Source organism: Cucurbita pepo, chromosome 8 (genome assembly GCF_057944985.1).
Source record: "Cucurbita pepo subsp. pepo isolate OVF chromosome 8, ASM5794498v1, whole genome shotgun sequence".
NCBI classification, from domain to species: Eukaryota; Viridiplantae; Streptophyta; class Magnoliopsida; order Cucurbitales; family Cucurbitaceae; genus Cucurbita; species Cucurbita pepo.
Genome location: NC_141805.1, coordinates 4,523,220 through 4,593,298, shown reverse-complemented (window position 1 = coordinate 4,593,298; position 70,079 = coordinate 4,523,220). Strand labels below are relative to the sequence as shown.

Below are 70,079 nucleotides of genomic sequence, written 5' to 3'. Positions count from 1 at the left end.
ACATGAAAGGCAACATCATAAAGCTATAATCATTAAAAAAAAAATAATAAATAAATAAAACAAATTCATCAACCATAAAGGAAAAATTGTAATATTTTAACATAGTTCAACATTATTGCCATAGAACTAAAGACAACTAAATACCGTCACTCCTTAAGAATTGGTTAATCTAGAGAAAATATAATTAAGAATTGGTTAATCTAGAGAAAATATAATGATAGATCATGAAATTAAAAAAACAATAAAAATTGAAATAGATTTACTTAAACAAAATAGCTGGTCCAACTTATGCCTCAAGGAATTACGAACCTTAGGAACTTACGAGATTGAGAACCAAAAACAATACCACACTACCTCTACAACTATCCAAGTAAGAAGAATGCTAAGTACCACTCAAGGATAAAGGATCAAGGTCCTCAAACACAAAAACTCAAGAATGCTAGGTAATATTCTAATCATGTCCAAAGTGACCCACGACCTCCCACCAAGCGGTGCTTTCTAAGGCCCAAGAATTTCTCTTCTAGGTCAGATGCCCTGCACCATGTTTCCTTTATGGGATGTCATGTTTGGCCTCAAGTTTCCTCGCCTAGATGAGATGCCCTGCACCATGTTATGGGTACTCAAAGATTTCAAGATATTATGTTTATGTATGCACCGATCACGTGACCTTTATGGTCTATCATGAGGAGTAGTCTAGGGCCACGATGGAACAAGAAGAGAGTAAGTTACCTTAGCCAAGAATCAAGAACTACCTAAGACCTCCCACGGTACAGCGTGCTCATGACTTAGACTACGCTGCTTGGAATGCATGAAACTTTGAGTGTAGGTATTCATACTGTATCACAGGGCAAGCCCTAAATGCAGGATTAGACTACATCGCTTGGAACGTAAGAAGCCTTGGATGTAGGTTTTCAGACTATGCCGCTTGGAACATATGAAGCCTTGGGCATAGGTTTTTAGACCGTATCAAAGGGCAAACCCTAAGATGCGAGTTCAGACTACGTCGATTGGAACGCATGGAGCCTTGGACATATGTTAAAACTATGTCACTTGGAATGTATGAAGCCTTGGACACAAAATTGTCAGGTGCATGGCTAATGTCGTAAATCCTAGGGGGAGTGTCTTTGGGAAAGAACCAAGAACATAACAAGAACCTAAAAAGTACCAAGAATAAGACAAACATCAAAGACTAGAACATGGATCAAGATCCAAGATCTAAGGACAAAAACCAAGAACAAAGAATCAAGAATCAAGAACTAAGAACCATAGTACTAAGGCCCTTCGATCAAAACAAAGGTTCCAGAATACAAGGACCAAGGTCCTCAAGATAGATCATGATAAGAACCCCAAATCAATAACAAGAACTAAAGGGCCTAAATACTTACAACAAGAACCAAAATAAGACAAGAAAGAGTGTAACGACCCGGGAAAGAAAGAAAAGAAATATATATATATATATATATATATATATATATATATATATATATATAAATGAAAACGAGAAAACGAAAAAAAAAAAAAAACCCAGTCACCGGAAAACCCGCGAGTTTTCCAGCGACCGCCGAGTTTCGCGGAACCCACGCGAAACGACGGCCACAGCACGCCCACCCTCAGCCCAGCATCTTCAGAACACCTGCAAAAGGAGAAAAGAGAGAAAATTTCGAGAGAGAGAGAGATTTCGGAAAAACGTCGGCGGGTGTCCAGTTTCTCCGACGAGCCCTCAAACCACCCTTAAACCGACACCAAACGACCTGTTACTACCGTAAGAGAGATCCCTAACGAAAGCACAATAACTCAGGGTGCGTTTTGTGTTATTTCGTAAGCGTCGTCGTCGGTAACCGAGGTCGAAAAGTTAGGTTTCTTAATCGATTCTTAGATCTATGGCTTTTAGGAGCTTTTAGGCCGCAAAACTCCCAAAAAGGAAAGAAGGACGACGAACAAAGAGGAAAAGAGAAGGAAGAGGACCGAAATCGGCAACGGGAACGCCGCGGGAAGGAGAGAGAAAGCTCGCCGGAAAATCGGCCAAAGTCGGGTAAGGAAGACGAGATCCACGGATCCGGGTCAACCCGAACCCAGAACCCGGGAGAGCCAGCCCGTTCCTCCCTTGGCCACAGCGGCCCAAACCTCAAACCAGCCCAGAAGCTACGGTTCAGTTGAACCAACCCAGACTAGACCCACGGTCTAATTGAGCCGGCCTGCAAACCAAACACTTGCGGCCCAGCCCAGTAAGCCGAGGCCCAACGTTTAGTCTTGGCCCAGTAGCCTTCCACAGCCTGCGACCCGAACCACGACCCGAACCGGACTCCGACCCGCGCTTCGACCCGACACTACCGCCCGACGTGGCTTTCTCTACTGCTGCCACGTGTCACACAGCGGCGCGGCAGTCCTCGGCTCGGCTCGGCGCATACGGCTCGGGCTCCCTCCGGCGGCTCCTCCGGCGGCTCCAGCGGCTGTTCGGCTCGGCTCACCTGTTTTCAGCCCGGTTTCCACTGTTTCGACCCTCCCGGATCTGTTTTCGGCCCCGATTAAGGTATCCGAGGCCGTTTTAGAGCCGTATTTCACATTTATTAAATTATAGGTAAATTAATTGTGAAATACTAACGGAAAGTGGTGAACGGCGTGATAGGAAACAAACCCAGCGAAGTAGGAAGCAGCTCTCACGAAACGGGAGCTTACGTTTAGCTATTTAGGGAGTACTTCGGCCGAGGCCAACCAAGTAAGTGGCCTTACTATAGGATAGGCTAAATAAATTGTATGATGCTTGATGATATGTGCCAGTTTATACATATTTTGTTGAGTGACGCTTAATATGTTTGACGCACGTTGTGGCATTATGATGAGCATGATGATTGCATGATTTTTACCTTAATATGATGATGTTTTCCATATTGAGCATGCTAGATGATGATGAGTGCCATATTGCATCATGTCGTTAGATCGACGTAGGACACAACTCTAAGAGCATGAAAATGATATTAATATAAATATCCACGATATGCGTTACCTAGAGTAACAAAGAGATGAGACTAGAGGGTTGTGTCAGAAGAGACATTACGATGGATTTAGAGGGACCTCATGCATTTTGTATGTTCATAAGCATAGGGCTACTTCCCCTAGAGATGATGAGTGCAGACGCGCACCTTATGATGAGCGCGAATGCGCACAGGTGCGAAAGCACACAGATGAGGGTGTTCATGAGGCGCATGACACTATGGGGTTCCACTGACCTCCGGACGTCGCTACAGATTAGCTTGACCAGAGGGTCCAGGGGGTGTGCGAGCGCCCTGGGGACTCACACTCGCACGTGTGAGTCGTGTGTAGGGAAGTACTACACATCCAATTTGTCCGAGACTGGAGGCCACCCCTAAGATGATTAGAGATAGGTCCCTATTCATGATTGCATGTGTTTGCATTAGCATGGCCCCTATAGTGGGGTCACTTACTGAGTATTTCGAAAAATACTCAGGCCGTGTGCCATATTGTTTTTCAGGTAAAGGCAAGGCTCCCATGTACGGTTGACGGTGGCATCGTGATCAGAGACTGTGGCGCGTGCATATGATAGTTGCATATTTAAAATTCCTAGTCTTGGTTAGGATAGGGCGTTTGCATTTCATTCATTTGTATTAATTAATTTGTAATCGTTTTATTTTGTCTTTTGAACTCCAGCACGATGTTTGAAACACATAAGTCCGACAGTGTTTTCAAATGTTTTAATGTATTCTGAAGTTTTTAAATTTTTCCGCTAATAAAGATGAGCATGCTTAGATTTTTATTCTGCATTAGAGATGAGCATGAGACGTTAGTGGCGACTCTAGATATGTGGAAATTTAGGGTCGTTACAGTTGGTATCAGAGCTCTAGGTTTTAGATTCTGTAGACTAGCCTACGATGTAGGCTTGGCACGCTCCACGGTCCCAACGTCGATGCCCCATCACCGTCAGGTACGCCTTGCATAAGATAAGAAAAGAGAAACGTTTTAAAACTCGTATGCATTTTTTTTTTTTATGTTGACATTACTGAAATGGTTGTGATATTTCACGTATTTATTTAAGAGTATGACGTCATGTGTTGCATGCTGAGTAATTTTGTTAATAGCATGATATGATGCTTAGCATGATGAATGTTTACTTCTTTGGCGTTACGATGTATTGTTTAGTGTGCGTATTGTTATATATATATATGCATAGTATTAAGGCCTTAGACTTAAGCAACCTTATATTGGTTTATAGAACCATGCCCGGAGGACGAGGAAGAGGAAGAGGAAGACGAGGAAGGGGGCGACCCCGTCGTAGAGAAGTAGGACGAGGTGTGGCAGTAGAGGGCCCACCTCAAGAAAGATCAGAGACTGGGCCGGTAACAGTTACGCCGCCCCTAGTCTTACCACCAGTTGAGCTACCTCCTCTAGCTCCACTACAAGCTGAGCCTCCACCACAAGTAGAACCTCCACCCCAGCCTACCCTACCACTCCAAGTCGCACTTGAAGCTGCACCCCCAGTGGGTGGAGTAGATGCTAATACTAGGTTAATGTATGACTCCATCCAAGCCCTAATTCAAACCTTGGTAACCAATCAGCAAGCCAGTCTACAACAGGCCCAAGAACAAGCCCAAGCACAGGCCCAGGCACAGGCGTTGGCACTAGCACAGGTACAGGCACAGGTACAGGCACAGGCACAGGCACAGGCCACTGCTCAGGCCAATGCCCCAGTAAACCCTCCACCACCTGTTAGATGTTCAAACTGGATAAGGGATTTCAAGAGATACGACCCTCGACCATTCACTGGTTCCCTGGTAGACCCCATAGAAGCCCAAATGTGGATTGCAGCGGTGGAAACAACCTTTGAGACTATGGAGTGCCCAGAGAACCAAAAGGTCGCCTGTGCAACCTTCGTCCTACAAAAGGACGCAGAGATATGGTGGAGAGATAACAAAACCCTCCTTAACCCAGAAGGGGGACCAATGAACTGGGAACGATTTAAGGAGGCCTTCCTTAAAGAATATTATCCTAAGTCAGAGCGACTTAAAAGGCAGCAGGAGTTCGCCCACCTGGTACAGGGAGGACTCACAGTAGAGAAGTACAACCGAGAGTTTAATAAACTCAAGAGATTTGCACCGTCCATGGTGGACACTGAGGAAAAGATGACAGAGAAATTTATATTGGGTTTGGAACCAAGAATCCGCCGCATGTTAGAGGCGTTCAACCCAAAGACCTATGAGAAAGCCTTGAGAACTGCCAAGGCTTTAGAGAAACCAAAGGATGAGAAACGACGTGAAGAGCCAGTTATAATTGGGCAGAAGCGTCCTCATGAATCAGGAGGCTCTAACCGTCCACCACCAGCACGTAGGCACCGTTCCAATAACAGACCCGCTCCTAGATGGGATGAGCGACGCCCTCCCCGACATACTGACAGGAACCCCAGGAATCAAGATGGGGCCAGAGGGAGGAGAGAGGAAGGGTGCACTATCTGTGGAAGACTACACGGTGGGAGGTGCATGGCTGGCAGCCGAGCGTGTTATAGATGTGGTTAAGAGGGGCACATCGCCGTGAACTGCACGGCCGGAAATGCTGCAGCACAAGCAAACCCGCCCAGAGTAGTAGAGCGAACGGATCAACCAGCACCACCGCGAGCTCAAGCTAGGGCATACGCGTCAACCAGCAAGGACACTGGGAGGTCCGATGCCGTGGTGACAGGTACACTATCCATTTTAGGTCATTTCGCTTTTACCTTATTTGATTCTGGTTCCACGCATTCCTTTATTTCCATGCCTTTTGTTGTACAAGCAGGGTTCGAATTAGAACCCTTATTGCATGAAATGTCTGTAAGCACCCATGCGGGGGTAGACTTAGTATCTAGGGATAGAGTAAAGGATGGCCAAGTAATCATAGGGAACCAAACTTTAAGCGTTGACCTGATAGTGGTAAACATGACAGATTTCGACGTCATACTAGGCATGGATTGGTTAGCTGAAAATCGAGCTAGTATAGACTGTCGCAAAAAGGAAGTAAAATTTTCACCACCGACAGGACCTACCTTTAAATTTAAAGGCACAAATACCGGGATTACCCCCAAGGTAGTCTCGATGATGAAAGCAAAGAGGTTAGTCCAACAAGGTGGATGGGCTATATTAGCATGTGCTGTAGACGTGAGAGGAAAGGAAGAGACCCTAGTAAACGTGCCAATAGTAAACGAGTTCCCAGATGTATTTCCGGATGACTTACCTGGTATACCCCCTTCCCGAGCGGTCGACTTCGTCATTGAACTCGAGCCGGGAACTGGGCCTATTTCCAAATCACCCTATCGCATGGCGCCAGCAGAGTTGAAGGAACTCAAGGCGCAACTGCAAGACTTACTAGATAAAGGATTCATTCGACCTAGCGTGTCCCCCTGGGGTGCGCCAGTGTTGTTTGTTAAGAAGAAAGATGGATCGATGCGTCTGTGCATCGATTACAGAGAGCTAAACAAGAGGACCATAAAAAACAAATATCCTCTGCCTAGAATAGAAGACTTGTTTGATCAACTCAGAGAAGCAACAGTATTCTCTAAGATAGATCTTCGGTCCAGTTACCACCAAATTAGGATTAATGAAAAAGACGTACCAAAAACAGCGTTTAGGACAAGGTACGGTCACTACGAGTTTGTAGTGATGTCATTTGGCCTCACCAATGCCCCAGCTGTATTTATGGAGTTAATGAACCGGGTATTCAAAGAATGCCTAAACATGTTTGTGATTGTGTTCATTGACGACATCCTCATATACTCGAGAACCGACCTAGAGCACGAGGAACACCTCCGAAAAGTCCTAACCACCCTAAGAGAGCACAAGTTGTACGCCAAGTTCTCCAAATGCGAATTTTGGTTACGACAAGTCTCTTTCCTAGGACACGTGGTGTCAAAGGACGGAATATCTGTAGATCCCACCAAGGTCGAAGCGATCACAAAGTGGGAACGCCCAACTACGGTAACGGAAGTAAGGAGTTTCCTAGGATTGGCGGGATATTATCGAAGGTTCGTACAGGACTTCGCTAAAATATCCTCGCCTTTAACAAAGTTAACAAAAAAAGGGGTGTCATTTAGATGGGATGATGCTTGTGAGGCAAGCTTCCAGAACCTAAAAGAGAGATTGGTAACCGCCCCGGTACTCATAGTACCCGAGAGCTCAGAAGGATATGTGATCTATAGTGATGCCTCCATGAAAGGACTGGGATGTGTGTTAATGCAACACGGCAAGGTTGTCGCATACGCATCTCGCCAACTTAAAGAATATGAAAAGAACTACCCTACCCATGACCTAGAGTTGGCCGCTGTAGTGTTCGCGCTGAAATCTGGCGACATTACTTGTATGGCGAGAAAACCCAAATTTTTACCGACCACAAAAGTTTGAAATACTTCTTCACCCATAAAGAGTTAAACATGAGGCAGAGAAGGTGGTTAGAATTGGTGAAGGATTATGACGTAGATATCCAGTACCACCCTGGGAAAGCAAATGTGGTTGCAGATGCCTTGAGTAGGAAGACGGTCCACTCGTCGGCCCTCATTACGAGGGAAGTAAGGGTACAAAGAGAGTTCGAGCGAGCCAACATCGCTGTAGCGACCGAGGGAGTCATAGCACAGCTGGCCCGACTCACGGTACAACCTATGCTTAGGCAGAGAATTATTGCCTCCCAACGAGAGGATCCTAACCTACAGAAAGTCCTAGGACAGCTAGACGAAAGTCCAGTAGATGGATTCTCGAAGTCATCAGATGAAGGACTATTGTATCAGGGACGCTTATGTGTTCCAGCAATAGAAGATTTAAGGAAGGAAATACTGATGGAAGCTCACAACTCACCATTTGCGATGCATCCAGGAGGTACTAAGATGTACCAAGATTTAAAACAACACTTTTGGTGGAAGAGCATGAAGAGGGATGTGGCCGGGTTTGTGAGCAAGTGCTTAGTTTGTCAACAAGTGAAAGCTCCAAGACAAAAGACGGAGGGGTTGTTGCAGCCCCTAAGCATACCGGAGTGGAAGTGGGAAAACATAGCGATGGACTTCATAGTAGGTTTACCCAAAACGCCCAAGGGCTATACAGTGATCTGGGTAGTTGTCGATAGGTTGACCAAGTCGGCACACTTTCTACCTGGGAAGGTTACATATACAGTTGACAATTGGGCACAACTGTACGTGAAAGAAATAGTAAGACTACATGGAGTCCCAGTGTCTATAGTGTCGGATCGGGATCCACGCTTTACGTCAGCGTTTTGGCGCGGACTTCAAAAAGCACTGGGTACCCGCCTCGACTTTAGTACCGCTTTTCACCCCCAAACAGATGGACAAACGGAGCGTTTAAACCAAATTCTAGAGGACATGCTACGCGCTTGCGTACTAGATTTTAAGGAAAGTTGGGATTCCAAACTACACCTAATGGAATTCTCGTATAACAACAGTTTCCAAGCAACTATTGGAATGACACCGTTTGAGGCCCTGTATGGGAAACGGTGTAGGTCCCCACTGTGTTGGGACAAGGTAGGAGAGAAAGAATTAGTAGGACCCGAGTTGGTTCGACTCACCAATGAGGCTGTCCAAAAAATTCGAGCGAGGATGCGTACCGCTCAAAGTAGACAGAAAAGCTACGCCGATGTAAGGCCTAAAAGCCTGGAGTTTGAGGTGGGGGACCCAGTATTCCTCAAGGTGGCACCTATGAAAGGTGTGTTAAGATTCGGACATAAGGGCAAGTTAAGTCCTAAATTCATTGGACCATTTGAGATCCTAGAGCGAGTTGGTCCGGTAGCGTATAAGTTAGCCTTACCTCCAGCCCTCTCAGGAGTACATGATGTATTTCATGTGTCGATGCTGAGGAAGTACATTACGGATCCTATCCACGTAATAGACTACAAACCACTCCAACTCAATGAAGATCTGAGCTACGAGGAAAAACCAGTAAGAATCTTAGCTAGAGAGGTAAAAACCTTACGCAACAGGAGTATTGCGTTCGTTAAGGTATTGTGGCGGAATCACCACAGCGAGGAAGCCACGTGGGAGCGTGAGGACGAGATAAGAGAGAAATACCCCGAGTTGGTACAAGAGTTTGAGACTTTCGAGGACGAAAGTTCTTTTTAGGGGTAGATAATGTAACGACCCGGGAAAGAAAGAAAATATATATATATATATATATATATATATATATATATATATAATAAATAAATAAATGAAAACGAGAAAACGAAAAAAAAGAAAAAAAAAAACCCAGTCGCCGGAAAACCCGCGAGTTTTCCGGCGACCGCCGAGTTTCGCAGAACCCACGCGAAACGACGGCCACAGCACGCCCACCCTCAGCCCAGCATCTTCAGAACACCTGCAAAGGGAGAAAAGAGAGAAAATTTCGAGAGAGAGAGAGAGATTTCGGAAAAACGTCGGCGGGTGTCCAGTTTTTCCGACGAGCCCTCAAACCACCCTTAAACCGACACCAAACGACCTGTTACTACCGTAAGAGAGATCCCTAACGAAAGCACAATAACTCAGGGTGCGTTTTGTGTTATTTCGTAAGCGTCGTCGTCGGTAACCGAGGTCGAAAAGTTAGGTTTCTTAATCGATTCTTAGATCTATGGCTTTTAGGAGCTTTTAGGCCGCAAAACTCCCAAAAAGGAAAGAAGGACGACGAACAAAGAGGAAAAGAGAAGGAAGAGGACCGAAATCGGCAACGGGAACGCCGCGGGAAGGAGAGAGAAAGCTCGCCGGAAAATCGGCCAAAGTCGGGTAAGGAAGACGAGATCCACGGATCCGGGTCAACCCGAACCCAAAACCCGGGAGAGCCAGCCCGTTCCTCCCTTGGCCACAGCGGCCCAAACCTCAAACCAGCCCAGAAGCTACGGTTCAGTTGAACCAACCCAGACTAGACCCACGGTCTAATTGAGCCGGCCTGCAAACCAAACACTTGCGGCCCAGCCCAGTAAGCCGAGGCCCAACGTTTAGTCTTGGCCCAGTAGCCTTCCACAGCCTGCGACCCGAACCACGACCCGAACCGGACTCCGACCCGCGCTTCGACCCGACACTACCGCCCGACGTGGCTTTCTCTACTGCTGCCACGTGTCACACAGCGGCGCGGCAGTCCTCGGCTCGGCTCGGCGCATACGGCTCGGGCTCCCTCCGGCGGCTCCTCCGGCGGCTCCAGCGGCTGTTCGGCTCGGCTCACCTGTTTTCAGCCCGGTTTCCACTGTTTCGACCCTCCCGGATCTGTTTTCGGCCCCGATTAAGGTATCCGAGGCCGTTTTAGAGCCGTATTTCACATTTATTAAATTATAGGTAAATTAATTGTGAAATACTAACGGAAAGTGGTGAACGGCGTGATAGGAAACAAACCCAGCGAAGTAGGAAGCAGCTCTCACGAAACGGGAGCTTACGTTTAGCTATTTAGGGAGTACTTCGGCCGAGGCCAACCAAGTAAGTGGCCTTACTATAGGATAGGCTAAATAAATTGTATGATGCTTGATGATATGTGCCAGTTTATACATATTTTGTTGAGTGACGCTTAATATGTTTGACGCACGTTGTGGCATTATGATGAGCATGATGATTGCATGATTTTTACCTTAATATGATGATGTTTTCCATATTGAGCATGCTAGATGATGATGAGTGCCATATTGCATCATGTCGTTAGATCGACGTAGGACACAACTCTAAGAGCATGAAAATGATATTAATATAAATATCCACGATATGCGTTACCTAGAGTAACAAAGAGATGAGACTAGAGGGTTGTGTCAGAAGAGACATTACGATGGATTTAGAGGGACCTCATGCATTTTGTATGTTCATAAGCATAGGGCTACTTCCCCTAGAGATGATGAGTGCGGACGCGCACCTTATGATGAGCGCGAATGCGCACAGGTGCGAAAGCACACAGATGAGAGTGTTCATGAGGCGCATGACACTATGGGGTTCCACTGACCTCCGGACGTCGCTACAGATTAGCTTGACCAGAGGGTCCAGGGGGTGTGCGAGCGCCCTGGGGACTCACACTCGCACGTGTGAGTCGTGTGTAGGGAAGTACTACACATCCAATTTGTCCGAGACTGGAGGCCACCCCTAAGATGATTAGAGATAGGTCCCTATTCATGATTGCATGTGTTTGCATTAGCATGGCCCCTATAGTGGGGTCACTTACTGAGTATTTCGAAAAATACTCAGGCCGTGTGCCATATTGTTTTTCAGGTAAAGGCAAGGCTCCCATGTACGGTTGACGGTGGCATCGTGATCAGAGACTGTGGCGCGTGCATATGATAGTTGCATATTTAAAATTCCTAGTCTTGGTTAGGATAGGGCGTTTGCATTTCATTCATTTGTATTAATTAATTTGTAATCGTTTTATTTTGTCTTTTGAACTCCAGCACGATGTTTGAAACACATAAGTCCGACAGTGTTTTCAAATGTTTTAATGTATTCTGAAGTTTTTAAATTTTTCCGCTAATAAAGATGAGCATGCTTAGATTTTTATTCTGCATTAGAGATGAGCATGAGACGTTAGTGGCGACTCTAGATATGTGGAAATTTAGGGTCGTTACAAAGAGTGTGGTACTCTAGCATATCAAGGACATGATTAAGAGCCTACACTTATTCTTGAACTCATTCCTTATTTTCCATTTTTTTTTTTCAGGTAATAAGAAGCTGGTCGAGGTCGGGAGCAGACTTTAGAGCATGTGCCATAGACAAACCTCACCCGTCGTCCTCAACCCTTATGTTTTAAAATATTTTGTGTATTTTCCTTATTTTGTGTTTTAACCGTTGTGTCGTGTTTTAATTACTTGCGTATGAACACTATTTTGTTTTAATGAATGTAATGTTTTAAATTTGGTTTGTTTTTTTCGCAAAAAATTAACCCGTCTTTTAGAGTCATCGAGTCAACCCCGTATTTACAAAAAAAAAAAAAAAAACCTTGAGAGAAATACTGAAAGGCAAAACCCAAAGAAAAGAATATATGCTAGTGGTGGGTTTGGGCTGTTACATGGGTCATCAATTTTTTCAACCTAATCAACCTTAGTTAAATAATGATATTTATTTATCTTCGAACATTTGATTAAGATTTACGACCCTATTTGAATAATTATTTTTAAAACTACTTGGGTTAAAAAATAAATAATAACATCTATAAACAAACCCTGACCTAAATAACTTCATAATAATTCAAATTAGATTAATATAATTTTTTAGATTATTGAATTTTTTTTAACACCTTAATCATTGAAGTTTGAAAAATAGAGAAATACCAAACTAAGAGAGGAAAACTTGGAAGGTATTGAAACTAATTACCATGGATGAAAGGTAATCTTGTTATTATTTTATCTACACATTTCTCATATCTTCAATATAATTTATTTATTTATTATTATTTTTAACAAATAAACAAATATTAAGCATCATATTCACGCTTGCTCTACGTTAATATTTTATATATTGAAAAAGTAGGGATAATACTGATTCATTAAAGTGGTATCGATAAGTACACCCTTCTCATAGTATTGATACATGGAAGGAAATGTGATGTCCCATATTAGTTGGGAGGAAAACAAACCACCATTTATAAGGGTGTGGAAACCTTCCCCTAACAGATGCAATTTAAAAGCCAAGCCTTGAGGGGAAGCCCAAAGAGGACAATAATGACTATAGTCATCACCGAGTTCTTTCAGCATGTGACACACATCGTAGATATCATGTTTTTAAGATTTACCGAACTTGTAATGATTTAATACCTATTTATCTTCATTTTCCATATAAATGTAATTTTTTCTTTTTTGCTATTATATATAATTTTTTATTTATACACTATTATAAAAAAAACTACTATTATATATAATTTTTTATTTATACACTGTCACTCGAAATCAAAGGTTTGAATCCTGGTTGAATTAAAAGTATTAATAAAAAATAAATTTTATTTATTTATTTCTTCGTTGAATTAAAAATAATTTTATTTACTTATTTTAAAAAAGTGGCATGTTATATTATTCAAAAGAGTAAATAATAACATTCCATGAAATCGTTATGCCTAGTTTTAATATTTAGATTAAAATTTTTAAAAAATAAATTGTGAAAAAGTTGATTTAAGATTGAGAATTATTATAATTAATAAAATGGAGATTTTGTAGGTGAGAAATAAAAGGTAAGAGTGAATAATTGGAAAATCATATATTTAAAAGAAAAATAAATAGAAAATATAAATAGTAATTTCCAATTTCGAAGCGAAAGGAGGACGAGAAATGAAGTTCCAGTCCTAAGCTCCCAACAGACAACAAATCAAAATCAAAATCAAAATCAAAATCAAAATCAAACGGAGAAAGCCTCTGACCGTCTGAGAGGGTCATTGCTTCCTCTCTGAGACCATGAACGGCGGCCCCTCTGGTTTCAGTGCGTCCTCTTCAATTTCTCTCCTCTCTTCTCTTCTCTTCTCTTCTCTTATGATGCTTAACCACCCACTTTCTCCCTTTTCAATTTCTGTTCCACCTTGATTCATTTGTTTGTGTTCTTCTCTCTTTCGCAGACAATGCCCCTGTCACCCGGACCTTCATCATTGCCTCCGCCCTTTTCACCGTTTTCTTCGGGATCCAAGCCCGCTCTATTAAGCTTGGCTTGTCCTATCAGGTACTCTTCTCTCTCTTTCACTACCCAGATGCTTTTTCGCCAACTGTGGGTTGGTTTTATGTTCGAGACTAGGGTAGATTTGCTTCTTCGGTTAAGACGAGCCCTTTGCTTGGTTGAGTGTTTGACCTTCGATTCCGCGATGTATTGAGCATATACCCAGATTATAGATCGAACCGGCCGAGTTAATTGATGCATAATTGAAACTGGGGATCCCCTTTTCCTCGTGTATGTAATCACTTAGTTTAATCGACCTTATGGGCCTCTGCAATTCTCATTTTGAATTGTATCTATCTTTAAGTAATATATATATATATATTTTTTTTTATTGCTGGCTGAGGAAGGTGTAGCAGAAGTTGTCTCGTGGCTGGTTGTACGTTATGTGACTTGCCTATGAAACGTTTAGGTGTTCCTATCAGGAGATAATCCAAGTTCAGTAACATTTCTGGAGCCTGTTAGATATAAATTTTTGGTAGACTAAGTAAGGATTAGTTCTAATTTGTGAAAAGAAGGTAGACTTTGGTGCAGTCAGTTCCTAATTAAGTCATCTAATGAGATATTACATCATGTCCCTTCAAAAAAGGGTGGGTTAAGGATTTTACACCCTAGAAAGAGGATCGTACTGACATTGGAAAAATAATTGTGAAGATTTTTGCATGAGCTTAGGAAATTTGGCACAATGTTATTGTCATCAAATTCGGATGAAGAGGCAGGTTATTTTGAAGTAAAAGAACATTAGTTGGTAACACCCATGGTCTTTCATCTTAAAGCTATGAACTAATTTTGTGAAATTTTTGGAATTAAGATGGTGTGACAATATTTGGTTGGATGGGCAACTCTTGAATGACCCTTTTCCAATGTTATTCTCTGTTGCTATAAAAATTGGAGGTTGGATTAGGATTTTCAGGATTTGGAGACAAGAAACTGGAGATTGTACTCGGAGCTTAGAAGAATAGGAAGTAGCCGAATTTTCAAGGCTGATAGAGAGGTTAAATGTGGAACAATTAAGAATAGCTCAAGACAATAGAGCGTTAGTGCTATATGCTTCAAGGGAATTTTCAACAAGATCTATGCTATTTAAAATTTTAGTGGCAGAAACAATCTTGGCGGAGCATCTGATTAAAGGAACAATGGCAAATATCCATATCCACATGTATCTATATATATATATATACATACATCTTCATTTATGGGTATACCTTTCTAAGCTATATTAATATATAATAGTTATTATTTATTACTATTTTCGGGGGGGGGGGGGGGGGGGGGGGGGGGGGGATGTGGGGGGGAGTAAGGGTCTCACTATTGCTATATGTTCTAAGCTTCTTCAATATATGATGGGCTTTTTATACTATGAAGAGTAATGCCCTACAATTACTCAGTGGTCAGGTACTTTAGAGAAAGGAGGCCCAAACAAAAACCTCCTTTCTCTAAATGAAAAACTAATTTTGATGGATGAAAGAACAAAAGAAAGCCAAACAAAAACCTCGGCTTGGTCATCATGAGAACTACAAAACAAGCCAAGAAATTCAATAAAAAGGAATTTAATTGTTATCAATCAAGAAAACATAAAAGATTAGAATTATAAACCCAAGTAGATGCATTAAAATGTGCCCGATCTCAAATCTTCTCCCATGATTTGTCAATTTCTGATGAGATTCTTCTGTTCTTTTCAATCTAATATTTTACAAGACTGAAAAAAACTAGCTTGCCAGAGTAAACAAATTCATCCCTAAACAAAGGACTCAGGATAGCTTCCTCTATCATTCCATGAAAACGTGAAATAAAAAACATAGACATGCTAGCAATCTGCCATAATCGAGACCACAACATGGTAGCAAAAGGGCATAGCAACTATAATTATCTGTAGCCCCCTGCTCAAATGACAACAATTGGGGAAGGACAATACAAAATGGTGTGGCTAAAAAAGTAATAATTCTTTCTACAGTGTCTGGAAAAGAACCATTCTTTTGTGGGATTGTAATCTTTTGAAGTTTTGAGAAGAAGTTAAGAGAAGAAAGGACTAGAGCATGGAGTAAAAAAAAACTAATTGATTGTTCTAATACTTGCAAGTTTATAACTACAAGGAGAAAGTCCATACATGACTATGTTTGTGTTTTACACTTTTATCCTTTTTTCTTCTAATTTCATATTTTTGGGGCTAAGGAATGAGAAAGACCTTTCCCTTGCATCATGATTTCAATTTCATTTCATTCAAAAAGATCCAAGTTTGTCTCAACAATGTTTTTGTCATTCCAATCGTGTTCCATTAAATAGGAACAACCAAGCTGATAAAATTTGATAACTCTCAGATGGAGAATTAGAAAGAAAAATCCATTAGATGACAAATTTTGGTTCTAAGGCATCTCAGGCAGTGAATCAAATCCATGGTGCAAGGTTTTCTTATTAACATGCAATATTGATTTAGAAAAGTGAAGAGGAAATTGAATTTATTTACTTTTCTATAAACCAATATTTTTTCATAATTTTTTTGTGTTGATAAGAAACAAGATATGATGAAGGAAAGGAATATTTTCATGCACGATATGAAAATATTATGAAAGATGGGAGGAGAGCCAGGCACGAAACGTCCTGTTGCCCATGGGAACATTGAGGCTGGTGTAAAGGGAGGTACACCAATAAAGAGCCAAGAAAAGAGAACCAGATTTAAAAAACAATCAAAAGTCTCTTAGGAATCAGTATCATTGTTCCTTTTTGGCCAATTCCTCCTATGAATAAAAGGACCTACCTTGAAAGAGTCTAGATATATGTAACCACAAAAGAAGAATTACAGCCAAAAAGGCCAGAGAAAAGAGGGAGGAAGCTTCTATCTCCATCAATATAAGTTGTTCAAAAGATTAGTATATTACGAACTATCTATGAGAGGCACTCCACTTCAAGCCCTATGCTGTATATTTCGACTCAATGTAATTTTTTTTGTAGCATCTTTATAAATCCTGTCGATTCTTTCCGACCCAAAATTTGAATCCAAACCTTTAGAAATGGATACTGAAACAAGGAGCTTGCCTTTGTCCCTATATTGCTGTGGGTCTGTGAAGGATTTCTACAATAGAAGTTTTAGATGAATGCTCTTTTAGTACTTGGTGGTTACGGGTTTAATTTGAAAGGGAAAGAAGTTGGAACTAGTTTACTTGCTTGTAAAATTGGAAATGGGAGGTTCTTTGTACAGGAACCAGTATTTTATGAAATTCTTTATAAGATTCTAATATAATGAAGTCGCAGTGGTAGGAAGTTTTTGTTTAAAAGTTTGGACGGGACATGAATTTGAATAAGCTGCGCTAAAGGGATCCACTGGTAGAAATATTATTTTTATCATTTTAACTGCTGCTATTCCATCTTTGTTGCATATATAATCCTTTTATATCGGACTTAAAGGCGACTTATTTTGTTCTTTTTCCATGATAGAGATTACCTTAATTTGTGTGGTAGAAAGGACACTTTTGACTAGTTAATTGTCATCTTTATGGCAGGATGTGATTGTGAAGCTTCGCTTTTGGAAGTTAGTGATGTCAGTCTTTGCCTTTTCATCTACTCCTGAATTGTTGTTCGGACTGTTTTTGCTTTATTACTTCAGAGTATTTGAGAGACAGATAGGCTCCAACAAATATTCGGTAAGTTTTATTCAATTCATACTGCAGGATTTTATTAAAACATGTCATAATGAAGCAACCAATCACGATCTTTAAATTGATGGGTCACATTAATACAATGCAGTGCCTGATGTATTAACTCTTGTAACCATGTATTTGTTTATCTTCAATGAATAGAAGCATAAAAAATCAGAAAGTGTATAAAAGTAGATGTAGTATAAGTTTTGTGGTCATACATGTGATGCCGTATTCATTTGGAATACTAAAAATGGTATTGAATTAATACTATGCCCCTTCTGATAACATACTAATCTTCCTATCATATCCATTACTAGTACTGACAACATTTTTGTGGTCATTGACATGACAAAGTGGGCACCTATATTTGAAATACTTTATTGTTTTTCATTTCTATTTGCTTCATGGAATAAGGTTAGCAGACTGAATTTAGTACGATCATTGCCTTTAGTTTCTATTCTACAAAACAGATACGTTTGGGTCAGGAAGTGTGAGTCATGCTTGCATGCTAATATTGACGGTGATAATTTGTTAATTATAACATTCTTCACTCCAATTGTCAAACATATTATGTTTTAGTTTTTGTGCACAAAACTCTTTTTCCCCCTTAGTTGATGTGTATTTCTTCGTAAAGAGATTTATGTTAATATTCTGTCGTTTTGCAGGTCTTTACCTTGTTCTCTATAATAATCTCCCTACTTGTTGAGGTCCTTGCAATATCATTACTTAAAGGTATGCATTTTGGTTTAATCTACTAATATGCTTGGGCAGCTAGCACAATTCAAGCTCATGTTTGATTATTGGTTTGATCTTGTTTAACATCCCTTTCCTTTTTAAATTTTTAGAGGTGAACTCTCCCTTCTTTCCCTTCTTTTTCTCCTGTAAAATTTGTTTACTTGGATTGGAAGTCCTTCCTGATCTTTCTGGCATTTTCGCTTGTAAGCCTTTGTATACCCATCTAGTTTCTTCTCTCTCTACTTATCTCTTCAGCCGAATGAAATTCCATTTTTTTTTTCCTGATTGATGGCTTTAGGAAGAATTAACACCTTGGATTTTATCCAGAGAACCCATGACTTTGTCCTTGGCCCCAATTGGTGCTTTATGTGCAAGGGGCCTTGAGAAGATTTTTAACCGTTTGTTATGGCTTTGTTTGTTTACTTCTCTGTTGTGGAGTCAGTTTTGGCATATTTTTGGTTCCTACCTGAACGTCTGTATGATGGTGGTGCGACATTTGATCCTCCATTTTGGGATAAAGACTGTTATTGCAAGCTTGCTTTTGTGTTGTTCTTTGAAGTATTTGGTTTGAAGGAAACAGGAGAGCCTTCATGGTTTTAGAACAGTTCCTTCCTAGACATCTTCTGACCATTCCTCTTAAGATATCCTAATTCTACGAGTCTTGAATCAAACAGCCACTTAAATTTGAGAGCTAGATGGAGATGGTGAGGTAGATCTTTGATTATTATAGGGGTTTTTACAATCGGAGGGAGAGAAGGGCTAGGTTTTGTTTTTTTTTATTTTTTTTATTTCAAGGGTTGAGTAGTCACACTTAATCCCTCTATAATTTTTGGTATTTTCAGTCATATCTCAACTATACAAAATATCATAATAAATACAAGTTACAGCAACTTATAAAAGAATGAATATTTTACCATAAACCAAATCTTAAAACATACCTAAAAAAAAGAATAGAAAATAAAGATGAGATAAAATCCTAAAATACGAGAAACAAGGTTACCCTTAACCTTGACCATAATTTACAACACTCCCCCTCAACGTGGATTGAATGTATTATACAATCCCAACCTGCTATTCAAATCTTCAAGGTTAGGTCATGGTAAAAGCTTGGTAATAATATCTGCTAATTGTTGCTTGAGAATGGATGTGGACAAAGACACTACACTCGAAAACTCTAGGGACCAAATCAAGAGATTGAACACAAAGATGAGAAAATGATTGAAGGAAGACTTAATGAGGAGCAACTATGTGGGATTGATCAATTATGTGGAAATGAGATGACGATTCTTGCATTAAGCCACTCCATTTTGTTGATGAGTATCAACACAAATGCCATGATGAAGAATTCCTTGAGTGATAGGTAATCCTCAAGACATGAACTAAAGAATTCTTTTGCATTGTCTATTTTGAGGACACAAAATTTGGTTTGATGTTGAGCTTTTGATCATATTAGGAAAATGTTTGAAATGTTGGTGAGCTTATGATTTTTTTTCTTAGCAAAGATCCATGTAACATAGATCATCAACAAAGGAAATATGCTGTCGAGCCACAAAGATTTTTTTTTGAAGGGTCCCATACATTGCTATCAATAAATGAAAAAGGACTTGACGGTTAATAAGCAATGTATGGATAGGGGTTTCAAGTATGCTTGATAATCTGAAAAATATCACAATTGAACAATGTAAGATTTTTATTATGAAGAAGATTTTGAAACAATTTGGAGAAATACGAAAAATTTGGATGACCTAACTGATAGTGTAATAACATCATTTCACTATCTTTATTGATACAAGAAGAAAACTTATTACTGGAAACAAAGGAAGATAAAAACTAAGAATTGTCTCCAATTGCTAGTGAGCCTTGATCATAGTTGAGAGGATAAAGTCTGAAAAAGTTCAGCACTGCCAATTGTCTTCTCCAGTTCGAATTCTGCAAAAATACGTTAGTTTGGATTAAACTTAATCGCACATTTAAGATCACGTGTCAATTTACTTATTGAAAGTAAATTACAACCCAAGTCTAGGATATGTTATACAGAGTTAAGATATAAATTTTGAGTAACTCTAATGGAACTTGTCCCAACCACTTTGGAGTTTGACCCATTTGCAATTTTCACAAGGAATTGGAGGTGCCGACTTGATAGTTTTGAAATAGTGATGCATTCCTTGTCATATGATGTGATGCTCCAGTGTCTACAATTCAATTCCTTCCTTTACTAGTTAACAAAGCAGGAGGTATAACTTCCTGTGCAGCCAGTATTGCTCCCTGGCCAATGATCTTTTGTTTTGCATCTATTTGTTATTTGCTAAATGGTGTTGACTTCGAATTGTCAGAATTATCCGGAGCTACGTTAACCACATAGGCCCTACCATCATGATCATTGTGATGCTTAGGTTTCCAATTAGCAGGCTTCCCATGGATCTTTTAGCATGTGTCTTTTATATTACCCACCGTTTTGCAATTCTCACACCGAGGCCTCAATTGTTTTTGCTTTTTGTCACTTTGTACCATTGAGTTAAAACTACACTAGCAAGTACAAATGCTATCAAGAAAGTAGAGACTGATTCTGATTTGCCCATTATTGCACATTTCCTACTTTCTTCTCGCCTTACTTCAGAGAAGGCTTTGCGAAGAGTTTGGCAATGACTTGGTTCCCATGTTTCGACCTCGAACTTCATCAAGATCGTTGATAAGGCCAAGAAGGAATTTGAGTGTCTCTTTTTGCTCAAGAATTTCCGTTTATTGAGTCGTATCATTGGCATACTTCCATGAATAGACTTCAAATAAATCCACTTTTTTCCAGTGATGGGAGAGTGTATTAAAGTAATCAGTAACAAATTGATAACCTCAGCAAAAATCATGAAGGATTGTTTCTATGCTAAACAATTCTGAAGTGTTCTTCTTACTAGAGTATGTTTCCTTGAGATTGTCCCAAATTTGATGTGTTGTTCCATACAGAAGAAAATTTTCACTTATCTCATTGGTTGTGTAATTAATTAACAACGACATGACCATGTTATTTTCTACTTTCCACTTCATGAATTCGGGATCAGTTGCTTTTAGGCTGCACAATCTCTTTCGAGAAGTACTCATTCTTACCCTTGCCACATATGAACATCAAGACTGACTATGACCATTGGATATAATGTGGCCATTCAATGTGTGACCCATAATATGGGCAAATGATGATGAATCATATCCTCCTTGACCATTAGAGATTGGTTCGATTGATTTGGAAGAATACATACTCATGAAAAATCGGACAAAATGTAGTAGTGAAGAACTAGGTCAAAAAGAAAAAATTGCAGCAATTAGGTCGACAACAGTCTTTGGCGATAAGCAGTGACGATGTCAGAGGAGTCGGACGTTAGTGATGGAGGAGTCAGCGTCGGAGGAGGGTGCTTCAGTCGTGAGTCGGTATCGAATGTGGGTGGTAGTCATGAGAAGCTCACGATTTTTCTATTTGAGTGTTAAAGGGAGGAGAACACCGCAAAGGGATCGTCAGAAACAAGGACTATTGACCATTAACCTTCTGTGGTAGGCTGATTAGTTGGAAAAGCCTTTTGGCTTTTGCATGAACGGTTTTATTGGTAAATTTATAAAGGTTAATAGGAGGTGGTTGAATAAGTTATTGTAGCATATTTCTTGAATTTGAAAACAGATGTTAAAGCTGACGTTAGCACCTCATTCCTTGGAAAACTGATCATCTAGATTAGGAACTTTATTGCTTTTTTAGCCTTTACAGTCGTACAAAGATTGAAGATTCTATCATGGGTTGCTCCCGAACAAAGTTTCGATGGCTTGTTTCAGCTTATCTATAGTGCCTTTGTTGTTGGTTTGTCCAAAATGTTATAGTTCAATCTGGTGGCTGCTTTTGTTTGGAAATTATTATTATGTATTGAATATATATATAATAATTTTTTTAAAAATTGAGGTCAAGGTTATGATTGAACTTGTGCTTGGTTCGGGATGGAGAGATGAAATACACAATAACTAAGAAATTTCAAGATCGGGACTAGATGTAGCAGCATAGATAATAAAATTATGTAATTATAGTTGAAGAAAATTCAAGATCGGTACTAGATGTAGAATAGATAATAAAGTTTATGTAATTATAATTTTAAAAAATTGGTTGCAGTTTGGTTTTGATCTAGATGAAAGTAGATATGTACTAAACATATGTAATAAGATTTATAAAATATGGAGTTGGGGTTACAGCTAAGATGTGGATGAAGACGTGAAATACATAATAATAATAATAATTTCCTTTATAAAAAACATAAAAACGAAGGATTGAGATTGGATTTGATGCTGGAATGGAGTTCATCGGGATGAGGTTTAGACAGTGGAATACATTATAAAAGTTTTAAGCATGGGGCCACAGTTAGGGAACAGAGAGAGAAAATGAGATGGGGGGGAAGGCGGATAAGATCTTCATTTAGTTGGTATCTGGTTTTAACGCTCATCATTTTCTCATTGGACATGAGTTATGTCAGCAATTTTGCAATAGAAGTTAATTTTATCCCATCTTGTTAACATTGGAGTTCATTTTTGTTGCATCTTACATTCAGAAGAAATTTTATCAATTCATTTTTTTCTTTTTCTTTCACAGATTTTAGCATTAGAATCTTAGAGAGAATATATATCTTAGCATTAGCAGTAAGTTCTAATGATCTTGACTTGGCTAACACTTTTTTTTTCTTTTTTTTTTTTTTGGGGCAGATCCTGCAGCCACTGCTGCCAATCTAGTTACTTCTGGACCTTATGGTCTTTTATTTGCTTCCTTTGTACCCTTCTTCTTTGATATTCCTGTTTCAACTCGGTTTCGTGTATTTGGAGTTCGTTTCTCTGACAAGTCTTTCATATATCTTGCTGGTCTTCAGGTTAGGAGTTTGCTTTATTTATATTTGTTTTGATACCTCTTTCGTTTCTCTAGCTGTATAATCTAGTTTGTTGTTGATCTTGCAGCTCCTTCTGTCCTCGTGGAGAAGATCCATCTTACCAGGGATATGCGGCATTCTTGCTGGTTCCTTATATCGTTTGAATGTATTTGGCATCCGCAAAGCCAAGGTTATATTCAAAATTTGCATAAACACATTGCTTCCTTAGTTTTCTATCTGAAATTATGATTCTGGTATATTAAATTGTAGTTGGGGCGTTTCAGTATTTGGTTAAACTGTGGAAATTAAACTCAGGATAGGTGGTTTATGGCCCGTCAACCTTTACCATTTTAGAAGGGATGAATTATGAATATTTTGATACCTTTTCTCTCTGCGGCACCATTTCACTGCATGCATATACAGGATTCTTTATGCAGAATTTGAGTTAAAATCTTCGTTTGACTTTTTGATAAGCTAATCACCGTCAGCCTCCTGGTTCTCCCAACAATAAATGCTCCCATTCTTGACATTTTGAATGGAATTGGTACACCTTAGATGCTTCTGACATTCTCTAGGACCCAACTGTTGTTCATAGTGTCTTATCTTCAATATTCTGGTTGGTCATGCAACCAATGATTTGGCTTGGCCTCATCTGTCGCCAAATAATCTAATAAGAGTTGTTTCTTATCCGAGGAAAAAAATGAATGATAGGATCTGTCTTTCGCACTCAACTTGTCTGATTACTTCTACAAGTCCCGTCCTCTTTAAGCCTTCATATATCGATCAAACTTACCTTTACTTTTTCTTTTCCAAGATCTTCTATAATATTCTGATGTTAGAAATTTTGACCTTTTTATGATGATTTCATTCTTTTATTTGTTTTTGTTCATTTTGATTCAGTTTGATGAAGTTTCTCTCATTAGGTATTTTATAGTTTTCTAAAAAAATGCATTATTTTATTATTTTCGTGCTTCACAGTTTCCGGAGTTCATCAGTTCATTTTTTTCGCGATTTTGTTTGCCATCTGTGGGGAATCCTCCAGCAGCCCCAAATAGAGATGTTAGAGGAAATATGCCATCATTCATGAGCCGCCAGGTTGAGGTTAGTACATTTGGCGAATGCTTCTATCAGCTATTAGTTTCAACACATATTTGATAAGCTACACCATTTGAGGAAGAGATTTTGACTATTTAATAGATTTCTCGTCTGCTGACCAACTTTTAGGCATGAGACTGTGCCATCGTAATTGTGAGATTGTGGGTACTTGCTAACGTTATAGTCCTTAAAATAATCTATTTGGATGTAGTTAACGAGTACATGGGTGGCATGAAAAACGCAAGTTTTGCACTTCAGCCTCTTAACTGGTTTATTTTGTGTTGTGCTATTATAGAGGAACTTCACTCCTGTGCCAACTGCCTCAGAACCACCGGAGGACTCCATTGCTACCCTTGTTTCGATGGGCTTTGACAGAAATTCAGCCAGGCAGGCACTTATGCGGGCCAGAAATGATGTTAACATGGCAACCAACATCCTTCTTGAATCACAATCGCACTAATTTCATGAAAAAAAATCTGGGTATTATGAAACCTTTGATCTCCACAATTCCGAGAACAATCAAATTCAGTATCAAGGGATGATGGTCGGACAAACTTGCATTTGCTGACATCTGAGTTTTGATAGGTTGCAGGAACTCACCATGCAATTTTCATTAACTCTTACGAGTTCCCTTTCTATTCCTCTATCTATCGTAGGTGTGAAATTTTCTTGCTACGTGATGTCTGATTACAAAAAAAAAAAAAAAAAAAAAAAAAAAAAAAAATTGCTTAGCCTGTAGGTATTTAAGTATTAAATTAAGTTGGCAGGGATGTTTAAGGAAGCAGATGTGCAGAATTCTCTTGTTCTGTGATTATCTATATAAAAGCTGCATATTCTTACACAAGTTTTATTGGGGCACTATCAAGCAAGATGAACAATTCTGTTTTTTTCTTGGTAAGTTATATTTTGTATGATTTATTGGTTGGTTTCATTTTTGGTTTTGAGAAGGCACTGATTTACTAACTTATTCAAATTTAGGATAGATTTGTAGATAAACATTCGAATGATAATATGAACTCCCTCCATAATGCTTTCACAATCATAACCCTGAGCGATGCATTAAAAACCACATTATTATTCAGCTTCATTGCTGAAAGCTATGCTTACAAAGCCTGCAAATTGTAATAATTCACGACAATTAAACATTTACCAACACATTAAGGCCACAAAACCAAGATGGCCGCTCAACGTTTAAAATGACAAACAGAAAATAATAATAATAATAATAAACAAAATAAAATAAAGGGGGTTACTTGAGAAATGGACAACAGGAGCATCACCACTTTCTGTGGATGTGTTCAAACCTTATGCATCACACAATATCAACGCGGGAAGCCAAATTCCGAGAAAACATGTATGAATCTCCATCTAAACGTGATTTTGAAATGAGAAAGAGAACAATACGTCTCCACCGTTGATCCTCATCTCATAGCGAGTGGTGGGAACATGTAGGAAGCAGAATTTTCAAACCTGTATGCAGTTCCTTTCCCTAGTGGCAGCAGGCATTGTAGTATATCTAATATCTGCGTTTTGCATATGAGAAAAGAGAGACAATAGGCATCCTCAAGTTTGGAATTAGGAAACCTCTGTTCCAAGAAAGCTTCAGACAGTTGAGATGTCCACTCGGCTTTTGTGAAGCTGAAATGCTGGGGTGATCCAGCTTCCGCAACTGCATTGGATGCCCGACCAATTAAAGTATCCAAGGCGACCTTCACAATGAGCACACGATAACTTGCCTTCCAATGCACCTTCTTCAACTGGGTAATAGAACAAAAATTCAACGTAGGTTTTTCATAATTGTAGATCCAAAGAAAAACCATATTTAAATAATGCATTACCAAAAGGTATCTACTACCTCTGTCTATATATGGGAACTGTTTCTCCATGAAAACCCTTTTTTTTTTTTCAACAGGAGAAACCGACTCGACCCAAAACTTCCATTGGGTGATGATTTCATCAAAAAACTAGTTGAAGTTCATACAAGCAATGAATTATCAGATATGTAGAAGATACGGCAGAGGTCATAAAAGAAAAGGATTTACCTCCTGTCATCCACCGGAGGGGCTCAATAAAAATAGATGAGCACTCAGGTTCCTCCGACTTATTAAAAGGGTTTCCACTTTTTCTCTTACGCCAGTCAAACGACGACTCACCTTCGCCAGGAATGTGATCCACCACATTTTCCTGCAAGGCAACCAGCCTTCGACATTTCTTGCAGCGGTATGCACGTGCAAGGGAATTATCTACTTGTTGGGATGACTGTACGGCTGAAGCAACTTCACAGGTCAAGCCTGGATCTGCTCCAAGTTTAGAAATGTTGATTTTCTCCCCGCGGTTATAGGACTCGCCTGAAGGCATGGAGAGGCAATAATTTAAAAGAATAAGCAAAATGGAAACTCACAGCTAAATCGTTATAAAGAGGAAGAAAAATGTCAATCACTAGAGGTGTCAAAGTATGAACCAGAGCCAGAATCCCAAACCAAAAGTCCAACAAAAACATGTGTTATACGTGCAACTTATTTATGTTTGACTGGAAAAGTTATTACCAAAGTAAAATTGGGAGAAACTATAGAAAAGATTGAGATCATTAATAATACAATTCTCATGCTAGATTAGATCAATAGCCCAAGCTTGACCAGGTCAAGGACTAAGTACTAGGTTGGCCCAAACTTTGATACTATGTTAAATCATCAATCAACTCAAAAACTGGATATGGTAAATTTTATTTTATATACACTCCAACTGACACATAATAATTGACATGTAAGCGATTATTTCCTTTTTATTTTAAATCTTTTGACCTGTAAATGAAGTTCAGGTTAAAAAATATGCCTTATCTTGAGCAAGCAAAAATCTGTGATGCATGGCTCTCAAACCTAGCCAAAACAGATGTTCCTCGACTCGACAACTGTTCTGGTAATACTATAATCTGGGAAGAAATGGCAATGCTCAATCTCCTGCTTAAATTCACAGGCCTTCATCAAACGTCCCTTGACACAAAACTAAAACCCAGAATCTAAGATACAACTAAACAAAATAACTAATATTATTTTCCTTTTTTTAAACATTGTGAATATTCGGCCAGCTTACACACCCCTTGACTAATCATAGGAGAGACCGCAGGATCCTACATCATACAGCTGTCAAGAAACACTAGGATTTTATCCTAAGTAGGTGACCGCATAAATACTCTTGAATAAAAGCTTGTGGGAGGGAACTATAGACCAAAAAGATAATATTGAAAAACAAATCCAGGAAATGAATGAATTGAACAACAGCAGTACTCATTCAAACAAATGAACTAGATTGAGACAATACAGGAGGGGGCAGTGAAAGAAACACCACGTACCCAATATTTTCAGGCGAAAACGCTTGTATATGGGACTGGCATAATCAACCTTGAAACCCATGTCCTCGAACAGTTTTAACTGCAATGAATACAGATTAATAATTAGAAAATTAGAATGGTATATCTAGTGCATTGACATTCTGCACAAGACCTTTCAGTATCTTATGAATTAACAATATTTCCAAGATCACCTGCTCCATAAATCCATCATTGGGGCTGACAAACTCATTGCTTTGTCGCAAGGAATCAAGTGCATCTGCATCAACGTATAAGAAAGAAAAACTAGCAATAGGTCGGAACCATAAGCAACTACATACACTGGTTCATAATAGTTCAAGCAAATAATGTATGCTTATCACACCTTCTAGAGATAGCCGTTCCTTTCTCATAAGGTATGATGTGATGATAGCAGCACTGCAACGAATAAATGCAAAGGATGATATAAATACTTGATAATGAGAAAACTGGGGAAAATTTCACATAAGGCTGCAGTGGATAAACTATAATACAGCATGGGTATGAAGTATATGAATCATTCCTAATTTTATTAACTTCAAGTATGAGGAGTTTGTATCAAGTTTTATGCAGTTCTCCTTTGTATGGAAAAGCTAGTTCTCTATAGCTCAATGTCATTAACCATTCTTTTCAATTTGTGGCTGGAGAGGAATAAACACATCTTTTAAAGGACGGAAAAGATTTTCACACTTCTCTGAAGGCTGTTCTTCATGGTGATTTGAATTAGAAATCCTTGTAAATAAATTTGGTAACCACTCTCTCTTCCATGAGGACCCAATTGAAGAGTGTTCTTGAAATGACCTCTAGCATTTCTTTAAGAAGTCTCCTCATGTCATTTTGGTATGAACCACTAAATTTTACAATATGGAAAGAGAGTAACAAATGGTTGATAACATTTTGAGAGGCTCATCTACCTCCCCATTGCTCAAGTTGGAGTTCCACAAAAAGTTCGCAGTAGCCCACACTTAGTCCTAAGCCCCTCTGTAATTTCCATCTTGGCCATGTCTTTGGTATTGGCCCACATATCTTGCAGGAATTAAGGAACCACTCTTTGGTTATCTGAGGAGCAACACAAGTGACACCAACAGCCAGATAATGGCTGTAAATATTATTATTTCGTTCTCAAAATTGTCACCGCTAAATGTCTTAAAATGCTCCAAACCTCAATCGGGTAGTTGTCAAATAATTCGTGTCCAAAATTATGGACGTTTTACTTAATCTGCATAACCTTTTATTATAAAATTGCAAGTGCACCTCCTTTTTCAAGAAAGGCAGAAGAAAAAAATCCAAGAACAACATATATAATACAGACTTTCAGGTTCCAAGCGAGTCCATCCACGACTAGATGGAAGCCATCATAACATTCATATCCAGGTACAACAAAACAACGTATAACAGAAAATTTATCCGTAACTAACGATGGAAAAATCACAGTACCTTCGCAATAACTTGGCAGAAATAGCATATCACATATCAAAGCAAAAGATGAGTGGTTACAGAATGAAAATAGCAACAGCCTAGCAGGAAAGTTTGTCATACCTTCTTGATACTCCAGCAAAGCAATGCACCAGAACAGATCCCTCTTTTCTACCCTGCTCAATGAAATCATAGCACACATTCAAATAATCCAACAGATCTTCATTTTCCATATCTCTCAGCGGCACTGCCATCCTCACAACCTTCAAATCCTTTCCAGCATGCTCCAATGAGTACAAGAGCTTCTCAGGTGATAAGGAACTCTTCGACCCATCAACATAGTCATTCTCAGAAGCTGAATCACAGCCACCCACACCTACATATACCTTCTTAATTTCTTTGCTGGGAATTGTCAATCCACTGCGCCATTCAGAAAAAAACGATGCTGACGCAGAACTAAGAACTGATAATATATGCGTGATTTCTGAGCTACCATGTTGCAGAACTTCCACGGCATCGCCAATATTTCCAATGAAGAGATTCTCACGCACAAGGTGAGGCATGACAATATATCAAGATCAGATATCAAAGATGCCGAGTAGAGAATGTTCCTGCAACACAAGTGAAACTGCATTAGTTTCTCTCCTCGCTTTCAATTAAGCGATTACTACATGCGTAAAAGAACCCCTGGATCACTTCGATTATAATTCAAATTTGAACATAAATCCCTAAACCGGTTCAGTACAATACTTTAACAAGTAACCGTAAGCATAGGAGGAACTTATTGGACATTGTTCCTCTATATGATCGTAGAAACTTGAGAGAAAGGGACATTATTATTTCACCGAGCTCATTGACGGCAACCGAAGTGAAATTAAACATAAAGCAGCTCGATACATGATAGCAGAGACGGGATTTGACGAATCAAGAATGTTTGTTGAATAAATTCCACAAAGAAGCGTGTAAGTTTTTGCAGGAATCATGGAAATTGAAAGTAAAAATCCATAATAAGAGGCAGAGATTGGAAAAAGGAAAAAACATGGTTGAGAGAAAGAAAGATGACCTGAAATTCGGAGGAAGGCAAGCGCTATTCTGCCCTTTGACATACATGTATTGTACTTATAAAAGACTTGACACGTGTGAGAAGGGAGGGGAAGAGTTGGGCACGTGAGTCAGCTTTCCACGTGGCGTTAGAAGACAGACCACCGAGGGTTTATTATTATTATTATTATTATTATTATTATTATTATTAGCAGTAGCAACAGAAAAACATCTGAGGCCTGGTGTAAGAGCAGCCCACATGGTTGTCCACGTCAATCCCAATTATTCCTAAATTGTATCCAATAATATGATGCCAACAATCACTTTAGATCTATGGATTTAGAGGCCCCTCCATCTCCCTTTCAAATGTGCCAACTCTTCAATCCCTTTTAATAATTATAGTGTATTAAGTTTTTCCTTTTAATAATCGGAAGTCTTTGCGAGCCTCGTCGTTTGGATACCGATTTTAATTTTGATCGTGACCAAGAACTCATGCTTATCTTTAAAATATTGATAAGAATGTTAGAATATTGAAGGTGGAGGTTCGATGTGCCAACCAACCAACTTTAGTTACCTTTTAGGAAACTTAGAATCGGACCCGACCTTTTCATGGGAGAATGGCGAGTACTAAAATTCTATGATTTCTATCATGGATCATATCCAACATTTGGTATCAAAGCTAGGATGTCGAAACAAATATCGTCACCGTACAAAGTCGTCAGAGGAGATATGATGATGATAAAGAGCAGAAACGAGAGGAATGTAATGCTTCAGTACCTATTACTCAAGAAGAATAACTGCACGGCATGGTCGATAAAGATGCATGTTAACTTACAAACACAAGGCGTGTGGGATGCCATCGAGCATGGTGACGATGTTGAGTGTAAGGACACAAGATGGCTCTTGTTGTCATCTATCAAGTAGTCCCAGAGGACGTCCATCTCATGTTGGCAGAGAAGGACTCGACAAAGGCAGTGTGGAAGACGCTGCAAACAATGCATGTAGGTGTGGAACATGTCAAGGAAGCAAAGGTACAAATCTTGAGGAATGAATTTGAGGCTATCCACATGAAGAACAGTGAGTCAATAGACAACTTTGGCATGAAGTTGACGATGATCTTCAGCAGCATCCATTCGTTAGGCTACAAGGTGGAGGAAAAATCTTCATCGTCAAGAATTTCCTTCGAGTAGTCTCCCCCGAGATTCATGCAAATTATTATCTCCATTAAGCAGTGTGGTGATCTTAAGAACATGTCCGTTGAGGAGGTCGTTGGTTGCCTTAAGATCCATGAGAAGAGACTTCGTGGCAAAATAAATAAATAAATAAATAAAAATAAAAATAAAAAGATGTGGTTGTACGCCTTCAGCTTTTGCGCACAGTGGAGGGTGCCTAACCGTAAGTTTTACAGGTACGAGGGGACGTGGGAGCCCTAGCAAGAAAAACAGAGGTCATGAACATGGTCGAGACATGGCCGCAAACGTGGCGGTAGAGGAGGTCGTGACAATACCTCACAAACCCATGACATAGTCATCCCTTGTAAGGATAAGAGCATGATTAAGTGTTATGCTCGTGAAAAGGACAGACATTATGTGGTAGAGCGCCGCAGCAAGGAACATGATGAGGAGGCAAACATCACATTCACAAAGGATGAAGAGTTTGCATTGATGTTGGCCAAGAAAATGTCCAACTTGTTGATGCTCAATAAAGAGAAGGTTATGGTGAACCTCCTCACACATGACAAAGACTAAATGGAGACCAACATGTACCGATCCAAGACAACTGAATAAACAACCACATGACCGGAGATCAAGAAAAGTTCTTGATGAGAAGTTCATTGGAAACGTGAAGCTCTGCGATGGATCAATTGTACCGATCCAAGGCAAGGGATCCATGTTGTTCCAATGTAAGAACGATGATCAACTTCTATTGACTAAGGTATATTACATCCCGAGTTGAAGAGCAATATTATTAGCCTTGGTCAAATGACAGAAGAAAGTAGCAAAATGGAGTTAGTCAACTCGTTTCTCAAGATTTTCGATAGAAACGGAGTCCTGTTGATGAAGGTAAAACGACCGCGAAACTGCCTGTATAAGATACTAATGAAAGACCATCAACATTTTAAGAATAGAGTCGAGAAGAAACTATAGTTAAACATGTTTTAGTTGGATTAATCATATATTGGGTAACCTCTTGTGAGTTTTTGTAAGAATCATGTGAGTGAGATCAAAAAAAAATGTTGAAAGAACAAATGTTAGTCAATGGGATGGTTTTCACTCTTAGAAACGATAAGTATCATGACCATGTCGCAAGAGATGCAAGGAAATATTAGAACCCGGTGCCGAATATGAATTTCAAATCCTGGGCATGAGACATTACACTCTCAATTTCATTTGATTAATTTCACATTACACTCTCAATTTCATTTGATTAATTTCATTTTTTGTGTCGTTACTAAAGATGTTTCCACTTTTAGTTATTTAAACTCCTAGTTGAAGGCAGCTAGGGAATCAACCTTGTCTTTTTATAATCCTTTCATTTATTTTAAATTATAATTTTTTTAATCTTAAATTATAGGAGTAAAAGAGTGAATAAATAAAATAATAAAGAATATGTAGGCAAATTTGTAAGTAGAGAATTAGAACAGAAGGAAATGTGTACACATGAGTACAAGAGAGGAAAGAGGAAAGCTTACACTAAATTCTTTACATCACAGAATTGTGGAGAAGGTAAAATAATCCTTCTTAAGCAGATAGATGGCACAACACCTCTTTTCTTTTGCTAATTCTGAATACCATACAGTAATGGCACATGAAACTAAGCTCATCGGCCTTTAAAATGACCTGTCTTTCACCTATTCGTCTCCTCTCCCGAACCCGATCGCAGATCGGTCTCACTTCATGTACAATGTTTCCTTGAACTCTTTTTCCTGGTTTAGTTTACAACATGGGTCACAAGTTCCTGTGTAGGGAAGAAACATCCCTCGAACCTGGTAATGATGTTGGATGTTCCCGCACGCGAGATAAGAGCAGAGACACTTGCTCGGTTGCGATATCAAGCCTCTCCTGGGACTTTGCAGATTCGGTTACAAGAGTCGACACCAAGCTCTGCAACAACTGAATCTTTTCAGCATGGTCATTTGTAGTATTTTGAAGGAGCTTTGCTGAATGCATGCTTATCCTTCTCCATCGTACAGGAAGATAGCTATCGGGTATCTGGAAACAGTTCACAGTCGAGAGAACTCGGAGGGCATGGCGGCAAAGAATTCCAGAGAACTCAAATTGATGGCAACTGCAACTTATGATGCCTTCACGGGGAACCCAATACACCTTCCGACCTCCCTCAACTTTCGTATGATGTCTCACAAGAAAGCCATCATCCATTTGAAACGTTGCATAATGGGCTGCCAACACGAGTTGTTCTTGAAGCTTCGAGAAGGCAAAGGGAGTGAGGATGGTGGCAGCGTGCGATTCCATTGGGGCGCCTGTTTTGAGACTGATATTTTGAAGATTTTGTTGCATTGTTTGTTGTTCTCCAGCTTGATCTCTAAAATCCACCCCAACAGCTACCTGAACAAGCACACTTAACCAATTGCATCCAAACTATCCTCATAATGATCTCCTAACAATTAAAACATTCTTACATGAAATAAAGTTACTTGTGTATGTTTGAATGAGATCCATTGATTGGATGAATCTAATACCCACACCAACCGTGAAAGCCAAATGAGAAACCATCCAAATCAAGCTGATATGAAATATACATGAAATGCATAACGCTAAGCAATCAAATAATGAATTAACGACCCCTGATTTAACTAGAAGTCTATTAATCTTTCATCTACATCGCTGATCCTAAGGGTGGCCTCTCTTAAGGCTAAGCAAAATTTGGATTAGTCAAAGTCATAATTTCTCATGGTTCGTTCAATGATCATCTTTATTTCAATATCTTCTAGGATCTATTCTCTAAGCTTCAAACATTCAAAACTCTCCATTTGGCTGGGCACACAGGAGAAATCAATACCATAATTGCATCCATAGGTAAGGTTTTTAGTTGTCTATAGCATCAGTGTTGTGAGCCATGTGAAGAGGCAATCAAGGATCAGAACCATATTTTATGGACATTGTTCCTTCTTGTTTAGTCATAATTGGAGATGGCAAGCAAGCTTAAAAAAACCCAGCTTTTAAGGTCAGTTCAGTTTTTGAAAGTATAAAACCTAAGAAGCAACACCAGTTTAGTTTGGAAGGATTTGGAGTTGGATAGGCCAGGGTCAGGAACCAACCCACCCACTTATACCACTAATTGAAGTGTTTACTACCTCTTTTGGTTATGCCCTTGAGATCACTTTGGCTCTTTTTTTATGTGACCCTTTGTATTTCTTTTATTGTCTCTTTCAGACTCCAAGCAGAAGATCAAAAACAACGATGCTATGTTTAGCATAAAGTAACATTGTTTTAACAATTAGGAAACGATAAACACGATATCAATAAATAAGCAACAAAAAAAAGTATGTAGGAAGAAGAAAAATCAAATGCAAAGATATTTAATAACTAGAGGGAAAAACAAGGAAGAAGAAAGAGGGAGCAAGGGAGAGTCTACAAAGAGAAAATCCAGGGAAAGTGAAAGACACTGGGGAAAGGAAGGAGGGAGAGAGAGCATGCAAGATTCGATGGAAGAATATCAGAAGGAACAAGTGCCAAAGCGCATCTCAAGCAAATGATAAGGGAGGTGAAGTTCAAATATATAGGTTTACGAGTCCTTTGGTTGCTATGGATGAGAAAGACAAGTGCTCAATTCTATAATAAAGTGCTTGACATGGTTGCCATGAACATTTATTCAGAAAGTAGGTAAGGCTAGCACCAATCTAAATTCGCAAAATGACACATGACCCACTGAGCAGAAAGGAAGGTTACGAGTGCTTGGTCACACCTTGAAAACATGGATCTTCTAAGTATTTTTATGAGAGTTAACTTACGAAGGAAATAAAAGTTAAAACGTTCCGTAAACTCAATAACAGATCTCTCAAACAAAAAAATTCAATCCAATCTCATTCATCATTTCTCTTTACACAACTTTAGTTGGTAATTTACCAACAGAGGGTCATCACTTAATCAAGTGAAATTCATCTATTATGATTCATTATATTTTGGAAAAGATATAAAGTTAAATGTCTCTAAGGGATGGCTTTAGTGGTAAAGACTTGGTATGTTTTGGGAGTCTATAGGGAGAGTCTAACGGAAAATTTAATAATGTAAAACTCTTGCCTCTTAGAGATGGTCTTGCAATGCAAAAACTTCCTCAAAGATAAGTGAGATAGGCTATTTGCACGATCCAAAAGGCCAAAGGGTAGGGTCCTACCCCACTTGTCAATAATATATATATATATATATATATGACAATAGAACTTTGATTCACAGTTGTTTTGTGTAATTGTTGTATAATGTCTACCTGTAGGTTCGCTTATAGGACTAAGATTTTTTGTTTCCTTCATTATAACTAAGCGTCTCACGATGATTCTTACAAGTGTTTGATCACACTCCAAAAACTACATAACATGCGTCTAAAGTATGTTGGTGCCAAAAATGACATTGCTCAAATTAGTGTTTTGAAACTTGGTGGATCTAGCATACCCCAGGTTAAACTCAATATCTTTTTATAATAGCTCTAAATCAACCATTAATTGCCTAGATTGCGCAAAAATCACTCGATCATAGGCTACAAATTGGCCCTATACTTCAATCACAAAAAGGAGGTGCAAGAAGCTTGATGAGGACCAAACAAACAGCTTGAGTAAATATTACCGAAATAAGTTAGATTTAATCCAACAAAAATAGTAAGACAGATCAGCGTACCTGTTCAATAAACTGTACTAGTCGAGTCTGTGCACTCAAAAATCGCTGAATAAAAGCATTAATTGTTTTTGATTGGCCAATTGTTGTCATTCCAGCAAAGAAATGGCTTCTCAAGAATGGTAATGCCCAAAGTGATCGCAAGCAGTACAAGTTGGCTATATGCCTGTTAGTATGCAAACCAAAAGAATTCTCCATATCCCTCCACCCTAATTCAAAATCCTCAATAGATTCCAGATTATACAGTCGACAGAATTCACTTTTCCACTCGTTATAACGGTCTCCAAGAACAGCATTAAACCATGATGGAAACTTCGCCACAATCATCCAAATACAGAGTGCATGCTTAGTAGTTGGCAATTCGACCGCTATTGCATCTTTGAGACACACATTTTGGTCAGTTAATATTGTCTGTGGAGCCTTTCCATTCATGAACCCTATAAAAACCTTGCGTAGCACAGTAGAAACAAACAAATAAATAAAATCAGAGTGGTGACCTATTTAAATAGATGTTCTACTAATTGTGTTACTATTGAGAACTCTGATTTTTCTAGAGTTGGAAGATAAAAATTTAGTTACCAAAAAACGTTACATGCTGAATATAACACACTGATTGAAGAAGAGATAATTTTAAACTGTAGTACCTTTAAAGCCCATGCAAATGATCTCAAATTCTCCTCCCGAAGAAGTACACAACTTAAGAAGCAAGGCATCCCATAGTTATTAATTCCAACCCATATACCAAGTGGCAAGTCAAATGCAGTCAATCGATGTGTGGTATCAAAGACAACTGCATCACCAAATATCTCATATGCTTGAATGGACGAGGCATACGACCAGGCAATGTTCTCTAACCTGTTGTTTGAATCGATCACATACTCAAATTTGAAGTTTGGATCTTTCTCCTTAATGTTTCTGCACATCCTCAATAAGTCAATGCTCTCTTCTTCATGATCTAATTTTCTAAATGATTGAAGTAGATTTCTTACATCCTTCTCAGTGAATGGCAAATATCCTGGCTCCACGCCTTTTTCTAGCTCCATAAGCCTCATCATTTGCTGCACAGAAATTCCTGATTTGGCATACATCACAATTCGAGCCTTGTCTATCTCAGAAATTGTTCGATATGCTGGAAGGAAACGAACTTGGTTTGGTTCTAATAATTCATGATTATGGTGGTTTGCAAAACCAGTGATACGCCACTCTGGTGGTCCTAGTTCCATTGTTTTGCTTATCCTCATATATGCTTGACATCCACACCGAGAGGATTTTCTATTTCTTTGAGGCTTATTTTCGTTCGGCGTTTTAATAGGTGTGTTCCCAGCACGATGGCAAACGAAATAGCGCCTAGTAAGGCCTTTTCCAATCCCATCTTTTCCCTCTGTTCGATGTCTTCGAATTGAGAAGCCACACCTTTTTGCAAATTCACTATAAAACTCATAAGCAGAATCATGAGTAGGAAACCTTTGCCCTATATAAGGAATTGCATCGTTACTTGAATCCAGGGACAGCCTGGTTTCATCAGGAGACTCCTCTGTGCTGCCGGTTTCATCTAAAGACAAGGATTGTTGGTCAGAGGGATCATCATATACCACCAACAACTGTCCAGTCTCCTCAGACATCATATCTCATCTAACTCCTCAAGTTCAATTTAATACCCTGGCTCGAGCACGTACAAATCAGCAAACGAGAATGAGAATGGGGAGAAAATTATGCGCAAAATGAAAAGCTCAAAATATTCATCACTCTTCTTCACAAGCTTCGAAATTTGAAGAAATTCGTCTCCCTTCATATTCAGGAAGCAATAAAACCATTGCAAATGAAAATATACGGCTTACAAGTACAGAAATTTGCAATTCAATCCCAAGAAGAGCACGTCTAAGTCAGTGAAACGCCCTCCTAGAGTCCTAATATACTGCAGAACGAAGGTGATACTCAATTTTCACAACATGGGTTTTTCCATACATCAGCGTTATCTCATCATATTCAAGTTACAGCCAGAATTGAGCAAATGAACTAAAACTGTCAAGTGCCCAGATCACAATTCCTAAATTGGCACAAATTTTCAAGCACAAAATACAGGAAGAAGGCCTACGCGTTTCCAATTGACGGAAGTGTGTGGCAACCGGTTGCGTTGTGCGGCGGGCGTTTGCAGCGATCTAATCAACGGAGGCGGCGTACAGCGGTCATTGGCAGACGTGTGGCGGCTAGTGCCGAGCGGATCAGGAGGGAGACGGAGAGGTTCTGGCGGCCGCCGAGGTTGCGTCGACGCCAAGACGAGAGGCAGAGCTGGCTGGTGGAGATGACGCTAAAGGAGCCGATTGGAATGGGGACTGGGAAGGGGAGTGATGGTAGGGTTTTGTATTTACTCTTGGTTCGGTTGATTCGGTTCGGTTCGGTTCGGTTCGGTTCGGTTCGGTTCGGTTCGGTTCGGTTCGGTTCGGTTCGGTTCGGTTCGGTTCGGTTCGGTTCGGTTCGGTCTTAATAAAAAATTGAATCGAATCGAAAAAATCCAGATTTCTTTAATATCAATACGAGGTTTCCGAATACTAACAAAAACTCAAACCAAACAATTAGATCGACGGTTTGGTTTGGTTCAAATTTTCGGTTTTTTCTGCACCCCTATTTATTTTCTACCATTTCTCTTACCCCCGTGCATAACGGAATCATGTATGCCCCTTTTTTTAGATCCCAGTTTAACATATTTCATTTTAGTTTTAAGTATTTTTAAAAATATTTTTCTAGAAATTTCATCAAATTTTTATTAATATTTTCATTGATAATACATTATTAAATTACCGATATTTGGTAGTTAATATAATTAATTGTTACGTTACCGAAATTTTTTAGGGTGATATAATCATCTATTTTAAAATTTAACGTGGTCAACTTTCTAAAATTTTAGACTGATCCAAGTTTGCTATCAAATGTAAGTCCACGTCAGTTTAAAGTGAAAAAATGAAAATGTGCAATTGAGGTTTGTGTCGTGTGCCCATTTATATGCGATTAAAAAAAAATCATCTAAATTCATTAAAAAAAAATAGAAAATCCTGTAAACCGATTGCTTGAGTTCGTAAACAAATAAAATAAAGGGTCTAGGACGGGCCTCCTTTCTAACCGCACAAACCTGCACACTCTTGCGTGCGACTAGCCATCTATGATCCATTTAAAAATAAAAAACAGGAAATACTCCATAAACAATCTACTTGTAGGCTCTTATCTAAGTTTCCTATTCAATGTTTTAGCTCATAAGGTTTATCTAGTCATCGTGTTTCCCGTACATAAGTCAGGGTCATTCATCTATCTCGGGCTCTAGGGTGGATGTAGCAAGTATGGAGGAGGAGTCGCTCTCTACAGGTAACCTCTCACGTCTCTCTATAATTCCACACGTGTCTGTTACTAGGTACTAGTAGGGATCTCCCTTAGTGGCGCCCAACATGCTTCTTATTCGTAAGTCATTCTAGATTAGAATAGTACAAGGCAGGCTCCCCACTAAGGACAATTGAAACTCCCCCAGTAGTACTCTCTAGCCACGGGTCCAAAGTGAGTGGCATCGTAATCCTATATACCAAGTATACTCTAACTTGTCGAGATAAGTTCACAAGCGCTCCAATTGTCCCTATGTGGTATTAGTCAACCTAAAACAGTCAAATATGGACCTTTATCGTGGCTTAACTAAGGCTCACAAACTCAACATATAAATATAACAATACACATAACATCGATCCAAATGTAAGGCATGGATTGACACTTTGACTTTGGATGACTCGGTGGTGTAAAAAGACGAGCAAATCTTTCGTGAAATAAAACAAATAAAATTTAAAGCATAATATACATTATATTTATATTATATCAAGATAGTGTACGTACATAAGTAGTTAAAGCATAGAATAGTTAAAACAAAAAATAAGGAACGGGTACAAAATATTTAAAATAAAAGGGGATGGAGGACGATGGGTGAGGCTTGTCTATGACATTTTCTCCAGAGTCCGCTCCCGACTCGACTAACTCCTTATTTACCTGAAAAATGTGGAAAACATGGAGTGAGTACAAAGGCTCACTAAGTAGCCTACTTTTAGGCTCTTAATCGTGTCTTGATATGCTAGGGTACCACACTCTTTCTTTTCTTGTTCTAGTTCTTATTGTAAGTACTTAGATCCTTTGGTTCTGTTCTTGACTTGTGAGTTCTTAACATGATCTATCTTGAGTATTTTTGTCCTTGGATTTTGAGGTCTCGACCTTGGTTCTAATCTAAGGGCCTTATTACTATTGTTTTGGTTTCTTGTCTTCAGAACTTGAATCTTGGTCATTGTCCTAGTCTTTGATCGTTGTCTTGTTCTTGGTTACTTTCTTTGTTCTTGTTCTTTGTTCACTCTCCAAGACACTCCCCTAGGATTTACGGTACTACTCATGAACCTGACAACTTGTGTCCAAGGCTTCATGCGTTCCAAGCAATGTAGTTTGAACTCGCATCTAGGGCATGCCTTGCGATACAGTCTGAAAATCTATGCCCAAGACTTCATGCATTCCAAGCGGCATAATTTGAAAACCTACATCCAAGGCTCTTACATTCCAAGCGATGTATTCTGATCCTGCATCTAGGGTTTGCCCTGTGATACAACCTGAATACCTATGTCCAAGGCTTCATATGTTCCAAGCGACATAGTCTGAATATCTACGCTCAAGGCTTTGGTACGTTTCAAGTAGCGTAGTCTAAAAACCTGCATCCAGGGCTTGCTATGTGATACAGCCTGAATACCTATGCCCAAGGCTTCATATGTTTCAAGTGACATAGTTTGAATACCTACGCTCAAGGCTTTGTACGTTTCAAGCAGCGTAGTATGAAAACCTGCCTCCATGGCTTGCCCTATGATACAATCTGAATACCTACGCCCAAGGCTTCATACGTTCCAAGCGGCATAGTCTGAATACCTACGCTCAAGACTTCATATGTTCCAAGCAGCTAGTCTGAGTCATAAACATGCTTTACCATGGGAGGTCTTGAAGTTTCTTGAGTTTCTGAGTTTAAGGACATTGGTCCCTAATTCTTGAGTGGTACCTAGCATTTTTCTTACATTGGTAGTTGTAGAGCTTGTGTAGTATTTTCCTTGGTTCTCAATCTTCAACACTATATAATTTCTAAGGTTCGTAATTTCTGGAAGCATAAGTCGTATTATGCATACTTAAGCTCTACATAACTTAGTAACATACATGAGCCATTTAGAATGACATGAAGTCATAATGAGTTCTTTAGATAATTCTAGTAGAGTCTCGAGTTTTGGAAAGAATTACTTGAGGTAATCCCCTTAAACGTTTCTTAGACCCTAACTTGGTTTAGGTTTAAAACTTACTCTAATCAATTTAGAATCTTGAACGTACCTTTATGTCCTTAGGAATAAACCGAGTAAGAAGGAAGAAGTTATTTGGAGGGTGTTTAGACCTTGAAATACCTTAAAATGTCCTAGGGGCATTTTAACCATTTTACCACCTTATTCTTGGTTTAGCTTCTGAACATGTTCCAATAGCTTTCAAACTTTATCATGTCATCAATCATCATAAAATAGGACTTACTACAATGTTTCATAGCATATTGAGATCATTTAGATCATGAACCGAAGGCAAGTTACCTTAGGGGCATTATGGTTATTTTACATTATTATTTGGTTTAGCTACTTAACTTCGTGCCCACCAAATTTCATATATAATCTTAACATGTTATAGTATGCTTCGCATTAAAAATTTAATGGGTAGCAGAGTTCATTTAGTGGGTCATTTTAACGTTACTTAAGTCTCGAATAATTCGATCCATGCAAGGCCTTAAATCACCATTCCTGGTGTCTTCTTTCTATTCCCTTAATTTATACTTGACATAGGGTATATATTGAAATCCAAGCGATTTCTACAAGTATTTCTTAAGAAAAATCCAAAATGGCTACGTACCTCGTCATTGACGTTCGGGACCTCTAGTATCCAAATTACTTAATTTTCTTTCACACATTCCTTAGAGTGTCTAGTTTCTAGAACCATAAAATTTTTCATGAGAATTGGTCTGGATGAGGGTCAAAATTGAGAAAAATTAATGGAGGGTCGAATTTTGGGTTAACATGGCCGGTTCAACGACCATGTCATCATCTTCTTCCTCTAGAAGGAAGAAGATGCCCGCAACCAACATCGCTGCCACTTGAAAATACTTCTCCATAGCTCCATTCACGATGTTTCTTCCCTCAATTTTATCATGAAACTTAATGGTGTTGCAAGGAAGAACTAGGGATTGATTGCATATCTTCTCGTGGATTGCAACCTAAGTTATTCTTGTAACACCCCTAATTTTCTTATCCTAAATTAGTAACGTCACTAAATGCATGATTTGAAGACATATGCAAAAATTCATATTAAATACTTTTAAAATAAAACTATGGACGTAACTATTCAATTCAATAAAAAAAAAAAAAAAATAAATAAATAATAAAAATAATAATAGAGATAACACAATTTTTTAATTTAAAACAAAATATATTTAATTTGAAAAGTTCATATTAATATTTAATATATAAGATATATTAAATAAATTAAAAAAATATATTTAATTTAGAGTGTTCAAATTAATATTTAATATATTAGAAAGGTTAATATAAATGGAGAAAAATATATATTAATTTAAATAATTTAAATATTATATATATTAAAAATGAAAAATATATTTATTGTATTTGATAAAATTAAATATTAAAAAAAAATAATTTATACTGATACATAAAATAAAAATATATTTAATCAGATTATTTATATATAATTTAAATAAGATATTATATCTTAAAACTGCATTTATTATAAAAACAATTAAAATTTAACTCTAAAGTTTAAATCTATTAATATATAGTCAGATATTTTAAAACTACTGTATTTATTGTAAAAACAATTAAAATTTAATTCTAAATTAAAATTAGAATATTAAAAATTTATAAACCAAAATCGAATAAATCCAAATCTTTTAAGTTGAATTAATTAAAAGTATATCGTAAAATAATTTTGCAATGATTAAATCACTCTCTTGCATTTAAAATTTAATTTTATGATATAAAAATGACATTTGAAACGGTGAAATTAAATATTTTGATTAATCAAACAAATATTTTAGAATATCTTATAAAAATAATTATAATAATTTAAAAATTACTCCCAAAAAATGCGGAAGAATAATTTTGGAGATTTTAGCTTCGATTATGTAACTGCCATATCTAATTAAACCAATTTAAAAAGAAATAAATAAGGGGCAATAATAACGCACGCCTCCCACGACGACAGAACATTCATGTTCTTACAATTAAAAAACAAAACTTATAATAATACTAATTATTAATATTATAATAATAATAATCCCAGAAAATACAAAAAAAAAAAAAAAAAAAAAAAAAAAAAAAAAAAAAAAAAAAAGTAAACTATATTCAGACAGAACAAAATTGTTGTTGTTCTATTTCTGATTCTGTGTGTTAATTTCAGCCTTCCAAACTCCATTGCTACTCATCTTGTTGCACCTTCTCAACTGGGTCTCTGTTCTTCCTTTTTGCATCCATCAGGGACCCTCATTACAGTCCCTTTTGTCAAATCAAACCTCTCTTTATCTCTGATTAAAGTGAATAGACATTGATTTTCTTCAATTTTTTTATGGAATTGTTGCTCTGTTTCTGTTCAACATCTTTCCCCTTTCTTAAACTTCCTCATATTCCTTCATGAAATTCACCTTCCCAAACCCAAACAGATTTAGAACTTAAACAAAATTAGAATCGCCATTTGTTTGTTCTTTTTTGACCGCATGCCCCACGATTTTCGAGCAAAATGATGAAGGCCCTAGCTTCTGTAATCTCTCTGACCTCTTTCTGTGCTAGTTTTAGTGTAACCCCATTTGGATTATGTGTGTTTATGTTGCTCTCATTTGATGTTTTTTTTTTTCTTGTGTGTGTTCTGTGGAGGTTTTATGATCGTGTGGCTCTTCTTTTGAACTTTGAAATTGTATTTTCTGGGTTGCGATTATTTGCCTCAAACAGAGTGAAATTGACTGTTATATTCATTTTTGAGATTAGCTTTGTTACTGTTTTGATCTTTCAAATGGGTCCTTGTTGGTTTGGTCTGTTTGATTCTGATATCAGTTCATTAAGTTTCAGAATATTATACTACCAGAGTCGAAGAATAGATTGCGCCTCTGTACTTTCTTCGTTGCCGTTATCCTTGGTGCAGGAGTCTATTTCATTGCAAGTGAATTCATTACAAAGGTAGAAATTGAAGCATATCTTATCAAAGTTCTAATAGCTTCCTATTCTATGGTTATGAATGTTTGATGATAAAAGTCTCACATCGGCTGATTTAGGGAATGATCATGAGTTTATAATCATAGAATACTCTCTCCATTAGTGTGAGGCCTTGTGGGGAAACCCAAAGCACAGCCATGAGAGCTTATGTTCAAAGTGGACAATATCATACTATTGTGGATAGTTGTGTTCATCTAAAAATGACAATATCTTAGGAGGTTAATGGGTTTGTGTTGGCCCTTGATTTCTTGCTGGTTAATTAAATGTTCGAATTAAGGCCAGTTTCATTCAAACCTCAAAACGCTTACAAGGAAGCTTATGATCTTTATGTCTTGTTCAACTCCTTCCACTTGATAGCATGAACTTCTAGCCTTTATCTCGCTAGTTGATCGATGAAATTGTTACTTATAAAGAAAATTTAAAGACTGAAATGAGCCATTGATGGATATTTGACAAACTTGCAGGAAATCTTTAGATGGGAGGTATTTTATTCCGCTCGAAATGTAATAACCAGCAGGTGCAAGGTTCGTCTAGTCTAACCATGTGTTGTTTTACGGTTTCTCATTGAGTTTTGTTCGTGTTTGTTCGATACGTTTCTTAATCTCCTTTCTATTGTGTCTTATGTAGAATCAATGCAGGCCGCCCGGGAGTGAGTTTTTGCCGGAAGGAATCGTTAGTAAAACATCTAACTTTGAATTTCAGCCTCTATGGGGGTCGACTTTAAACAATGTAAGTAATGTGAAGATCGAAATGAGCTTTTCTTATTCGATATCTGATTTATTATCAGAAGAATCGAAATTAAAAATCTCAGTTTCCATTATTTTCCAGTGATAAATAATCCAACTTGGTTATCGTTTGAGGAGAAATCTGATGGTCTATTATGCATCGCCCTTAACGAGTGTCAATAATATTTGTGCTAGAAAACGCCGAAGGTTTCGAAGAACTTGTTATCTATGGCTGTTGGAATCAATCAAAGACACATAGTGTCAAAAATTGTTGAAAAGGTTATGATTTGATCACCCTTATCCTTCACTACATTCTTTTTTAGTGATTCGATTGTTTGATAATACGCGATTTTTCGTTTGCAGTTCCCTCGAGATGATTTTGATGTGATGCTTTTTCATTATGATGGTGTTGTGGATGAATGGAGGGACTTTTCATGGAGTTCTCGTGCAGTACACGTCTCGTCTCTGAATCAAACTAAATGGTAGTGTTTATTCATATACATTAGCTTTCTATTTTACACGTTAAATTGGAGATATAATTGGTATTAAATGGTGTCATGGTGTAGGTGGTTTGCAAAGCGATTCTTGCATCCAGATATAGTTGCGGAGTATAATTACATATTTCTTTGGGACGAGGACCTCGGTGTTGAAAATTTTGACCCAAAACGGTAGGTGTGGTTTACTTTTCGTTATTGCGAAGTTCTCGGTAATCTCTTTCCAATGTTCGATATTTGAATTTGATGTCCATATTTATGTGTCGATGTCTTTCCTTCGTCTAAAACTATTTCAGATACATATCAATCCTTAAGGAGGAGGGGCTTGAGATATCACAACCAGCTCTTGATCCGGTTAAGTCCAAGGTGCACCAGGCTCTTACTGCACGTAAAACTGGCTCGAAAGTTCACAGGTCAGTTCTACACCAGCTCGAAAGTTCGAAAGTTCACAGCTCTTGATCCGGTAACGTTGACCAATTTTCTTAATTGTTTTTAAAACAGAAGGTTTTACAACTCCAAAGGCTCTGCACGGTGTGATGCTAATAGCACGGGTCCTCCATGCACGGGGTAAAAATTTACTGCAACAAAATAGGTTTTTCAAATTTTTCTACTGGTGTTACCTCAGATTAAATATTTCAAAATTTCATGTAGATGGGTAGAAATGATGGCTCCTGTGTTCTCAAGAGCAGCATGGAGATGCACGTGGTATATGATTCAGGTAAATCAATAGGAATCCGATATCATTTTTTTCGTGAACGAGTTCAAAACGTCCTGCTTGAACGTCACTACTAATATTCAAAAGCTTACCCTATTTTGTTTTTCCCTTTGCTTTACAGAATGATTTGATCCATGCATGGGGCTTGGATAGACAACTTGGCTATTGTGCACAAGTAATTCTCACACTTTATCATTACTTTTACTACGCTCGGAAGCTACCGTTTTCTTGTAGCGTTTTTGAATATGCATTCTCTTCTAGGGTGACAGAACACAGAAAGTCGGTGTCGTCGATGCAGAATACATAGTTCATTTAGGTCTGCCTACGCTCGGTGCCTCCAACCGCAATGTGGTATGCCATGCTTGTTCTGATGCAATCTCTTCAAACTTTCATTATCAATGTTCACTAAGATGACATTAGATTATCCGAAACGACACTAAACGACCCTCACATTTACGCAGCTGAATGCCGATGCTCCAGCTCGTTCGCAGAAAAAAGAATTGTCAAACTTCAACGAATCGGTTTGTGTGCTGAAAATATTTCCTCAACTTTTATGTTCTTTATTCTTCAGCTAAGTGATCAACCAAGAATCACTTGAACTTATGTCAAACTCCCCTCAAACCTTCCCATTTTTTGCAGGAACACAAAGTTGATAATAGAGTTAAAGTAAGTCACGACAATTCATCCAAGTAGTGAACTTTTTTCGAGTATATGGTTCATTGGAGGTTTCCATTTGATCATGGTTTATATTATATCATGTGTAGGTGAGGATTCAATCTTCGTTAGAAATGCAGATTTTTAAAGAACGATGGACGAACGCTGCAAAGGAGGATAGTTGTTGGATTGACCCGTATCGATAATTACCGACGTTCACGAATGCGATTACAATTGTTTTATATTCATTTTTATGAAATAAAACTGGGAAGTGAAGGTGTTCTAGTCTTCATTAACAGAGCGCAGCTTACATCTTATACCCAACAGATTCAAATCACCAACGAGTCTCTTCATTTTTTCTTACTGTATAAAAGTTCTTTTTTTTTTTGGGTTGTAAATACATTATAGTTTTGAAAATGTGAGGTGTTTGTAAAATTTTAAATTTAAGTAACATTTTCTTGGTTGTAATTTACGTTTTAATCTATTTGAATGCGATCGATCGTTTATTAATTTTTGATATCGAACATTCCAAAGCCATTGAATCAAAATAACACTATTTGGTTGTATGGTATAATCAGTATGTTGTTTTAATAGCCAACGCAACAAGAAAATCTCTATAATCTTCACAAAAAATACTCTCACGTATTGCTCCTCTTAATTGAATCCCATATTTCCCTTTAAAAGCCCTTTGAATTTCATCCAAATCAACCTCAGCTCTGCTCACCAATACTCTCCTCAATGCTCCATTATCAGTTTCTTCACCCTTTATGCATTTGTAAACCACCTGATTCATTCAACCATGTTCAAATACAAATCTTTTCAAAATAAAATGATTATTGTGTGTATACCTTGGCGTAATACTTTGGAGGATTAGATATACACTTGACGACGGTATGTAGGACGTTCTTGAATTCTCCGCAATTTCGTAACTTGAGAGCCTGTAAGAGTATAGCTCAAACGATATGATTATGTGAAAATAGTTGATACGTAAAATTTTTTAATACCTTGGTGAAGTTATGTCCAAATATGTGTTGGTAGCATGAAAAAGTAAGCTTTAGCTGTGGAATGCTTCTTTTAGTGAGCATTTCAAGAACAGCTTCTTCTTCTATGGCTACTAAACTGTCCTTTACTGTTTCATACAGCCTTCTAGCATCACACTTTGCTATATGTTGGCTAACATCTGCATTATGGGCTTTGTGTGAGGCAGCCAATGCTACAAGAATCTGTTGCAAATTTATGTCAATTTGTATACCTACGAAAAAAAAGGTTCAAACTTCTAATGGCCCAGGTTCACCGCTAGCAGATATTGTCCTTTTTGATAGCGGGGGCCTGAGCTTACTTTACCTTTTGGTACGAGTGAGGAGGGTCTATATTGATGATATCTTGTTCCAATTTGGTTTGATATCTTGTTCGATAAGATTGTTTAATGAGAAAGATTTGGCTTGATTTTCTCCCCACAAATATTTCAATAAGAGCCTTGTAATTAGTGTCTCCTTGTTCGAGCGCTTCCCGGGCGAGAACCGCGTCGCGTTCATGAGGATCAAGCATCCACAAAGACAAAGCTTGAGCTACTAACTCTTTCCTCTCCTTTTGAACATTGATTGTCCCAAGTCTTTCCACCAACTCTTCACCATAGATTGCCTTGTAAATCTTCCTCATTTGTTGTCTTTCCATCAGGTTTCGAGTGGCGAGAACTCGAACGAGGTTATTGCTTCTTCGATCCCAGGAATCGTGAATCTCAATACAATCTTTTTCGAGATCATCGGTGTTGATCGACATATTTGGCAGTTGGGTAGGGAAAGAGAGGCATTGAGTGGCATATATAGGGAAGAGAAGGAAAGGGAAAGTGAGTTGGTTTCTTATGTGTACCATTGGATTATGAGTGTGTTTGAAAGAAGAAAAGATTGAAAGAAGAAAAGAAGGAAGTTTCTGCGCCTTTTCATGTCTTTTAAAGAAAGCATTGATGTTAAAAGTTTGTGGCATGTGAGTGAGAGAGCTTTGTTTTGTAGCTAATGGTTATTGGGTTTCCTAGTAGATACTCAGTATTCAACCCTTTCTTTCGCATCTTTTCTCGACTCTCTCGTACTTTTTCTTTCTCTATCATATTTAAATTGATGTCTAATAGATCTCTAAACTTTCAATTGATAACTAATATATTCAATAATATTTGGACATATAGTGTTATAAAGTTTTAGATTGATGGATTAAGACTTAATCGTGGTCGACAAGTCTCTAAGATGTGTTCCAACGACATAAAACTTCCTCAACAAGATCTGATACTTCTTCTTAGCTATCAAGCTTTACTTCATATGGTTTGAAACTTCTTCTACAAAATCTTTTTCTAAAGTCGAACACGATCAAAGTTTGTGAGTCTTAAAATAAAATCTTCCAAAGATTTGAGAGAAGAATAAGTATAGAGAATTCGAGAAGAAAGTATTATTTTCGAGAGTCTATGTTGGTAAAGAATTTGGACTAATTTTTGTTAAATCTAAAATAATATATTTATCCGAGGTAAAAAAGGGATAAATTTTTTCAATTTTGTAAATACAGAGAGTTAATTTTGAATATAAATAATAAAAACTTACAATAAAAGAGATAAACAATACAAGTCCGCTCGAGTTATTATAAAAAATAGTTAACAAAATGATACAAGTTTCAAGAAAGCGATATAAAAATAAAATTTAAAAGTATCATTCGATCTAAGAGTCCTTCTTACAATTGTATGGCTCTATACTCTCCCGTTAATGAATACCTACTATCGATCTGTAAAACAAAAAGAGTAAGAATGAGTACAAAAATATTCAATAAGTAGCTTACTTGTAAGCAACTTATTAAAACTTCTTTTCCGTGTTTCTTAAGGTATATGCTGAGTTAGCCAATTCCATGGCTTGAGTTCTTTCTAGCCTTGCGAGAAGGTAAGTCACCTATAGAGATTTATTCTGGTTTTCTAGGTGCACCTAGCCACCCAATTCCTATTCTCCATGGTCTATATAACCATCACACTTCCTCCACATAAGTTGAAATGTCCTCTTTGTCTCGGGCTATAGGGTGAGTCTAACATGTATAGAGGAGTCGCTACTTGTTACAAGTAACCTCTAAGTCTCCCTCCATAACTCCATACATGTCTACTACTAAGTGCTAGCCAAAAGTTCCATAGGTTCCTAACAAGCTCCTCATTCTCATGTTATTCTAGGCTCTTAGATGGTGCAAGATAGACTCTTCACTAAACCAGCCAGAGCTCCCTTAGTAGTACCCTCTAATGTACCACATGTCCTAAGTGGGTGGCGTCATATTACTATATGCTAAGCAGATTCTCACCAGTGATGCGAGTTTACGGTTAGGGGTTGCAACCTAGCTATCCCTACATAGTACTAGAGAGCAAGGTGCAACATCTTAGCAATAGGCCGATGACTTTAGCATGATGCAATCTTTCCTTTGGTTCACTTCAATATCGAGGTAGTACTTGAGTAACTCGAGATCAGTTATCTCAAATTCTTTTATCATTTGTTGCTTGAACTCTTTAATGCCTTCTACACTTGTACTAATGATGATCATGTCATCAATGTACACACCAACTATAAGTGTTTCAGCTCCATTGTTTCTTGTATACATTGATTGTTCTTGCAAGCACTTCACGAAACTTAAACTCTTTAATAACTTGTACACTTTGGGCAATGTACACTTTTTCTTAGAGGTCACCAATTGGGGACGATGATTTGACATCCAAGTGATGGACCACCCACTCGTGTTGAGTTGTGAGGGCGATAGTCAACCATACATTGTCGAGTCTAGCAAAAGGTGCAAAGAATTCCTTATTGCTGCACATATCCCTTTTCCATGAGTGTTGTGCTTTGATGACATTTTTATCACTATTCTTCTTCAACTCAAACACCCACTTCAAACTGATGGGCTTGTGTCCGAGTGGTAAGTCAATTAGTGACCACTTCTTGTTCTTCTTAATGGCTTCAAGCTCCTTTTGCATGGTCTCCTACCACGTCGTCTCAACAGCTACGTCACAGTAGGTTGTCAACTCCTCGATTGTAAACAACACTAACTTGGGGAGATCTAATTCTTCCTCATTTTTCCTAGCTAACTCGTAACAAATGCCTTACACACAACTTTCTTCATGTGCTAAGCACTCTCAAAACCCAATCTTACATAATCCTAGTCAACTCATCTTGAGCTTGTTGTTACTACTCACAAGTGTGATCTTTGTGTCGTGCCACTTGTAGCTTTTCTTCAACTCCTTACCCAATCCAAGTGTCAAACTAGGGTCTATAATTGACGATGGTTCTTGAGCATTCTTCCCTCACGTCACATCATCTTCTAACCTTAGAGAACTAATACCATTAACTATGTCCGACGATTGTGGCCCAGGTGCAACAACCTGCTGTCAAGACTTGTGTTGCCTCGTATAAGGCTTTATCCCCCAGTTGGACATGAACCATGTACTCTTAGAAGTTCGTTTAAATCTTCTTTGTCTAATCTTAGCCTAATTGCCACAGCGGGCTAGTACTTCTCAACCTAAACTAGGTCCAAGGAATGTTCCCCACACTCAACATGTATGTTGCACAGTGAACTTGATATTCTTTAGAGTAGTTAATATACGGGAAGGTTGTCTCTATTGCTACCAGCCATGCCTCCGCTGTTACGGGATCCTCCTTGCCTCTGTCGAACGTGGGTGGTGTTAAAATAAAACTCACTAATTTGTAAAGTAACTCTCACACACACTAACAATCGAACGTTCCAATACCGCTTTGTGAAATACCGCTTTGTGAAAGTACTACTCGCATATTTGAGAAGGAGATGTTGAGGAGGGAGAGACAAAGAGACAAAGAATACTAGAAAAACTTTTTTCTATTATACTATACTTTTGTCTTTCTTTCTTCTTTTCTTCCTATCGTACCTTTTCTATTTCTAATAATAGCTTTTCTATTACTAATAATGGAGGGAGAAACCCCTTTTCCAAATTAGTTTTTCTAATCTAACAAATTTACCTAAGGTTGACATTAACTTTATTTAAAATAAAAACTAAACTGCATTTAATTTTATTCCAACAAAACTCCCCCCTACACTTAAATGTTCCTACCTTCTGTCATGCCAATCATCTTCTTGTATTTGTCGAGAAGTACTTTCGGTAGAGGTTTTGTAAAGATGTCTGCATCTTGATCCTGACTTGCCACATGTAGCAATTCCATGCTTCCTTCCTTCACATGATCTCGGATAAAATGAAATCGAATGTCAATGTGTTTGCTTTTTTCATGGTTCACTGGGTTCTTTGCCAACTCAATTTCTGATTTGTTGTCAACTTGAATCACGGTTGCACCTCGTTGCTTTAGCTCCATCTTGCTCAACAAATTTCTAAGCCATATCGCGTGACACACACACCAAGATACTGCCACATACTCGGCTTCACATGTTGAGAGTGTCACGATCGGTTGTTTCTTTGAAAGCCAAGTAAATGTTGTGTTGTCCATGAAGAATACATAACCCAATGTACTTTTTCGATCGTCTATGTCTCTGCACCAATCACTGTCAGAGTAACCAACTAATTTGTAATCTTCTGTTTTCGAGTAGAATAACCCAAGTGACACCGTTCCTTGGATATACCGTAGGACTCACTTCAATGCCTTCCAATGCAAATAAATCGGCTCCTCCATGAACTGGCCTATAATGCCGACACTTAATGAAAGATTTGGCCTTGTGCATGTAAGATAGCGAAGGCTTCCTACCAGGCTCCAGTACCTATTTGCATCTACTCGTTCTCCTTCATCGTACTTTGAGAGTTTTGTAGGTTCCATTGATGTTGATACCGGGTTGCAATTTTTCATCTTGTACTTCTTCAAAATCTCTTTTGCATACTTCTCCTGTGATATAAAGATATCCGTCTCTCCTTGTTTAACCTCCAAACAAAGGAAAAACTTCAAGTCTGTCATCTCAAATTCTCGTGTCATTGTACTTTTGAACTCTTTTATCATTTCATCATTGTTGCCTGAAAAGATGAGGTCATCGACATAAAGAGCGACAAGTATCACATTACCTCTACTCTTCTTTGTGTAAAGTGCTTGCTCGTGGGGACATTGCTTGTACCCGTTCTCCTTGAAGTATGTATCGATACGAGTATTCCATGCTCGCGGTGCTTGCTTCAACCCGTAAAGCGCCTTCTTCAATTTTAGTACCTTCTTCTCTTCTCCAATTTTCATGTATCTGGGTGGTTGTTCGAGGTAGACTTCTTCTTCAAGTACACCATTCAAGAATACCGACTTGACATCAATTTGAAAAATCGGCAATTTGAATTGAGCTGCTTGAGAAATGAGTAATTGGATTGTCTCCATTCTAGAGACAGGAGCAAACACTTCGTCATAGTCGATTCCTGCCTTTTGCTTGTATCCCTTCGCAATAAGTCGCGCTTTGTACTGTTCCATCTTGCCTTGACCATTCATCTTTTTCTTGAATACCCACTTCACACCTATGGGTTGACTTCCTTCCGGTAATTTTGTCACCTCCCATGTGTTGTTTTTCGATAATTGGCCAGGAAAATCCTTCCTTTTCGGTGAGAGGAAATCGTCGACAGGAGGTTGTTGGAAGAAAAATAAAATGCGTAAAATAACAAAGAGAGAGAATGGCTGAAATTTTGACTGCGCTTAAAATCAGGTTCTGAAATCTTCTGAACAGATTTCCTATTTAAATATAACCTATCCTAAAAATGGCTGGAGAGTGGCCAACTAAATCTGTGCCACTTCCTACAAAATTTCCGTCTAAAACTTTGTTAATCCATTTGACGTGTTTGTCAAATAGTCAAACGGAGAACTAATGAAATCGTGTGAATCTAAATAAGAAAAAACTCAGGTTTTATCTAACAATCTCCTCCTAAAACATGTGGTATATCTACCTTATTTCGTTTGAACTCCGTTTTGAGCCCTATGGCTCGGGTCCCTGGCGGCATGTCCTCCAGACTCCACGTCTTGTTCGGCCACCTCTTCTTCGAGTTGGCGCGCCGCCAGTCCAGGTGGTTCACCTATTCCTAATAGGTCTTCCATCCTCTGGTACCTGGCCGCCTCTTCTTCGGGTTGGCGCGCCGCCAGTCTAGGTGGTTCACCTCTTCCTAATAGGTCTTCCATCCTCCAGTACCTGGCCGAGAGGTTGACTGATTGCTCTATCTCCAACTCTAGGATGTAAAGGCAGTTTGCAGTGCACTGAACTTGCGTGAGCAACTGTCGTCGATCATCGCGGATCCTAAGTAGCCCGCGCTTGATGGAAATGTGGCAGCCGGCCTTATCGAGTTGACCCAGGCTCACAATATTAGCCTTTAGCCTCGGGATGAAGTAGACGCCGGTCAGCTTGTGATGATTGCCTCCCTTGCCGACGAACAGGATGGTGTCGTGCCCTTCGATCTCAACGACGGAGCCGTCGCCGAATTTCACCGTCCCGCGAATCCCCGAGTCAAGCTCAGAGAACGCAGACTTGGCCCCAGTCATATGGTTTGTTGCCCCCGTGTCGAGGACCCATTGCCGGTGCTCTTGCTGCTCACCTCTTTCACTGATTTGAGCAAACACTCGCTCCTCCTTCAGTTGAATTGGCTCCCCAGCCGGTGCCTTTGTTATGCACAATTAGAACTCTTCCTCGGGTTCGACGCTCACCGGAGCAGTTATGCTATCGTCGATTACCTCTGTGGATTTGGAGAGCTCTTCGTCGGGTTCGACGCTCACCGAAGCAGTTATGTCGTCGTCGATTACCTCTGTGGATTTGGAGAGCTCTTCCTCGGGATTAGAGATGTCAGGTAGGACTGATGCAGTCACCATGAAAAGGGTCGGCTCGTCCTCCTCGGATTGAGCCACATGGGCCTTCTCGGTCGTCTCCTTGTTCCTGAGCTTGCTCCAGTAATTCTTGCTCAAGTGACCTGTCTTCCCACAGTACGAGCACTCGATTGGCCCATCATCAGTCGGCTCCTCCTTCTTTTGATCCGCCTCTTTCTCGCGCATGCGCCGGCGAGATTTCCATGGCTTCTTACCGCCTTTGCGGCTGGAGGGCCCATTGCTCTCGCCGGTGTCGTCACGGAGCTTTAGGTGTGCAAGCCATTCCTCCTCAGTAAGGAGTAGACGACCCTCCTTGTCGACAGCTAAAATGATATTTTTCTTCCGCTGCTCGACGTTACGCAGTCTTCCGGTCACCTCTTCCACCGTTAGGTCGTTCACGTCAAGCAATGTCTCGATTGAAATTGCGACTTGCTCGAGGTGATCGGGGACGACCTGCAGCATCTTCTTCATGATTTCTGTCTCGCTGATGCTGCCACCAAGTGTGGTGATGCTGTTGGCGAGCTCGGTGATCCGCAGTGAAAAATCATCGACGGATTCGCCGTCCTTAAAGCAGATCTCCGAGAGCTCCTTCCGCAGCCAGCATCTCTGGGGGCATAGATCGTAATATGGCGGCGAACGCCAGTCGATCCTCCCGGTGCTCAATCGTTTCTCCTTCCTCTGGCTCGACAGCGTGCCATAACCCTTGCGCCTGTAGGTTAACGCACATCAACAAGGTCCACTCGTTATAGTTGGACCTTTGTCACAATATCGGATACTAAACGACGACGGTTGTTGTCTCCCTGATCACTCGCTCAACGACAACTCGACGCCCGTCATCACGACGTCGGCCTCTTCGTGGTGGTGATGGAGATGCCGGCACTTGGCGGCGGCGTGGAAGAGTGAGCGAGCCACTTGAGCTATTCAACTTGATTGTTGATAGGTTGGCTCCTCCGCAATGATATACACCGATGGCTTCAACTTGGCTCTGATACCACTTGTTGTTTTTCGATAATCGGCCAAGGAAATCCTTCCTTTTCGGTGAGAGGAAATCGTCGACAGGAGGTTGTTGGAAGAAAAATAAAATGCGTAAAATAGAGAGAGAATGACTGAAATTTTGACTGCACTTAAAATCAGGTTCTGAAATCTTCTGAACAGATTTCCTATTTAAATATAACCTATCCTAAAAATGGCTGGAGAGTGGCCAACTAAATCTTAGCCACTTCCTACAAAATTGCCATCTAAAACTTTGTTAATCCATTCGACGTGTTTGTCAAATGGTCAAACGGAGAACTAATGAAATCGTGTGAATCTAAATAAGGAAAAACTCAGGTTTTATCTAACACCATGTATTGTTGCGATGAATCGCTTTAAACTCCTCATTCATGGCAATTTGCCACTTCTTCTCTCGCACCACCTCTTCAAAACTGATATTTTCAGCATCTGCCAGAAGACATACAAGGTGTACCTCATTTATTGAATTAGACAAGTTTCGCAAACTTCGCATTTTGGGTTGTCGTGGTTCATCTTCATCATCGAAAATTTTTGAGTCTGTTGGTGCACTTGTTGGTGCAACGACTGATGATTCTCCAACTTCGATATTAACTTTCGTCGAATTGTTCCAATCCCATTCGCTTGCTTCATTTACTCACACATCACGACTCACTATCACCATCTTGCTTATCGGGTCAAATAGCTTGTATCCTTTTGTCTTCTCATCATATCTAATAAAAATATACTTTTTGCTTTTGTCTTCGAGCTTCGTTCTTCGTTGATCCGGTACGTGAGCATAAGCCACACTACCGAACACTTTGAGATGAGAGATTGTAGGCTTTTGTTCGCTCCAAGCCTCTTGTGGTGTTTGATCATCTAACTTCGCATGTGGACATCGATTTTATATGTAGATGGCGCATTGCACGGCTTCTGCCCGAAATTTCTTTGGCATCCTTTTGCTCTTGAGAATTGATGGTACCATGTCGAGAATGGTCCGGTTCTTTCTCTCGGCCACACCATTTTGTTGAGGGGTGTACGGTGTGGTTAGAAATTGCCTTATGTCTTGCTCCTCGCAATACTCCATGAAAGTCGTCGAAGTATACTCGCCACCTCTATCGGATCGTATAGCTTTGATGTGTCTACCAGTTGCCTTCTCCGCCAGCACTTTGAACCTTTTGAACACCTTGAATGCCTCAAATTTTTCTTTCAGAAAGTAAGCCCAAGTTTTCCGTGAGTAATCATCGATAAAGAAAACAAAATACCTCTTTCCGTTGAAGGACTCGGGGGTATTTGGTCCACATATATCTGTTTAGATTAACTCGAGAGGTTGTTAACCCAAAATTCTGTCTTCTTTTGAATATAGGTTCTCGCATGCTTGCTGAGAACGCATTCTTCATAAAATTTTCCTTCAAAGTCCATGTTGGGTAGCCCATGTACCATATTCTTCTTCGCTAACTCCTTTAGGCCGCCATGATGTAGATGACCAAAGCGGAGATGCCACAGTGATGCCTTGTCTTCTATGTCGTCTCGCAAACACTTTTCTCGTATGCTTCTTAAGTTCAGTTTATACATCTGATTTCTTCCTATCTCGACTCGAGCAACCACGCCCTTGCTTATCCTTCAGGTGTAGCATGCGGTCCTTTAAGAATATCAATTAACCTTTCCCTGTGAGTTGCCCTATACTAAATATGTTGGTCTTGAGGTCTGGTACATAATAAACATCTTGGATTGACCCTATTACACCATCCTTTTGCAAGAAATGTATTGTACCTCAACCTTTGACCTCCACCTTTGACGCATCTCTAAATGACACATGACCATCTTCAATCTTTTGCATCTCTTTGAATAGTTTCGTGACTGCACATATGGTTGCTTACCCCTGAGTCGAGGTACCACAAAGTGTCGTTGTTGATGTTGTCTTCTTGAGCCATCAAGAGAAGACCTTCATTTGTTACGTCTTCCAGGGCTAGGTTGGTTGCTCCTTCCACCCTTTTTCCGGCTCGACAATCTTTTGTAACATGCCCCACTCTGCCACAATTGTAACATTTGTCGGAGTTACAATGATTCGCATAGTGACCATATTTTTTGACATTTATAGCACTGAATGTTGGAATATGTTGATCGGTGATAACTTTCTAAAAGTAGTCATATCAAATCTTTTTGTAGTTAAATTGTACTCTTATTCACAATTTTCTCATTTATTACCCCATTTATTCTACTTAGTGAGCATGAACTCGTTTATTGTGGTCCAACATGAAAAAAAATATGATGTGGCATTAAATTGATCTTAATTGTACATTTAATTGAGTTATGTGGTAAAATTTCAGACATTTATGTTGAACCATGAGGGAGTAGCAAATTTGGAAACAAATGGGGGATGACATGGAAATTTTAAATCCACATCAGCAGACCAAGTGGGTCATTGACTACCCAACGAGGAATATCCTATGTGTACTACTTATTCCTTTTTAGCCCTAAAACGGAACCCATGCTCAATATAAAAGGAAAAAGAAGACCAAGAGGAGATGGACACACTTTGGGAGAGAAAAATCGGATTAGACAGCAGTGCCTCTGCTGCTGTGAAACCAGAGAAGAAGAAGAAGAAAAACCCTAATCCAGTAGCTGTTGACAGCAGAAGGAAAAGAAGACCAAGAAGAATAGATTAGGACAACGAGGTAGACGTGAGAGCTCAAGTGAAGGGAACTTCCATTGAAGAACGGCAACGAAGCTGGATAACTCTCTATTTCCTTACTCTCTTTTCTTATTCTATCAATTTTATATGATTAAGATGTGGGTTCCTCTGTTTAATTCAGTTTGTATGGAGAGCTAAACTTTATAGGGGAGGCGAGAGAGTTTTATATAGTTTAAGTATGTTGACGGTATGATTTTAGTTTATTAAAGAGTTATTGTTAATGATTTACATGTGTGTTTAATTAGCTATTTTACATACATAGTTGTTCTCTTATTCGGGAGAAGAGAGGGAGCAATGAAATCTTATTTAATACTGTAGTTACATATCAAGGAGACTTGAAGGGTAATAGAAGGGTTAGGAATAATTCTTCTCCTTGAGACTTGTTAATAGAAATTACAACGATTATGGAAATAATCACCATTCATGACCCTCGGAAGTGGGCTTGAGAATCTATTAAAAGGAACTAAAATCTACCACAAAATTCAACAACTTATCTATTTAATCTCTCTTAGCCGAACCTTCCACATTATAGTTGATTTTTTCATCATTTTATATTTTTCGACAGCAGTGACACTCTGTTTTAGTTTTGTTTAAGTAGTTAAAATCATCAACACCCATTTGAATGTTACCCAAAAACTCACTTAATTTCCAGCAATAAAATTAACCAAAAAGATAGGTTCCTATGGGATCGATAATTTACTTATTACTGGCTACTTGTGATAGTGTATACTTGCACTTATTCTTGTGAATTTTACATCATTTTATTATATACATCCACAAGCGATCAATCGGCCACCACTTCCTTGACTGCGTTCTCTTCCATGCCAATTTCCTTGGCTCAACTGTCTCTTCTCCTTATAATGTCCTTTATTACTGCTGTCTTGACCACCTCGACCATTCCTGCGTCTTCCACGACCTCTACCTTGAATATTTTGAGAGTAGAGTACCTTTTCATCTTTTATTGATGCCTTGGTTTGGAGTGCTTGATCGAGTGTCTTCTCCTTCTTCTTCTTACGTTGCTCGTGTACCTCGAGAGAACCAACGAGCTCATCGACCGTGAACGTCGCTAGGTCCTTTGACTCTTCTATCGCACATACAACATTCTCGAAGTTGTGGGCCAACGACCTCAAGATCTTCTCCACAACCCGTGTCTCGGGTAACATTTCTCCGTTTCGATTTAGTTGGTTTACCACAGTCTGTATGCACGTATTGTAGTTAGATACATTTTCTAACTCCTTCATCTTCATGCTCTCCGACTCGTCAACGGCCCGGAACAGCGTGTATAATGCCGCCTTATCCTTTGATCGAATTCTTTTAATGCCTTGTTTTGTGCCGCCGTATAACCAGTAGTTTCCTTTGGTTTTTCGAAACCTTCTTTGACCACCTCTCATGCGTCTTGAGAATTGAGACGAACTTTCATTTGGATGCTCCAATTCTCGTAGTTCGTCTTCATTAATCGCGGTAGCGACATTTGACCCATCACACCATCGGCTCTGATACCAATTTGTTAAAATAAAACTTACTAAATTGTGAAGTAACTCTCACATTCACTAACAATCAAACACTCCGATACCGTTTTGTGAGAGTACTACTTGCGTACTTGTGAAGGAGATGTCGAGAAGGGAGAGACAAGAATACAAAGAATCGTGAAAAAACTTAGTTCTTATTTTTATTTTCTCTTGCTCTCTGCCCTTTTCCTCTAACTTTACATTAAAGAGATGAGGTATATACCTTCTCTATTACTAATAATAGGGGAGAGAAACACTCATACCCCTGCCATCTTCCCCTTAAAAAAAAAACTCTCCCCCTCTCTCTTTCAACTAACTTTTGCAAATTAATTTTCCTAACCTAACAAATTTACCAACAGGTGGATCAAACTTTTGTAAGTCTTGAATTATTGAGACTTTTCTGTTGTCCCTTGAGAGTCCATGGGTGCCTGTGTGCCATGGGTTGCAGTGATGGCTTCTACTACTTAACTTGCTTATGTCTTCTACTACTTAACTTGCTTGGTCTGAGGGTGTAGTAGGAGTTGGCCTTTGTTGCATCTATGTTTTAGTATTTTGGACTTAAGGCTAGGCCATATCTACTTTCGATACCCCTTTCTATAGTTTTCAAAAGAAAACCTTTGGCTTCCTCATTAAGTAGCTACTATTTTCTTGGGTGACATGTTATAAATCCTAAAAGAAATCTTTGGATTACTCACTTATTCCTCGGAGATCTTAAGGTTGTCTTAAATCTTGTCCTAAACCGTTGTTCTAAATCATATAGTTATTAACTTAAAACCTTCGGCCTACTTAAACTTAGAGTTTTATAGGCTTACTTACCTACACGTAGTGGGACTTCTCAGAAGCTTAGCCATAGATAAACTTTTTCTCTGATACCAATCTGTCACAACCTGATTTTCAAGAATTTTCGAAGTATTAATTCTGACTTAAAAATGTGGTGAAATTTTGTGTGAAATAAAGCAAAGATATTAAAGCATAAAATACATGTACATAGTTTCCACACAAAACAATGAATGGACTCAAAATATTTAAAACAAAAAGAGTGTTGGAGGCTGAAGTGGTTTATAGAAAACATGGAGTGAGTATAAAAGCTCAGTAGCTTATTTATAGCTTCTTAATCATAATGGCATGAGCTAAGGTTCTATACTTTCTAAACAACTAGGGATCTGACATATAATCTTGGCTTGGATTCATGATACTTGGTCAATCTGGTAGCTATATCTAACGTGGTCTAAGATTACTCTCCATGAAAGATTGATAAAGTCATATGATTGGTGCAGAACATAGACTTGACATCCTATAAGAAACGTGACTGGAACATTCATGATGGAGGACATTTCATCTAAAGAAGAAGACATGGTCCTTGTAAAGCATGGGAGTGGTAGAAAGTCATTGGTCAAAGGGTGTAGTAGAGTAGCACATAGCAAACTTATAGGTCATAGCTTTAGGGCATGTGGTGTGTAAGGCAGTAGCTTAACTTGGTACATGGTCCTGGGTATGTCTTGGTGCATGGTAACATGAATAACCCTAGGTATACATGAAACTTGTGGTACACCCTATTTATGATACATGCATGACCCTAAAGTAAACATAATCCTCGGTATTCATAGTCATGAAGTAACATGATTAGTGGAATTACTAAAATCTTGAAATTCATGATCTTGGCATTAGGGATATTATGGTCATTTTCCACCTAAATTATGGTTTGGGCCTCTAACATGTTCCACGGGTCATGAAATTGTACTAGTCCTTTAAGATTCATGAATTTAAGTCTCATATAAAGATTATGTCAATTGGGGTCATTTGGGTCGTGAATAGAAGGTAAATCATCATATAATCTTTTTACATTGTTGCTTGATTTTGCTTCGTAACCTTATCTAATGACAACCAAATTTTATATCTTCTCATGCATAATATGGTCCGTATTAAAATTTTTGAAGCCTTAGACGTTGATTCAGACCGTCACTTAGAACACATGAAGCCTTGGACATAGGTTATCAAAGTTCATATCTTGTACCATATATCTTAGGGTGAGCGTCTTAGGGATCAAAATGAGAAACAAGAATAAGAACTAAGGACAAAAACTAAGAATTAAAGATAAGGACTAGAATATGGATCAAGATTCAAGTTCTCATAACTAACCTAGAACCTCATAGCTAAGATCCTAAAATTCAAAATCAAGATCCATTTAAGAAGTCTTGGAAGGTAAGAAGCCTTAGGCATAAGTTTCACACGACATCACAGAAAATGCATGAGACCCTGGATGTAGGTTCAAACTATGTCTCTCGAAACGCATGAAGCCTTGGACATAAATTCCAAAAACTAAGAACCAAGAATAAGGACTATAACATGGATCAAGATCCAAGTTCTCATCACTAAAAACCTAGAACCTCATACCTAAGATCCACACAAGAAGCCTTAAAGGCAGGTTTAAGACTACACCTCTTAGAGCATATGAAGCCTTGGACGTATGTATTCATACTATGCCACTTGGATCGTATTATGCTTTGGGCATATATTTTTAGACTACGTTGCTTGGAATGTATGAAGCTTTAGATGCAAGTTTCAGATTACACCGTTTGGAACGTAAGAAACCTTCAATGGTTCCTTACAACATCGCATAGAATACATGAAACCCTAGATGTAGGTTCAGACTACCTCACTTGAAATGCATGAAGTTTTGGATGTAGGTTCTAACTATGTCACTTAGAATGCATGAAGCCTTGGACCTAGGGTTTCAGGTTTATGTCTTGTGCCTTAAATTCGAGAGGGAACATCTCAGGGAACAAAGCAAAAAATATGAATAAGAACTACAAACCAATGATGAGAACTATTACATGAATCAAGATCCAAGTTATCTTAAGAATCCAGAACCTCAAAGCTAAGACCCTTAGATAAAAATCAAAATCCATATAAGAAGCCTTGGATGTAGGTTTCAGACTACGTCACTTAGAACATATGAAGCCTTGGATATAAATATTTAGACTATTCCGCTTGGAACTTATAAAGCTTTGGACATAAATTGTTAGACTACTTCGCTTGGAACGTATGAAACCTTGGACGCAAGTTTCAAAACGACACTGCTTGAAATGTAAAATAGCATTGGGTGTAGGTTTTAGACTGCATCTCATGAAACACGTGAAGTCCTAAATGTAGGTTCAAACTACCTCGCTTACAACACATGAAGCCTTAAACATAGGTTCAAACTGTGTCACTTGGAACATATGAAGTTTTAGACACAAGTAGTCAAGTTCATGATTATTTCTTAGGGAACAAAGCAAGAAAAAAGAACAAGTATTAAGGATAAAAACTAAGAACCAAGAATAAGGACTAGAACATGAATCAAATGAATCAAAATCCAAGTTCAACTTCTCAGAACTAAGAACTAAGAACCTAGAACGTGAGAGCTAATACCTTTATGTTTATTTCAAATCCAAGGTTAAGAACTTAAAATCAAGGACCTGTTCTTGGGCGAGCTCAAAAATAGAATCTAATCCAAGGGCCTAATTTCTCCATTTTGATCCAAGGGCCTAATTTCTCCATTTTGATTTTATGTTTTTATTTTTGTTCCTTATTTTGTAATTTAAACTACTTATGTATCAATTCTATTTGATATAATATAAATACATTATAACTCTTCACGCTTTTGATTTAGATTAGAATTTGAAATCTAAATTTGGTATCGGATGGTTTGGACATGGTCACGTTACTTGCTCCTCGCTTCTAAGAGTAAAGACTATCCCCCGCAGACTAACACAAGTCCTTCCAACATGTTTTGTTCTTACGCACATGCATCCTAAGAAAATTTCTAGGAGGTCACCCAACATATAACTTCTCCAAATTTAGTCATCCTATATTGCTCTCATTTGGACGTGTCCTCAATTTATTCATGTAACCCTCTCAATTTAGTCATCCTATATTGCATATTATGTTTTAAATTATTCTTTGAATCACTCTCATTTAGATGTGGCCTCGGTTTATTCATGTGTACCCCTCTTTTACTCAAGTGTGATATTGCATATTATGTTTTAAATTCTCTTTGTTTAATTAGCGAAAATTTTGACAACCTTTTTATGTCATCAAATCAACCCTAGTTGTAATCCATACTCATGAAAAGCTCAAAATTAAGAACGGAAAACGTCCATGACCTACTTCCCTAGTTGAAGCTGCCATTAAAGGAGTAAGAAGAGAGCTTGAAAATTTAATTCGCACCTACCCACGAATTCGTTCTATCTAACCTAATCCAATCATTTCATGGGAGTCCAAAGAATTCTTATTGTGAAGACCACGAAAGCCAATAAGCTGGAAGGAGTAATTGGAGATTTTATAATTTCAGGTGGGGGTAAGTTCCAATTTTCCCCCTCACATCCCAAATGGATGATTCCTTAAGATTTAAGGAACTAAGATACATATTTTTCATGAACAAACTCATTGTGTAAGGAAGTAAGGATCGAGCTGATACCAAGAATTCCCATTTTTGTGTTCGGGTTGACTTGCAACCTGAGGTTGATTCCAACATTGAATCTCCACACACAAATTTGTCCCTTCAAAATAATTTCTTAAACTTGAAGAAAAATAAGGAAGAAGCAATCATGACTTGAAACGGACCCAATTGTTCCAACTAATAAGAAGTAATAGTGGGTTTGCTCCCATGAGAAACTTGATTTTTTTAAGTTTCATGAAGAAATCAAGGAGAGAAACGCTCTTAAACGAGTTGGAGAGGCTGATTTTGAGGCGGTGGATCTATGTAGCACACATCTTCCTTTTTTAACCCGCCACACTAGTCTAATTTTAGACCTCCTCTTGATTTTTCTCAAAATTAATCATATGTTTTCATAACATCTTCGATGGTTCCAAAAACTAAACTTTCTAAGGAAGTTGCTAAAGAAAAATTGGAGTAATTCAAATATCTGAAGCTAGAGAATCGAGGTCCCTAACATCACCTTAGAGGTAAGTACACAATCTAAACTTTTCTTAAGAAATATCGTAAGAATCACTTGGAATTCAATATAAACCTCAAATGAAGTAAAACTTAAAGGATTATGGAAGAATGGAGTGAATTACAGCGAGTTAAGAACCTAAACCTAACTTGAGTGTTTTTCTTGAGATTCAAATAACGTTAAAGTAACCTTTTAAATAAACTTTGCTACCCATGAAATTTTAATGTTAGGTATACTATGACATGTTAAGGTTGTAGGTAAATTTTGGTGATCATTGGATTAGGAAAAGTAGCTAAATCAAGTTACGGTGTAAAATGACCATAATGCCTAAAAGATAACCTAACTTCGGTTCATAACTCAAATGACCTCTATATATCAAAAACATGCAAAATTTTAGAACGCGTGTCCCTACTGACTTTTTAAGATATTCCAAAACCCAAACACCCTCCAAATGACTGAAGATTGAAGCAATGTCTATATGGAAGGGATATGAAGGTTCACCAAGATTTTAAGAAGTTTGGATCAAGTATATAAAACCTGTTAGGGGCGTAAGTTAAGGCTTAAGAGAAAGGACTAAAACGGTCCTAATGATTAAGCTCAAGATTTATGCACTTCATTATAAGTTTTATATTATGCTTAGGGGTTAATCCTGGGTTTTCAAGTAAACATGAGTCTACTCTAAGTCAAGATAAACTACCAGTTAGTTTTGAGTAATCAAGATGCTACTTCACGATAAGCTTTATAATAGCTTTTAATTTAAGTAATCAGGTTACTACTTAAAATTACGACTAACTCTAGGTTGACTCTTTAATTTTAAGTAATTTGGATGTTATCACATGATAAGTTTTAGGATAACTCTGGATTTTTAATTAATTAGGTTGCTACCCTAAATTAAGATGAGTCGGAAGTAAGCTCTTAATTTTTAAGTAATCATAATACTATCTCATGGTAAAATTTAGAATAACACTTGATTTTTAAGTAATCAGACTTTTAATTTTTAAGTAGTCAGTATTGACTTGTTCATTAATCATAGGACCTCACAGGTCTCTCGGGGGTAGCGTCTAAGGCATAAGAACTCAAAACTCTGGACCAAGGTCTTCACTACAAAACTAGGTAAGGTTTTTTAGCACTAGTATAGACACCTTAGTGTTTTCTATTGAGCGCATTAGTTTTGATAAAAGGATATGATCTGGTCATGCAGGTATTTATTGAATATACAAAACTGATCAAGATAGAAATGAACGAGAGGTACGCTTCAAGAAAACAAAAATTCTCTCAAGTATAGGAGCCAAGAAAGACTGACCCTTCCTAATTTGTAATAGTCTAAATAAATTCTAAAAAGAGTAACAAGATAAACCCTTAAGTGAACTTAATGTTCTATATAGCGTTATACAAAACTCTCACGGTACGAGTCTTTGGTGTACGAAAATGTTTCCCTTGGACCCTGAATGTTATAGAATTTGTCTAGTGAATCATTCCAAGCACTAATAAGTTGCGCAAAAGGTGAGGATGCAGATGCGTATAGCCTAAAAGAAAAATAAAATTATATTAATGTAATACGTAGATGCCTAGAGTTTTCTAAATTATTTTTATTGTGTCCAATATCTTATTATTAAATTAAAATTTATGTCTCAAAATACTTCCCACTTATAATTTTTTTTTTTTTTTTTTTTTTTTGAAAGAAGGTAAGATAGGTCAATAAACACAATATAAAAAATTTAAGAATATACTATACACAAATTACTTTTGTAACGAATATAAATTTTTTACTTAACCTAAGGTCGCTAGTTTATACATATCATGAACATTTAATGCATAATGCTTCATTGGAAACTCTATAATAAAACCTGACCTTGTTCTTATATGTCGTTTCTATGGTTTTTGAAATAAAACAATGTATACTGAAATAACGTAAAGTAAAAATGTCATATACTAACTTATATGCTACTAAATGAAAATGTAACTAACCTATATTAATCTATACAAACCTATAGTCTAATAATTCAAATTATAAAATTACCTTAAGCATGTGTCACAGTCTCCTAATTGCAATGTTACCGTCAGTCGTACAAGAGAGCCTTGCCTTTACCTAAAAAATAAGAATAGCACGTCTTGAATATTTTAATAAATACTCAGTAAGCGACTTCCCATCAAGGTTAAATGTAAACACATACCATTTCATAGGTGGAACCTATCATAACAGTTTGTTTTCCTATTGTGGCTGTCCTAAATAGGCAACTTGGATGTGTACTTAATTTCCTTACACACGGTTCACACGTGCGAGTATAAACCCACAAGTCGGTTCACATACTTCCTAGACCCCTTTCTGGTGGGGCGAGCATTCTCTGATAGTTGTTGATGTCGGACACCCATTAGAAATAGCAACTGTCACGACAACATTATGATAAACATAATGATCATTCTCCAACCTCGTAGCATACACGTCTGTACTATCATGAAGGAGAAGGGATATCTCCCGATGCATGAGCACACAATAATGCATGAAGTCCCAACATTTTTTCATTTTCATTATTATTTAATACAACCCCGCTAGCGTCTTCCTTTATATCATATCATTTTGTCATATCATTTCTCATATTGTTTATCATATCATTTATTAAATCTTTCATGCATATGTCGGGGTTGTATTTCATGTTAGTTCGTCGTTTTGCATGTCAATCATATCATATCATTCATGTCGCACATATATCATATCATAACGTTTCCATGCTATCTGACTTAACACTCCACAACATGCACATATCATATCATACCATAAATCATAACAGTCATATAACATATCTCAAGCATGTCTTCAACATATCGTATCATAAACATAGTCGTGTGAAGGATAGTTTACTTACCCTCTATGGACATGTACTTGATGGCCATCGATTCCCACACGGGAATAGCTCTCCGTTGAACGTTACCAGGGAATAATGTGTCGTCGACGTACTCGTCGGAAATTTGATCTCCCTCCCTCCCTCCCTCCCTCTCGTTCTTTCTCCGCGTTTCTTTCTTACAAGTCGATTTGGGAGTCTGGCTAAAGGAGTTGAGGTCATTCAGCGCAGCGTGGGGGTTCGAGAAGCATGTGTACGAGTGAAGTGCGAGAATTTCAACGCTTCGCTAGAATTCTCGCACGCTTTCGAGCGTCCAAGTTTTTTTTTTTTTTTTTTTTTTTTTTTTTTTTTTTTTTTTTTTTTTTAACGTTGGCTGTTACACTATTAGATACATTTCAAATTCCACTGAGAGTCCAAATACTTCTAAAATAATTTCTTTTTAAGTCACTAACCAAATAGATAAACTTATAATTTAGGCAATAAAATAGCTTTCAATACAAAATTAACTATTCTTTAAAAGAAAAGTCGGTCAGTCCTGCAAATCCAATTAAAAATATTTATTATCACTCTAAAAATTAATATTTCAAAGTGTGTATTAATTATATTTATATATATATATATAAAAAAAAAAAAACAATTTCATTACAACAAAAGTATACATTAATTACAATTTCATTTCATCAGCAAATTTATTCTACAAAAATTTCTACAATATCTCAAATTCGTTACACAAATCCAAAACTTGAACAAAAAGAAAAATGATGAAAAATTCATCACATCTTTCTGTAATTAAAAAAAAAAGAAAAGTGATTAATTTCTCAGACGTTGCAGCTGAGTCCCCCAACCTCTGATCCTTTCATGATTCTCATCCTCTTGCATGATGAAATAAACATTCTGCATTTAATTCATCACCAAATCAAATAAGCTCATCAATTTTAAGTAATTCAAACACAGATCTGGAACTTCAAGTAATTATTACAACAACTTACTGCCATGGAACATCCCCCACCAGCATCCAATCTCCATCTTTATCTTCATAAGTTGGGGCATAATCCGATCCCTGATACCCTTCCCTTTCACTGTATGTCCCCATTCTGAACTTGAACATCTCCTCTAACCCCTTCACAAGTTCAGGGTACCCCTTGTACACACCCAAATCAACCTTCCTCAAATAAGGAGCTCCATCCATACTCACTTTCACATAAATCCCTCCGCCCTCCGCCGCCGTCGTTGCCTCCGTTTTCTTGGGTAGGAGTGTATTTTTCCTAAACGATCTAATCGGCGGCCACCCAACAACCTGAGACCTACAAAACCCAAATTGAGAATCAAAACAGAGCCTCAAAAACCATAACAAGAGTCAAAATCGAAACACGGCACATACTTGGGTGGAGGGGCAGAGTGATTCTGTAAATGTCTCTTGTTAGTTCGAAGCCCACAAGAAATGTCTGCAGAGCCGTCGATTCCTGGGAGGCCGAGGCGAAGCTCGGTGGCTTCGAGATTGAGATGGTTCTGAAATGAAAGCTGGGAATCCATTTTTTGGTTTGGGAGAGCAGAAAGGGGTTGGAAATGGAAGGGTGGCTTTATAGATAAGATGAAGAGAAGGAGATGTCGGTGGGAATGGGGGCAGAGAGCGGCAGAGGGAAAGGGGAGAGGGGACAGAGGAGGGGACAGGAAGCGCCGCCCAAATGGAACACAAATTGAAGGCTCAAAATGCGTTTAAGGGACAAAGCATTGCGCCATGTGAAGTGGGGGCCATACCCTTTTCAATTCTCATCCCGTCGCAATCCGGGTGCCTATTAATAATTTTAATTTTAAACATTTATATTCTTTCTAGAAGAAGTTAATTTGTAAAATTACATGGAAAAGATTAATATATATATATATATATATATATATATATATATATATATATATCGTGTTGACTAAGTCAAAGTTGAGTTTCTTATTTGGTTGTTGATGTGGGCGTGGGGTGGTTGAGTCCCAATGGTGTCAATTGGTTGGTTAGTAAATCAAAATGAATAGAATGTACCAAAACCAATGAACCAAAGGACCAGCCACTTCCGTCTCATTTTTCGTCCTTTCTTTCTTCTTTCTCATTATTGCTTTCAAATCTCCACCGACTTATTATTGTTGGATGAAACTCTCATCGACTAATAAATACTATCTCCATTGTAGAACATACATTTTATTTGTTGGTATAAATAGTAACTTTTAATTATTGTAAGTCTTTTTTAGTCATTTTATGATCAGGGTCACTCTCATCTAGATGTGGTATTCGTTAAAATTTGAGTTTTAGGGTTTGTGGGTATCACACATTTTATATTTTTTAAATTATATAAATATAGTTTGAGAGAAAAGAAGAAGAAAGAAAGGAAAATCCATTTGAAAAAGTGAAAGAAAGATTTTTTTTGAATTATATTTTTTTATTTTTTTTAAATCAACTTAACGTGTTATTTTAATAATTTCAAGTTGTTGAGTTGGTGACTCAAATAATCATAATAGAGATTCACGTCATAATTGAGTTGTAAGGTTTACAAAAAAATTTTATTATTTATAATTCATATTATATTAATAACTAAAACCTCAAATATCATCGCTAACATCAGTTACCAAATGTTCTTAATCTAATAATATTCTTTTAAAAGTAAAGTAACATCAGTTACAAATGTCAGGTAGGATTGGGTGGATTGTAACTTTATTTTTTAATTTACAAACAGAAATTAAAATAAAATAATGAAGAATTTCTTTTAAATATATGTCTCAATTTTTAAAAGATAATTAGAATGTTTATAAATTTTAAATAA

At 38.2% G+C, this 70,079-nt stretch overlaps 6 protein-coding genes and 1 pseudogene across 10 annotated transcripts; 3 read left to right on the top strand and 4 right to left on the bottom strand.

The window, feature by feature from the left end:
* The first annotated feature begins 4,232 nt into the window (after window positions 1-4,232).
* Window positions 4,233-7,379, top strand: LOC147791389 (uncharacterized; annotated as a pseudogene).
* Window positions 7,380-13,254: 5,875 nt separating this feature from the next.
* Window positions 13,255-24,795, top strand: LOC111800240 (rhomboid-like protein 20). The gene is made up of 8 exons (XM_023683841.2): window positions 13,255-13,381; window positions 13,515-13,615; window positions 17,104-17,244; window positions 17,907-17,973; window positions 22,699-22,859; window positions 22,945-23,046; window positions 23,835-23,957; window positions 24,247-24,795. Exons 1-8 carry the CDS (start codon window positions 13,357-13,359, stop codon window positions 24,409-24,411), a joined length of 885 nt encoding a protein of 294 aa, XP_023539609.2. The 5' UTR covers window positions 13,255-13,356; the 3' UTR covers window positions 24,412-24,795.
* A 211-nt stretch (window positions 24,796-25,006) lies between these two features.
* Window positions 25,007-29,839, bottom strand: LOC111800236 (uncharacterized). Of its 2 annotated transcripts, none has more exons than XM_023683838.2 (7): window positions 29,795-29,839; window positions 28,855-29,342; window positions 27,662-27,714; window positions 27,492-27,556; window positions 27,301-27,379; window positions 25,994-26,299; window positions 25,007-25,708 (listed from the first exon to the last, which is right to left on the bottom strand). In XM_023683838.2, the coding sequence occupies exons 2-7, from the start codon at window positions 29,292-29,294 to the stop codon at window positions 25,554-25,556; spliced, it is 1,098 nt and encodes a 365-aa protein (XP_023539606.2). In that variant the 5' UTR covers window positions 29,295-29,342; window positions 29,795-29,839; the 3' UTR covers window positions 25,007-25,553. The 2 variants fall into 2 exon arrangements, with proteins under 2 accessions (XP_023539606.2, XP_086982250.1); XM_087126124.1 differs by lacking the exon at window positions 29,795-29,839 and adding an exon at window positions 29,577-29,757.
* Window positions 29,840-32,384: 2,545 nt separating this feature from the next.
* Window positions 32,385-37,958, bottom strand: LOC111800227 (protein FAR1-RELATED SEQUENCE 11). The gene is made up of 3 exons (XM_087126169.1): window positions 36,263-37,958; window positions 35,622-36,065; window positions 32,385-33,338 (listed from the first exon to the last, which is right to left on the bottom strand). The coding sequence occupies exons 1-3, from the start codon at window positions 37,241-37,243 to the stop codon at window positions 32,721-32,723; spliced, it is 2,043 nt and encodes a 680-aa protein (XP_086982295.1). The 5' UTR covers window positions 37,244-37,958; the 3' UTR covers window positions 32,385-32,720.
* Window positions 37,959-43,111: 5,153 nt separating this feature from the next.
* On the top strand, window positions 43,112-47,022 carry LOC111800233 (uncharacterized). 4 transcript variants are annotated; one of them, XM_023683834.2, is made up of 15 exons: window positions 43,112-43,475; window positions 43,781-43,888; window positions 44,389-44,448; window positions 44,552-44,653; window positions 44,845-44,928; window positions 45,013-45,131; window positions 45,216-45,317; window positions 45,440-45,556; window positions 45,645-45,710; window positions 45,795-45,861; window positions 45,980-46,033; window positions 46,120-46,209; window positions 46,320-46,379; window positions 46,498-46,524; window positions 46,623-47,022. In XM_023683834.2, the coding sequence occupies exons 1-15, from the start codon at window positions 43,455-43,457 to the stop codon at window positions 46,716-46,718; spliced, it is 1,173 nt and encodes a 390-aa protein (XP_023539602.2). In that variant the 5' UTR covers window positions 43,112-43,454; the 3' UTR covers window positions 46,719-47,022. The 4 variants fall into 4 exon arrangements, with proteins under 4 accessions (XP_023539602.2, XP_086982297.1, XP_086982296.1 ...); XM_087126171.1 differs by having other exon boundaries at window positions 43,775-43,888; window positions 45,648-45,710; XM_087126170.1 differs by having other exon boundaries at window positions 43,775-43,888.
* Window positions 47,023-47,049: 27 nt separating this feature from the next.
* Window positions 47,050-48,331, bottom strand: LOC111800237 (annexin D8). The gene is made up of 4 exons (XM_023683839.2): window positions 47,857-48,331; window positions 47,517-47,735; window positions 47,361-47,450; window positions 47,050-47,296 (listed from the first exon to the last, which is right to left on the bottom strand). The coding sequence occupies exons 1-4, from the start codon at window positions 48,289-48,291 to the stop codon at window positions 47,087-47,089; spliced, it is 954 nt and encodes a 317-aa protein (XP_023539607.2). The 5' UTR covers window positions 48,292-48,331; the 3' UTR covers window positions 47,050-47,086.
* Window positions 48,332-67,929: 19,598 nt separating this feature from the next.
* On the bottom strand, window positions 67,930-68,964 carry LOC111800244 (auxin-induced protein 22B). Its single transcript, XM_023683846.2, has 3 exons — window positions 68,657-68,964; window positions 68,265-68,579; window positions 67,930-68,169 (listed from the first exon to the last, which is right to left on the bottom strand). Exons 1-3 carry the CDS (start codon window positions 68,806-68,808, stop codon window positions 68,094-68,096), a joined length of 543 nt encoding a protein of 180 aa, XP_023539614.2. The 5' UTR covers window positions 68,809-68,964; the 3' UTR covers window positions 67,930-68,093.
* Between the last annotated feature and the right edge of the window lie 1,115 nt (window positions 68,965-70,079).

What these genes read in the sequence shown, in the direction of transcription:
- LOC111800240 (XM_023683841.2), top strand. Translation starts at nt 13,357, where the DNA reads ATGAACGGCGGCCCCTCTGGTTTCA. An exon ending in CGGCGGCCCCTCTGGTTTCA is followed by an intron (nt 13,382 to 13,514) that starts GTGCGTCCTCTT and finishes TCTCTTTCGCAG; the next exon opens with ACAATGCCCCTGTCACCCGG. An exon ending in TCATGAGCCGCCAGGTTGAG is followed by an intron (nt 23,958 to 24,246) that starts GTTAGTACATTT and finishes GTGCTATTATAG; the next exon opens with AGGAACTTCACTCCTGTGCC.
- LOC111800236 (XM_023683838.2), bottom strand. Translation starts at nt 29,294, where the DNA reads ATGCCTCACCTTGTGCGTGAGAATCTCTTCATTGGAAATATTGGCGAT. An exon ending in GGAACGGCTATCTCTAGAAG is followed by an intron (nt 27,557 to 27,661) that starts GTGTGATAAGCA and finishes ACGTTGATGCAG; the next exon opens with ATGCACTTGATTCCTTGCGA. An exon ending in TTTTCGCCTGAAAATATTGG is followed by an intron (nt 26,300 to 27,300) that starts GTACGTGGTGTT and finishes CCATGCCTTCAG; the next exon opens with GCGAGTCCTATAACCGCGGG.
- LOC111800227 (XM_087126169.1), bottom strand. Translation starts at nt 37,243, where the DNA reads ATGATGTCTGAGGAGACTGGACAGTTGTTGGTGGTATATGATGATCCC. An exon ending in CATTTGCATGGGCTTTAAAG is followed by an intron (nt 36,066 to 36,262) that starts GTACTACAGTTT and finishes GTGCTACGCAAG; the next exon opens with GTTTTTATAGGGTTCATGAA. An exon ending in TAGTACAGTTTATTGAACAG is followed by an intron (nt 33,339 to 35,621) that starts GTACGCTGATCT and finishes GTGCTTGTTCAG; the next exon opens with GTAGCTGTTGGGGTGGATTT.
- LOC111800233 (XM_087126170.1), top strand. Translation starts at nt 43,455, where the DNA reads ATGATGAAGGCCCTAGCTTCT. An exon ending in GGGGGTCGACTTTAAACAAT is followed by an intron (nt 44,654 to 44,844) that starts GTAAGTAATGTG and finishes TATTTGTGCTAG; the next exon opens with AAAACGCCGAAGGTTTCGAA. An exon ending in TGTCAAACTTCAACGAATCG is followed by an intron (nt 46,380 to 46,497) that starts GTTTGTGTGCTG and finishes CATTTTTTGCAG; the next exon opens with GAACACAAAGTTGATAATAG.
- LOC111800237 (XM_023683839.2), bottom strand. Translation starts at nt 48,291, where the DNA reads ATGTCGATCAACACCGATGATCTCGAAAAAGATTGTATTGAGATTCAC. An exon ending in TTGGACATAACTTCACCAAG is followed by an intron (nt 47,451 to 47,516) that starts GTATTAAAAAAT and finishes ATACTCTTACAG; the next exon opens with GCTCTCAAGTTACGAAATTG. An exon ending in CTCCAAAGTATTACGCCAAG is followed by an intron (nt 47,297 to 47,360) that starts GTATACACACAA and finishes TGAATGAATCAG; the next exon opens with GTGGTTTACAAATGCATAAA.
- LOC111800244 (XM_023683846.2), bottom strand. Translation starts at nt 68,808, where the DNA reads ATGGATTCCCAGCTTTCATTTCAGAACCATCTCAATCTCGAAGCCACC. An exon ending in CACTCTGCCCCTCCACCCAA is followed by an intron (nt 68,580 to 68,656) that starts GTATGTGCCGTG and finishes TGGGTTTTGTAG; the next exon opens with GTCTCAGGTTGTTGGGTGGC. An exon ending in GTGGGGGATGTTCCATGGCA is followed by an intron (nt 68,170 to 68,264) that starts GTAAGTTGTTGT and finishes AATTAAATGCAG; the next exon opens with AATGTTTATTTCATCATGCA.